This window comes from Olea europaea, unplaced genomic scaffold, assembly GCF_002742605.1.
Source record: "Olea europaea var. sylvestris unplaced genomic scaffold, O_europaea_v1 scaffold1110, whole genome shotgun sequence".
Classification (NCBI taxonomy): Eukaryota; Viridiplantae; Streptophyta; class Magnoliopsida; order Lamiales; family Oleaceae; genus Olea; species Olea europaea.
Genome location: NW_019228470.1, coordinates 160,722 through 231,648, shown reverse-complemented (window position 1 = coordinate 231,648; position 70,927 = coordinate 160,722). Strand labels below are relative to the sequence as shown.

At 33.0% G+C, this 70,927-nt stretch overlaps 8 protein-coding genes across 9 annotated transcripts in view; 2 read left to right on the top strand and 6 right to left on the bottom strand.

The window, feature by feature from the left end:
* The window catches only part of LOC111373310 (leucine-rich repeat protein 1-like), a 1,738-nt gene extending 112 nt beyond the window's left edge, over positions 1-1,626 (bottom strand). The window contains exons 1-7 of the mRNA XM_022995821.1: positions 1,463-1,626; positions 1,255-1,387; positions 1,113-1,184; positions 603-746; positions 428-499; positions 253-324; positions 1-134 (exon numbers count right to left, since the gene is read on the bottom strand). The exon at positions 1-134 is cut by the window's left edge and continues 112 nt beyond it. Of these exons, the coding sequence (XP_022851589.1) occupies positions 59-134; positions 253-324; positions 428-499; positions 603-746; positions 1,113-1,184; positions 1,255-1,387; positions 1,463-1,532 (639 nt within the window). The 5' untranslated portion in view covers positions 1,533-1,626 and the 3' untranslated portion in view covers positions 1-58. The remainder of the gene's footprint in view (positions 135-252; positions 325-427; positions 500-602; positions 747-1,112; positions 1,185-1,254; positions 1,388-1,462) is intronic.
* Positions 1,627-18,540: 16,914 nt separating this feature from the next.
* Positions 18,541-20,237, bottom strand: LOC111373325 (leucine-rich repeat protein 1-like). 2 transcript variants are annotated; one of them, XM_022995837.1, is made up of 7 exons: positions 19,872-20,237; positions 19,662-19,794; positions 19,491-19,562; positions 19,265-19,408; positions 19,100-19,180; positions 18,938-18,990; positions 18,541-18,761 (listed from the first exon to the last, which is right to left on the bottom strand). In XM_022995837.1, the coding sequence occupies exons 1-7, from the start codon at positions 20,002-20,004 to the stop codon at positions 18,721-18,723; spliced, it is 657 nt and encodes a 218-aa protein (XP_022851605.1). In that variant the 5' UTR covers positions 20,005-20,237; the 3' UTR covers positions 18,541-18,720. The 2 variants fall into 2 exon arrangements, with proteins under 2 accessions (XP_022851605.1, XP_022851606.1); XM_022995838.1 differs by lacking the exon at positions 19,100-19,180.
* Positions 20,238-20,361: 124 nt separating this feature from the next.
* On the bottom strand, positions 20,362-21,683 carry LOC111373324. The gene is made up of 2 exons (XM_022995836.1): positions 21,542-21,683; positions 20,362-21,455 (listed from the first exon to the last, which is right to left on the bottom strand). The coding sequence occupies exon 2, from the start codon at positions 21,444-21,446 to the stop codon at positions 20,736-20,738; it is 711 nt and encodes a 236-aa protein (XP_022851604.1). The 5' UTR covers positions 21,447-21,455; positions 21,542-21,683; the 3' UTR covers positions 20,362-20,735.
* A 131-nt stretch (positions 21,684-21,814) lies between these two features.
* LOC111373323 (zinc finger protein CONSTANS-LIKE 14-like) lies at positions 21,815-25,377 on the bottom strand. The gene is made up of 4 exons (XM_022995835.1): positions 24,376-25,377; positions 23,557-23,655; positions 22,228-22,478; positions 21,815-22,119 (listed from the first exon to the last, which is right to left on the bottom strand). Exons 1-4 carry the CDS (start codon positions 25,210-25,212, stop codon positions 22,017-22,019), a joined length of 1,290 nt encoding a protein of 429 aa, XP_022851603.1. The 5' UTR covers positions 25,213-25,377; the 3' UTR covers positions 21,815-22,016.
* A 10,373-nt stretch (positions 25,378-35,750) lies between these two features.
* On the bottom strand, positions 35,751-38,081 carry LOC111373322 (GSH-induced LITAF domain protein). The gene is made up of 3 exons (XM_022995834.1): positions 37,684-38,081; positions 36,209-36,335; positions 35,751-36,133 (listed from the first exon to the last, which is right to left on the bottom strand). Exons 1-3 carry the CDS (start codon positions 38,052-38,054, stop codon positions 36,050-36,052), a joined length of 582 nt encoding a protein of 193 aa, XP_022851602.1. The 5' UTR covers positions 38,055-38,081; the 3' UTR covers positions 35,751-36,049.
* Positions 38,082-48,163: 10,082 nt separating this feature from the next.
* On the top strand, positions 48,164-49,356 carry LOC111373321. The gene is made up of 2 exons (XM_022995833.1): positions 48,164-48,511; positions 48,775-49,356. The coding sequence occupies exons 1-2, from the start codon at positions 48,275-48,277 to the stop codon at positions 49,111-49,113; spliced, it is 576 nt and encodes a 191-aa protein (XP_022851601.1). The 5' UTR covers positions 48,164-48,274; the 3' UTR covers positions 49,114-49,356.
* Positions 49,357-63,860: 14,504 nt separating this feature from the next.
* Positions 63,861-65,024, bottom strand: LOC111373320 (GEM-like protein 5). The gene is made up of 3 exons (XM_022995832.1): positions 64,573-65,024; positions 64,219-64,493; positions 63,861-64,150 (listed from the first exon to the last, which is right to left on the bottom strand). The coding sequence occupies exons 1-3, from the start codon at positions 64,892-64,894 to the stop codon at positions 63,938-63,940; spliced, it is 810 nt and encodes a 269-aa protein (XP_022851600.1). The 5' UTR covers positions 64,895-65,024; the 3' UTR covers positions 63,861-63,937.
* A 2,263-nt stretch (positions 65,025-67,287) lies between these two features.
* LOC111373319 (cysteine-rich and transmembrane domain-containing protein WIH2-like) lies at positions 67,288-69,452 on the top strand. The gene is made up of 3 exons (XM_022995831.1): positions 67,288-67,411; positions 67,501-67,702; positions 69,063-69,452. Exons 1-3 carry the CDS (start codon positions 67,369-67,371, stop codon positions 69,115-69,117), a joined length of 300 nt encoding a protein of 99 aa, XP_022851599.1. The 5' UTR covers positions 67,288-67,368; the 3' UTR covers positions 69,118-69,452.
* The last annotated feature ends 1,475 nt before the right edge of the window (positions 69,453-70,927 follow it).

Below are 70,927 nucleotides of genomic sequence, written 5' to 3'. Positions count from 1 at the left end.
TTCATAAAGCCCATCAAAGGCCCAAATCCCTCATTAGAATCACTACTGGTGTGCAGCTTCAGTTGCAGCCTCCAACATCATATCTCACAAAGCCCATCAGCTCAGGCCCTTCTAATCTTGAGTTATTCTTAAAACTGCAATCAGACAACAAATAATCAATCACTTCTTACATTAAAGAATAACATGTTTGATACACAGCATTAGATCATATTAAACCGTAGACTGTACGAGATTTTAGTTTCATTCAATTACCTGTTCTCAGTGAACTTAGAAAAGGAGCCGGTTGTTGGAATTGTACCACACAAATCATTATTGGACACATCTCTGCATGTGAAGAACAGGTTAATTAATTTGTTTCTAAACCTGACCAAAGAAAAAGTGTTTTCTTTGTTAAAAATTCTTGGCTTATTTTAAATTGAGTACTTACAGCTTCTTTAGTTTTCCAAGCTTGCTAAGTTCCCTCGGTATTCTTCCTGTCAGCCTGTTGTTATTCAGACGCCTAAAAATCGGCAAAAACTGCTGATAAGGTAGATTAAATAGTACTAGACAGTGTCTGATCTGGTATTAAGAGGTTAAAAAATCGAATCTGTTCGAGTACTTACAAGATTCTGAGTTTGGAGAGGTTGGCCAGAGATGGAGGGATGGAACCTGTGAGATTATTTTGGTAAAGATCCAGGCTTACAAGATTCTTCAATTTTCCTAGTTCAGCAGGAATTGGACCCACAAAGCTGTTCATGTATAATTCCCTGAACAGCAACACCAACTATATTAAAAGTGCCATTATGTGCCAGCAAAAAAAACTGAACTGGACCCCTCTTAAATTCACTTTTTAACGTTCTTGATTCACAATGCTACTTGTACAGAATTTTTTAACGGATGGGATTACAAGTGCTGAGATGGCAAGATTTTGTTGGCTGGTTTAACTTTTTTATTTTTTTAAATTTTCCATTTTTGTCCAAAATGGCGTGAAATCTTACTAGCTCAGCACTCCATCTGTAAATCCATAAACCAGTATGTACAAGTAGCTTGGCCCATCCAGTGGGGTTAAGCCATTAATCGTTTCTTGGTTTTTCAATCTCTGATTCTGAAGCATGGAAAGAATCTGTACTCACAAATATTGAAGATGCTCTAACTTCCCCAAATCAGGAACTAGTTTTCCCGATAGCTTAGCATTTCCCAGGTCACTGCAAAAAATAGAACAATTAGAATCGTTATATTTCCGAATTCGTTTATAAGCAAGAAGATAATACTTACAGTCTGGTGACCCGGTTTTGAGCATCACAAGTGACATGAAACCAAGTACATGGATCCACCAGGGTCGGATCCCAGCTCTGTAGAACATTTTCTGGGTCATCAACTTCTATCCTCAGTTGGAAAAGAGCATTCCCTGTTAACCAAAAAATAATTTCAAAACAACTGCTAATCATAAAGAAAACAAACAGATCTTAATATACTCTCTCACCTTCTAAATTTGCATTTGTTTGCCCTAATACAAGGCAGAGAAAAAGATGAAAAAGAACCCAAATGGCCATTGTTTGAAGCTTTGGGGACTTGCAAGTGAAGATTTTGTAGAGAAATTTTCTTGTTTCTTTTTAAGTATGGAAGTTAGCAGGGAATAAATAGAGCACTTTGTTGGGAATTTATAGAGCCAATAAAAGGACTGACTACTGATTGTGGAACCAAAGCAGTGTAATTTTGCAGTTAAAGTCCCCAAACTTTGCCAATTATAACACATGAGTCTGGTCCCAGATAATTTTTTTCAAGTACAAGTGAGTCATCATCAATGATAGAAATCGTGAACTCTGGAGACTCACATGCTTTGCATGTCATCTCTTATTTGAAATTGTTTGGAAAAGTTAAGAAGAGGGGAAAAAATAAAAAAACAGAATTCAAAAAGTGTAAACAAAAATAAGTGACTGCTTAATCATGAGATTGATGGTTTTCATTCAATAAATAGAAATTAACTTGAATATGGATTTTATTTATAGTTATTTACCCGTTTAAGGGATAAATATTGAAATATAATTCAAAAAATATAAATGAAAACAGGTGACTGCTTGATCATAAAATTGACAACTTTTATTCAATAAATAGAAATTAATTTGACTTTGAATTTCATTTGTCATTATTTACCTGTTTAGTGGTTAGATGTTCTCCGCATAGCATTCAGAAAGTATAAATAAAAACAGGTGACTGCTTGATTTCGAGAGTGACGATTTTCATTAAATAGATAGAAATTGACTTGAATTTGAATTTTGTTTTCCGTTATTTACCTATTTAGTGGTTAGATATTCTCTGCATAGCATTCAAAAAGTATAGATAAAAGTAGATGATTGCTTGATGATTTTCATTCAATAAATAGAATTAACTTGAATATGAATTTTGTTTGTCGTTAACATAATTCAAATAGAATATATTGACTGCTTAATCAGAACATTGACAGTTTTCATTCAATAGATAGAAATTGACTTTATTTTAAGTTTTACTTGTCTTTATTTACTCATTTGGCGGTTAGATCCTTTCTACACATAGCATTCAAAAGCATAAATAAAATAGATCGATGCTCGATCACAAGATTGATGATTTTCATTCAATAGATAGAAAAATAGAATTGACTTTGAATTTTACTTGTCCTTATGTACCCATTTAACTATTAAATATTCTATGCGTAGCATTTAAAAAGTATAGATAAAAACAGGTAACTGCTGGTCACAAGATTGACAAGTTTTATATGATTAATAGGGATAAACAACACAAAACATACTTATCTTTCAATATCATTGTGTAAAATGTCATTATCTTTCATTTTTTGGCATTTTCACCCCTATTTTCACCTTTCATTGTGCAAAAACGTAATTTTCATCTATTTTTCCAATAAAAATACAATTCTACCCTCCTATTCAACTAAAATAAAAAGAAATGAAATGAATAATTGCAACAATAGTCCAAAAATTTAAAAAAAATTACAAATTAATCACAAATATATAATTAAAAATCAAAAGTTAAAAAAAAAAACAAAAACAAAACAAAAATCATTCATCTTCTTCCTGTTGTACCATGGGAGCTTGCTACTAAACGAGAAACTTTTTCTATAATGAAAAAATTGTCGATGCTCTTTCACATCTGTATCTCCCTTTCCTCCTCTCCACTTTTCCACATCAACTTTTTTCCCTCTCCGGTACAATTATACCTACACGACACATGTATACGTCTGCAAAATTCTAAATCTGGGTAGATTTTGGATTTCATCTTTCTTTCATTCAGAATTTGTTCATACAAAAATTAGAACCCAAAAAAATGCATGCAATAAAAGAGAGAGTCTCGGAAACACTTTTAAGATTTTTTTTTCAGACTCCCCATCATCTCAAATGCCAGATCAAGAACCTGGGGTACCCTTTTTTGGTTTTTCCTTTGAATCCACGGAATTATGTTAATATTTGATTGAATCTAATGTTTGAATTGATTGTGAGATTTTTTATGATTTTTATTAATTAAAACTGTTTCTTGTGTCTGATCTGTAAAAAAGAACATTGTGGGTTTTGGATACAATGTGTATGTAAATAAGTTGAATTCTACGAACACTTGAGAAATTTTTTTAGCTGATGATGTTAATTGAGTTGATAATTTGATTTCGTTTGACATGCTAATAGACTTAATAAAACAAAATCAGCTAGCATTTTATATTTTATGAATTTTAACTCATTAATTCGGTAATGTAAATCTTCGTTTTAGCAGCAAGCTCCCATGGTGATAAGGAAGAAGATGGAGGAAGAAGATGAAAGATTTTTTTATTTTTTATTTTTATTTTTAATTATATATTTGTGATTAATTTGTATTTTTTTTAGAAATTTGAGACTATTGTTGCAATTAATTTTTTATCCTTTCATTTCTTTTCCTTTTGTTGGTAAAATCGTCTTTTTATTGGAAAAATTAATGAAAAGGACATTCCGCACGATAAAAGGTGAAACTAAGGGTGAAAATGTCAAAAAATGAAATGTAAGACATTTTGCATAATGACATTAAAAGGTAATTACCCTAATAAATGGAAACTGACTTTAATTTGAATTTCGTTTGTCATTATGCATCCATTTAACGGCTAGAAATTTTACAGTGAACAATATGACAAAGAATCATTAAATATATAATAGATCATTATTTTGATTTCTCATTTCAATTTAAAATATCATTTTGGAACAAATAAAAGTAATAAATCAAAAAATATGATTGAGATAATCGGGTTGTTTGGACCGGTAATAATATATCCTTTGGACTGTCGGGGAACATCTCACGCTTGTTTATGTACATTGTCGGTGTTTTAAATTTATTTTATAAAAATATTAAAAGATAATAGAATGGGAATGCCGACAATTTAAAGAACGTAGAGACCTGGGAAAATTAAGAATTTAAAAAAAATAAAATCATGGATTAACCATTTTTACATACTGAAATTTCGAATTTCTAGACATCGTATCACTGCAGTTCAGCCAGCAAGAGACCAATGCTGTATATTATAACTAGTGTTCAATATCAATCTAGATTTTTACAACGAAAGACAATTAGATAATAATTTTATCTTAGTGTTGATGTTACTCAATAATGAAAATTAGTAGAAATCATCATAAGTTTACGTTGCACTGGAGCCCCGATTTATAGTTCAATATATTAAAATGCATCACACCTTCATTGGACAATGAATCAAGAGGTAACTCACTGTCACCTAAACTAATAAAGATATTTATCAATGATAGATAACATTACTCAGAAAATGATCTCATGCTCAAGGCTGGTAATCGGACTTTTCAAACACTATTTACGGAGAATTTTTCCGAACCGTATAATAGTTAAGTTAGTAAAAGATGATAGATAACCAAAATAGTTAAAGGAGTATAAAATTGGATTTTTACCTAAACTTTGTGAAAGAAGGATTATATATGAATTAGATAGAGGACTTAAAAAATTTGGGAAGTGATTGAGTAGGATTTGAGATTAAATGGGCATAATTTGGGATAAGAGGGAATTTTCAAATGAGATGATCATGCAGCTTGTTAAAAGAAAATTGTTAGTAATAAAAATCATAAGTTAACTTTTTCTCACTCAACACAAGTCTCACCTCACATACTTGAAACTATATTATCTAAGAGTAATGTTATTTATGGTCGCTCACTGCGATAATCGTTTTACGTAGCATTCTACATAACGATTTGTGATTTCATGTATTAATGTGGTAGTTTTTTTATTGCTTTATATATCAAATCACTAACTGTTACATGTATGCCACATAGGACAACTGTAATGGTGAGTAATTGCAAATAGCATTATTCATTATTTAATGTGTTGAAGCGGCCATTAGTATAACATGATAGCTTTAAGTACTATGTTATTTTTATCCATCATTATACACGATATATATGGTTTTATCCTATCAAACAAAAATCCAATGTGACAGATGTCTTTATTTGATTTAAAGTTATTGTGGAAAAGTATTTTGACAGCCATATAAAGACTTTATATTCGAACATTCGTGGCGAATACATCTTTCTTTCTCATTTTCTATCAATTAATGCTATATCCCATTTAACCACACCACGCTATATCCTCGAACATAATGGTCTCGTTGAGAGATGACACCTTCACATTGTTGAAATCGGTTTAGCATTATTATTTCATGCCTAGCTTCTCTCTACTTATTGGTCTCACACTTTTGCTACTGCTTCTTACTTAACATGCCAACACCGACATTGCAACACTCCTCACCATATGAAAGAATATTTAAAATTGCTCCTAATTAAGCCAAACTATAAATTTTTGGTTGTCTATGTTACCTCTAGCTATGATCATATAGATCTCACAAGCTTCAATCACGCTCTTAAACTTGTGCCTTCCTTGGCTACTCTTTAACTCAAAGTGCTTATTACGGTGTTGATCCTTCAACATCCAAAATCTCTATCGCTCGCCATGTCTTGCCATGTAAAGTTTGTCGAGTTTGTGATCCCTTCACTTATCTATCGCATCAAGCCCCTTGCCCTCTATCGCAAGCCATCACCACTTGGTTTTCTCAACCACTCTGAGTAATCTTGCCATCTAAGTTGCGGCCACTCCTCACACCATCTAAAGTTATAGTTTTCCAAGCATTCTCCCCATAATATCTCCTTCTTGATAGCTTTACCTCCACCTTCATTCAATCCTCTCCCAACAATACCCAACCGTCACCTACTCCTCTTGATCCACCCATAAAATCTCATTTATCTACTCACGATAGGGCCAAAAACAATTTTCAAGCTCTAAAAGATGTCAATTGGCATCGAGCTATAACTGAAGAGTATGATGCTCTAATACGAAATGGAACATTGGAGTTAGTTCCATCTAATTCCAACCAAATTCTTGTTGGTTGTAAATGGATTTTTCTAACTAAATATAAATTGGATAGCTCTATTCACGTGTTTAAAGCTCGCTTGGTAGCCAAGGACTTACGTCAACGTCCTAGCATTGATTACCATGAACATTCAGTCATGTTATTGATCTAACTATCATCGTATTGTTCTTAGTATAGCAGTTAGTCGAGTTCTGTTGATTCAGACAATTCATCTTATGTATGGAAATTCCACAAAGCCATTTATGGCCTTAAATAAACCCCTCGAGAGTGTTATCATGAGCTTCGTACCTTTTATTTCATCCCGAATTTAAGAAATCCCATGCTGATTCTTCTCTCTTAATGATACTGCTCACATTATGTATCTCCTCGTCTATGTTGATGATTTAGCCCCGTTTGGTCCTTATTATTTCAAATTTTAATGGGTGAATTAAATTTTTTTTGGGGAATGGGTGGTTGAAAAGAAGAAAAGTTTTCGATTTACGTGTAATTTTATTTTATGAAAGATTGTGTGGTTAAAAATAAGAGAAATAAAAATAAAAATTAATCTAATGGGGCCAGATGAGGGCTTAATCCTTACATGCGATATGGTCAATAAATTTTTGGTTGTTCTTGCTCAATGGTTCTCTCTTAGGTTATCGACTTACTAAATCACTTTTTAGGTGTTGAAGTTGTTCCTAATAAATGCGTGTAGCCGATGGCGGATCCAAGATATTGAGTCAGTGCAGGCGGCTGCTAACCCTTGATGGCTGCAATAGTAAAATTGTTTATTAATATTTAATTAAATAATATTTAAAATTTTTCAATCAATGTATAAATGCACTAAAACATAAAAGTCATACACATTTAAAAATATAATCAAATACAACTCAAAACAATGAGAAAAAAATACATTTTGCAATCATACATGCATGATCAAGTTTCAAATTTTTAACGAACTTAAGCCAGTTAGGATGAAATTTATACATAAGCATGATTAAATGGTAAAAACAAGCTCCAAGCTTAGGCGAAGGTTATGCAAAATTTTAAAAGTAATGACTTTTAGAATTGGAATAATTTTTAATCTCAAAAGAAAAAAAATGTTTTTCGAACTCTTAAAAGAATAAAAGAATGCATAAATTGTCCAAATTTAAATTTTATAAAATAAATTGATAAAATCCAATATTAAAAGTATATAAATTATGAAGTAATAATTTGAGTCAATAAATTTTTAAAAGAAATTACTTCAAAAATAAAAATTAATAATATATAATTGTTTAGTCATTATTTACTGTATTAAAAAATTAAACAAAAAAGTGGGAGTACATGGAATTGATCCCCATACCTCTAACATGTAAAGTAACCTCTCTGCCATATGAGGTTCATTCCTTGTTGTTGAATGTCAGTACAATTATTCTTTAATATTTTAGTTATTTTTTACCTTTTTAGAAATTAAAAGGAAGATATATATATATATAACAAAAAAATTTCATTAACCTTTTTTCTCAACAGATCCAACACGGGCGATCGTCAGGTGATGGATCTGCCCCTATCTCAACGACACTACATCCGTGACATTCTCGCCCAAACCCACATGCAAGACGCAAACCTAGTTCTCACTCCTTTTTCCAACTAGTCCACCTCTTACGCTGACCTTAGGCTCTTCCTTTTCAGATTTTTATGAGTATCATACTATAGTTGAAAGTCTTCAATATATCTTAATCACACAACCCGTCATTGCTTTTGCTATCAATAAACTCTCACAAGTCACAATATATGTATCACCTAACCATTGACCATTAGACATGTGTGAAGCAACTCTTACAATACTTGTTTGGCACTCTTCATGATGGGTTGCAGCTATACCGTGATTTCTTTCTTAGTTTACTTGCCTTCTTTCATGCGAATGGGTTGGCGACGAAGATGATTTTTTTCTGCACAGGTGCCTATGTCATTTATCTTGATTGGAATCCAGTATCGTGGAGTTCTAAAAAGTACAGAATTATCATCCAATCCTCAACTAAGACTAAATATCGTGCTATTGCCAATACCGTTGTCAAACTCAATTGGGATTCCTATCTTTTATCTGATATTGGCAATACCCTCATGTCCTATGACTTATTGTGATAACAATGGTGCCAATCAATAATGTTCCAACCCCTCGATCTTCCATTCAAGAATGAAGCATGTTGCCATTTATCATTTCATTCTGGATCAAGTTCAAAACGGTGCTTTACGTTTTGCTCATGTGTTTTGAAGTCAAATTCAAGATTCAACTCCGGTCTCTACCTAATCTTGAGGGGACATAATTGTTGGGTTTGTGATCCAAATTAGGGTGGATTTTTTTGGAAATAAATTATTTCCTTATTTTCATGTGAAAATTTTTTTTTCCTTATATTTCACGTGATTTTTATGAAAATATGTTATTTCTTTATTCCATATTATTTACATCTTTATACTATTCCATATACCTATAAATAATGGTCTTCTCTTTCAATTTTGTTCATGCAATAATTGTCGAGTTCTTATATTTCTCTACATATTGTCGAATAATAAAACGTCGTGCTTCTGCGATTAATTTTCTTTGTTAATTTCTTTACTTTTAAATCTTCATTGAGATCTTCATTACTTCATATCGCATCATTAATCTGATTCATTACAATTCTTCCGGGTCCAACAAGTGGTATCAAAGCTTGGTTTTTCTTCTCAGGATTGGTTGAGTTTTTTCAGAGATATCTGCTTTGTAGTATGATATTCCACAATTGGATCAAGAAAAGACGAGAGCTATTTTGGGGGCAATTGAATTTGGATGATGTGGTGTTGGATTTTGAGAAGATGCCAGCTAATTGGAAATGGAGGAGAAACAACGGAGGGGTCAGAAGGCTTTATCGTTGATTCATCTTCATCTATCCAACAGTATTATGCAGGATGTCTTGAAGGAGAAAACAACAGCTGCTTTGTGGTTGAAACTGAAACAGTTATATGTGACCAAAAGTCTTACCAGTAAACTGGTTTTAAAGCAGAAGCTGTATTCCTATAGTATGGCAGAAGGAGGGTCGTTGGAAGACTATCTTGTCATGTTCAAGGAAATTGTTACAAATTCGGAAATGTTGGAGGTTAAGTACGATGAAGAGGATCTTGCCTTGATCCTATTATATTCACTGTCTGGCTCTTATGCATCATTTCAAGACACCATTTTGTATAGTCGGGATACTTTAACTATAGACGATAGCTATGATATTTTGCACTCAAACGAGGAGTTAAAGCATTTGGTTGGAGCTACATCGAGGGTGAGGAAGCTCTTTATCTCATGGTGGTTGACGGAGGGACAGAATGAAGAATAACAACAATTTGTTTTGGTTCTACTGCAGACATAAGGGACACATTAGAAATGATTGTGATAAGTTGCAGCTAAAGGTGATTTAGCTGCAAATCGTAGAGCGCAACCTTTGACTTCAGACGAAACAAATACAGTTGAGGATTTTTCAAATGACGAAGAAGTGATGTTGACCGTGGTATCTGACATGGAATCTAAGCCTGACAAGAAGTGGATTCTTGATTAGCATGTTCGCATCATATGTGTTCCAATCGAAATTTATTTTAGACATATGAGGATGTTCATCAAGGTAAAGTTGTGATAGGGAACGAGTCTTTCTGTATTGCTAGAATCGATCGAGTCAGACTAAGGTTGCTGGATGTGACAGTCAAAATAATTGATCAGGTTCGACATCTTTCAGACCTAAAAAGGAATCTCATCTCACTTAGTACTCTAGATGCAAAAGGGTATAAATTCTCTGTGGAGGTAGAGTTTTGAATGTCCGAACGAGTGTCTGATTGTATTGGAGGGACGGAAGAAGTCTTAGTTATACATCTTGCAGACAAGTGCAAAATCAGTTAAGAGACATCGAGACAAGTTCAGTACCATAATGGATATACAATTTGGTACAGTACCTCTCGTGGGGAACTCTGAGTTGGTTAAGAATACTGCTAGGGAGAGCATTAGTGGATTCCTATTTGCCACCAATTTCAGCGGATATATTGTGTTCATTTGTTAGGGTTAGACTTATGGAGCATAGGTATCGTGGTGTCAATAATGTTTGGGATGTTTTCGGGGACGTTGAAGGCGACAATTCTAGCAATTCGCCTTCTGATCCAACATGTGGTATGATTTCTGTTTGAGGGTGTACTTTAACCTTGTTTGATCAACAGTAATTTCTCGGTGGAATTTTGAGAACCTAAGATTTGGGTTCAAGTGTCGTTTGTGGACGCTTTGCAGAGGACGATGGTTTGGTTTGGTTTGGAAAGTTTTTGTTACTATGTTGAGGAGATTGGCTATTTCGATGCCGATGGATTTGAAATCTTAAAGTTTCATTTATTGCACCAGAATTTGAGTCAAAGTGGAGATTGTTGGGTTTGTGACCTAAATTAGGGTGGATTTTTTTTTTTTTTTGAGATAAATTGTTTCCTTATATTTCATGTGATTTTTATGGAAATATATTATTTCGATATTTCCCATTATTTCCATTTTATGCTATGACATGTACCTATAAATAGTGGCATTCTATTTCAGTTTTGTTTAAACAAGAATTTCTGAGTTTTTTTTATTTCTCTCCATATTGCCGATTAATAAAACGTCGTGCTTTTGCAATTAACTCTCTTTGTTAATTTCTTTACTTTTAAATCTCGTTTCTTGTTGCGATCTTCATTACTTTATATCACGTCATTAATTCCATTCACTACAATCCTTCTGCGTCCAACAAGTGGTATCAAAGCTTGGTTCTTTTTCTGAGGATTGGTTGAGATTTTTTCAAAAATGGCCAGATCCAATAATAATAACAAATCTTATCATCGTCAAATCTTAACCCTACGTTTAAAGATTGCTTAACTGAGTTTGTTATTGTTATTAATGCAGATTGAATTTCAAGACGTTATCTCATCTGTATAGTTTAAAGTTTTAACAAATGCTAGTTGTTTGGAAAAAGTGTTATGAAATTGTGGTATAGATAATCAATGATGAATGAAAAAGTGTGGGAAACACTTCAGTTTATCATTTGTTAATACAAGGGAAGACTTGTTTTGTCTTAAAAAGTTTTTTCAGGTCATAATATATGTTGAAATAAAAAGAATTCTTCGCATTATAGACGTGTATACTGTCTGTGCAAATTCGATATTAAAGTTTTGAAAATAATGGACTTGAAATTTTCCATAACTAATAAGGAAGCAGCAGGTGCAAAAAGCATATAAATTCATGGCCCGACCTTGTTTATTTATATGAAAGGAAGGTGCGAAAAGACAGGACACAAGGCAATACCTTCAAACTTACAAAAAAGAGTGACAAAGTAACTTAGAATCTTAAATTATTTTTTAAATAAATAAATAAAGTACTGGCTCCCTCACAATGGCCCCTACAAATGACTGGTTAACAGAGCCCACCAAATGCTTCAAAAGAATAAATCATAATGCATCTTAATTTTATTTCCTTAGTTTTTGGTCAAAGAAGATAATTACTTGAATGAAAAGAATAAGCAGTTTTTGGTCAAAGAAGATAATTACTTTCACAAAAATATTTTGTTTTCACAATATTTAATATTACATTCTATACGTATCTCGATTGGACATGTACATTTGCCACAAGGTGTGTAAAGATTCAAAATCTATTGTGTGGTTTGATTGGTTTAGCCTACTTAGGAAACAAGCCTTGAAAGCATGCTATCTACACAAGAAAAGAAAAGTCCATTGGCTAAAGCAAAATGATTTACCATTTAAGTTCAAATAAATTTTAATCCAAAAAAACCAAGTAATTGGGTTGTAGCACAATGGTCAAATCTCAACCCAAGTTCAAATTACCATGTAGATTTTTTTTATAAGAATTATTTTTTGGCTTAAAACTCTTCAAATTCTCACCTAAAAACTCAATTTAGTTTATGATTACATAACTCTTCTATTTAATATTTCACTAAGGGTGAGTTTGATAGATTTTATTTTCTGTGAAAAATATATTTTTTCACTCAAGTTCTTACTTTTGAGGTGTTTGATTGATTTTATTATTATTTTTTTTTTTTTGTATGAAAAATATTTTCTAAAAGTTGATCACATGACCATACTTTCTTCAAAAACGTGGAAAAAATTTTCTTCATGAAGTAGTAGATTTTTATTTTCTAAGCAATTCATACTTTCCAAAAACCCAACTTTATGAAAAAGAACAATATTTTTTAAATTGAAAATTAAATCAATAAAATACATTTAATTGACAATTACAAGAAAGAAGAAAGTCATTTTTTTACCCCACTTCTTAAATCTGAATTTCACTTTTCTTCCTTTCAACTTTGTTTAGTTTTAAATTATTTGCAAGAAGTATTACTACAAGTATGGTTATTCAAGGCAAATTATTTTTCATTTTCATATCAAGAATCACGGTAGGTGGTGCAAGTTATTTTTCCCTATGAATGTCTATGTACATTCTATGTGTATAAATATGATTGCAAGCTATGAACTGTAAATGTTAAAATTTTATTGTCATCACCAGTTTTTACGATCCTTAGGAATTTTTCGAAATCAAGGATTTCATCAGTAATCCAATTACACGTAATGCCTATAGTATGAATTTTATAAGTTTTACACTTGTATATGTATATTTGTTCAAAGAGAAATATGCCAATGATATCTTTCAAGGTTCTATGCTCACTCCTACATCATAAGAAAATTCAGAATGAGAAGGGATCGTGGATGGATGAAGATGACATTGATTGTAGAGAAGTTAATGGGAGATGAATCAAATCAAAGACCAAGGTTCTCGTGTGTAAAATTTATTTTCATATGTTTTAACGTTAAGACTAAGATAATAATTTAAAAGGTTATTTGAATTTAAACTCGTATTTCATTAGGGTGTGATATGAGTTGATGTTTATTAAATTATACTAGTATGGCATGTTAGCATAAGTTTTAACATGAAAATATGATTAGGTATATAGATTAGAACATCTAAAAACAAAAAATATAAATTTCAGTTTTCTGTCTGATTTTCCATCTATCACCCCTATCTGAATGCTGTATATGTTTGAATGAGAAGCTCTATGCCCGTTGGCTTTAGAATCAAGTCATTTGAAGGTCTATAGGAAACGTAACTCCATTTTTGTGTGTTGTGTTCAATATATTTCGAAACGGCTTTTGGCATGTTTTTAAGTGTCCATTTGAGTGTCTAAATGATATTAGAAAATTTCAAAACTTTACTATATTGTACTTGAATGAATTTAGGAAATGCTATAAAAATTGAATTTTGCTGTTTTGCCCGAATGGTTGACATGCTCTTACATGCCGTGGGTCGCATATGAATAACAAAGTCCCCCCAAAAAAAATGTGTGTCATCATTGTGAGAGTCGGTCACCTCCTCTGTCAAAAAAATTCCGTCATTGTAGCGCAATTGTTAAAAAATTTATAGAATTCTGAACCCGAAAAATGGTCCAACTAAACTTGATCATTGGATAGCATGTTGGAGGGTTGAACTCCATTAAGGTAAGCTAGCCTCCATTTCTATCCACTGTTTTAGATTCGTGCCCATGATTGAGGTAAACTAGAAAAATGTCCATATTGTCGATCGAGTTGCCTCTAGAGTTGAGCTTTGCTAAAGCTGACTATAGAGCTTTGATCCACCGTAGCAATGTACTGCTTTTGAAATAAAATAAAATAAAATAAAATAAAATAAAAATATATATATATACACACACACACAAAATTATCACAAAATAAAAATATGCTAGAATTGTGTCAGCTCATGTAATATAGGCATGCTGAACAATGTCCACCACATCTTAAGTAAAAACTTGTTGGATTAAAAACTTCAAGATCGAATTGTATTAGCTCCTGTTTGATTTTTATTATTTCAAATTTCTTTTTTCAAATTCATTTTCAATTATACATTCTCACAATAAAATACTTTGCACATATATTTCAAAAATTCTTACATTTTGACCACTCGCTCTCTAAAAATTTACTATTATAAAACTCATTTTGGTTAGATAATGGTCACCAAACTGGATGTTAATCACACAACTTTGGATTTGTCTGAGCCCCATTTTTTGGAAAAATAAATTTTGTAATAGTGATTGCTTAGAGAATACACGGTTAAAAAGTTTGAAATTTTTTTTAATTTTAAGTACAAAATTATTTTATTTAAAAAATATGGTTCAAACACGAACTTACATCTCTTTCTCTAATAAGATGTTCTGGTGTTGATTATCGGACAATATGCTACAACAATACTCAAAATAGATGGGGTAAACATTAGAAATGTGCGTGATTTGAACTGACATTTTCTCAAAAGAAGCGGTTTGACCAATTCAGCTTAAATGTTTCTTCGTCTTCTCTTTGCTTTTTAACAATGATGATACAAAACGAGCAAAGAAAAAAAAATGGTGCAATGATTCAAAAGAATAAGCCCCACTATCCTCTTTTATTCAATGGCAAAAAGCTTTCCGCAATGAGTGGACTTTAATCACTTAATTTTTCTTTCTTCACTTATCAACCCAAGTCAGCATTGACCATTTACCTTTCAACGTTCAATTGAGTTGATTTTACAAATGGTCACTGACGTTTACATAAAACTTCAAATTGATCACAAAGTGTTTAGTCATTAATAATGTTACATGATAAGTACGTTTTTACACACTTATTCGATTCACAAAATATGACTAATTATTGATAAAATTGATTGATAATGACTTAATTCTATGCAATTTCATGTTATAGGGTCATATTGATAGATATAATGGAACTCAAGAGAAAAGATGCGAAAAATGGCAAAAATGAAAAAAAATAAAAAATGAAAGTTCAGGGACCAAGTCCATAGATGAGACGGGCGATGGAATGAAGATTCAAGAGTGTTAGAGGTCAATTGGATGAGAAAAGGAGTTAAAGAGGTGAAATATGGTCGAAGTATTATCACGTATCAACTTTCAGACGACAAAGCTATGCTCGAGATTTTTAGTCTCTACTTGAGACTCATTTTTGGCATAATAAACATCTGAATTTGAGAAAGCCTATTTCTATCAAAATTGTATATCTTTGAGTTATATTTCTAATGCACTTTGAATCACTTCAATCGAAAATCGAGCGAAAAAGTTATGACCAAAATACTAAAAACTGTCTAGCGAAAAAAGTGTTTGAACTATGCGGTCACATAGTTCAAAATATATGCGGTCGCATTGTAGTATTCAAAGACTTCAAGTGGGCATTTTGGCATAACTATGAGGTCGCATAGATTTGTACTATGCGGTCGTATAGACCAAAATCTGGGACCGATCCTACAATTTCCTATTTTTGATATAACTCTTTTAGAACTCGATTGGGACGCAATATACAAACCTAGAGCCATCATATTTTGGGAGGGAACGCATTGAAGGAGAACAAAACACATCTTGGAAACGAATTTGAGGGAGATTAATGAAGGATTTCACGAAAATTATCAAGATTTCACGCGTATCTATAATCTAGTGATATTTTATCTTCAAGAATTCGTGTTTTCCTTTATGTTTTCCATGCTAGGCTAGAAATTTTTGTGCTAGGAGATCGATGAATCTTATAATGTGATTCTTAATTCCTTGCTTCATATTTTTGACATTAAAACACGTTTGATTATTTTGAATGATTTATATGCATTTAATTTCTTCTGCAATTAAGTGCCCGTAATTGTGTGAGTTTTGGTGACTTATTTCTTGCATTCGAGAGAAGGAAAATAGGTTCGACAAAGTATAAATCATCATAGAGTCCGATAGAGAATAGAGATATACAGCTATGCTCTGTGTGAATCTTTAAGTGCTCACAAAACTACATACATTCTTGTATATTTACACCCATCATAGAGATATAAACTGGTGGTGTATGAGAGTAGGTTCAACTTTACTCGAGAGAGACTGTTGGATAGATTCAAGAGCATTAATTCCTCATAATTTCAACGTGTTGTCAAAATTATAAAATTAGGGTTAAATTGAGCACTGTTTGGGGATTCGTAATCCTAATGCGTTATACATTCATTGAATTCATTAATTTGTATTTCAAACATTCAATTTGCATCTTTAGTTCATCTAAGTGTCAATTTGCATTTTAATTCATTCAAGTCGTACACATTTGCATACCTAGTTAAGGTTAGGATTGAGTTAAGCTAAAAAAAATCACTTTTGACATTCTTGTTTCGGGTAAGGTCAAGATAAATAAAATTAGGCTACTCAATCTCTGTGTGACTATATTCAGAACTCTAAATTTCACTTTATTACTTGTTAACGAATCGTACACTTGCGAAGAATTAAATCGAAAGAAAATATTTCTTGAACAATACATAATTGATCAATACTTTAGCACAACTCATTCCAAATCCGATATCAACTCGTTATACCTTGACATGGACATTGATAATCATTTTTTTTCCATCTAAGTATTGTGAAATCACATATCTTCAAAATAAAATACAATTCTTAAGATCACAAATCATTCGTTAAAATCAAAATCCTATTTTTTCATCATTAATAAATAGTCTAGGAAGGTAATGTTAGGTTTTGTGACTCAAATATGGCTATGAATCTTGTGAGATTGCGTATTTGATTTTTACTTAGAAATGAAGATTGTATCCAAGTTGAATAAGAAAATGAAATCATTTTTCGGTTGAAGTTCTATGCGCAATTGTAACCTAATTTTAACAAATTTTCTTACTTTTTAGAACTCTTTTAGGATTTGGAATGTGGCCTATAAATAAAAGGATCCTCTATCAGATTTGTTTAAGCATTATTGATGTAACTGTAATTTCTCTCCATATTGTCAATTAATATACATCATTCCTCTACAATTAACTCTCTTTGGTCTTCTTTATTTTTAATCTTGTTTCTTATTGTGATCTTTATTATATCATATCGTGTCATTAATCTCATTCATTAAATCCCTCCGAGTCCAACAAGTAGTATCAGAGCTTGATTCTTCTTTTGTGAATTGGTCGAGATTTTTTATATATGGCTACCATGAAATATAACACCCCACTGTTAGATCGCAATACAATATTTTCTTTGTAGCAAGTAAAGATGAGGGCTATTTTGGCGCAGTTGGATTTGGACGATGCTATGCTCGATTTTGAGAATATGCCTGCTGATTGGACAACGGAGGAGAAACAACAAAAAGATTGAAAAATTTTATCGTATATCAATCTTCATTTATCCAACAATATTCTGTAAGTTATCTTGAAGGAGAAAACAACGGCTACTTTGTAGTTGAGACTAGAGCAGTTATGTATGACTGAAAGTCTTATGAGCAAACTAACTTTAAAGCAAAAGTTGTATTCCCATCGCATAGCGGAATGAGGGTTACTGGAAGACCATATTACCATGTTCAATAAAATAGTTGCAAATCTGGAAACGTTGGAAGTTAAGTACGATAAAGATGATCTGACCTTCATCCTGTTGTGTTCGCTGCCTGACTCTTATGCGTCGTTTCGGAACACCATTTTGTATAATTGGAATACTTTGACTATAGTCGATGTTTATAATGCTTTGCACTCAAAGAAGAAGTTGAAACATTTGGTTGGAACTATATCAAAGGATGAGAAAGCTCTTGTATCTCATGATGGTCGACGGAGGGGCAGATAGAGAGATTGTTAGGTTTTATGACTCAAATATGGTTAGAAGTATTGTGAGATTGCGTAATTGATTTTCACATGAAAAGGAAGATTATATCTAAGTTAAATAAGAAAAGGAAATCCTCTTTCAGTCAAAGTTCAATGCGCAATTGTAACCTAATTTCAACAGATTTTCTTACCTTTTAGAATTCTTCTAGGGTTTGGAACGTGACCTATAAATACAAAGTTCCTCTGTCAATTTTGTTTAAACATTATGCTGTGTCTGTAATTTCTCTTTATATTGTCGGTTAATATATATCGTTCTTTTGTGATTAACTCTCTTTGTTCTTCTTTACTTTTAATTTTGTTTTTGTTGTGATCTTTATTTCTTCATATTGTGTCATTAATCTCATTCATTACAATTCCTCCGAGTCCAACAAGTAGTAAAAATGCTAAAATAGGAGGTCAATTAGAAGGAATCGATTGTTTTAGAGGTCGTTAGTTCAAATAAATGTTTAACAGCTATCACATTGGATATGGTATTATCAAGTTAATGGAGTCACCAGTTATCTAACATTATATAACTTTGGAGACTAAATAAGTCACAAAAATACTTTATTGATCGATAGATAAGGCAGAGTACATGATACGTAATACACCAGCTTAGGTCAATGTTATTGCAAATCTTTAAAATTTCACCACAAATATCATGGCAATTTATTACAGTATGAGAATGGATAATATCTAGTAGCTCAGCTCAGCTCAGCATCATGTTCTTCTAGGCTTTTGCATCTTGAATTATGGTAGTAGTAGCAAATCCTTCAATAAACACAACAAATTTAATTGTCATTAGAACCCACACACGATAGGCACGTTTGACATGTAGTATTAAACTACACCAAACATTATTACGAACAAAATTAACGTGTTTTTCTTCGTAAATAGTTTAAAGCTATCATGTCCCGTCCCGTCCGATCCTAATTAGTATCACCTACCTGCTTTATTTGTGTGATGAACAGTACCAGCCAAGTGATTGTCCGAGACATTCCTGATGGCACATTCAGAACAATTCTTCAGGGATAAAGTAAATAAAATTTTGTTAAAGAATTTAATTAAATAATCAAGGATCATAAATTGGTGAATGGACGGTAATTTACATGATCTGCAAATGACCAAAATGGATCAGTTCAATGACACTATTTGGTATTCTCCCAGTTAATTTGTTACTGTTTAAACTCCTGTAATCATATCAATAAAATATCTGTAAAATTGCACAAAAATTCAGGCTTCTGCAGTATGGAATATGGAGATAATTAGCTTACAAGAATCTTAATAATCGTAAGTTGCCTACAGTTTCTGGGATCGATCCGCTTAGCCGATTCTGATCTAGACCCAAGCTCACCAGTTTTGTCAAATTTCCTAAAGCTCTCGGTATTTTTCCACCAATCTTATTGCGTTGGACTTGCCTGTCAAAGAGCACAATAACGAACATACATTGACTGCACCATACTTGGTACGCACTAATGGATGAAGGTTCATCGAGCTTACAAGTATTGAAGATTAGCTAAGATTCCAAGCTCAGACACGAGAGGTCCTTCTAGTCCCGCGTTGCCAAGGTCCCTTCAATAAATCAAAATTGCATTTTCAAAAAACTATAAAACCAAGTCATGCAGATTAAGAAAATTATTTTGAATTTGAGGTGGAGAGATAGATACTTGCACTCTTGTAACACTATTAATTGAATTGCAGGTGATATGTAACCAGGTGCAGGGATTTTCCAGTGTCGGATCCCAGCTTTGGAGGACATTATTCGGATCTGTCAGTTTAGACCTCCAGGAATGAAGAGCATCCACTGCACAAGAACAAAGATTTATACACGATTTGAAAATGAAAAAGATTCTGACTTTTGACACAAATCTTTATCACTACCTTCAGAGTTGCTTTCCACAGTGGCAACGGCAATGGCAATGATGAGGAAAATGAGAAAGGACCTCATTTGCAGTACTTTCACAAGCTTTACGAGAAGTATGGTGCGGGTTTGTACAATCTTTGATTTGCTCATCTTTGCTAGCAGAATGTAGATTTATGCTGGTAGTTAATGGCTACAAGAGACCTTAAGATCTGATCGCATTGGATTTTTTTAATCAATATGATGTAGAATTTACATTGGAAGCTGCTGACCTTAAGACAGTTTCTAGATGTTCATGCCAGTTGCATATTAAATTAAGATAAGTAAAAATGTAGGCTGAACTCCAAAGTTTTCAAAGTAGATAGCATTTAAAATGTGAGGTAATTTGACTAAAAAGAGTAAATACATAAACTATGGAAAAACAATGACTAATCAATCCTATCCTGAACTGAATATCATAGCCTCTCCAAACAGTCTATAAGACCCCTAATTTCCAAGCAAGGGCAGGCACACGTGAAGTGGAGTATGTATTATTACTGGAAAAATAAACACAAAAGTACAAATTTAGGAGAGAATATACGACATAAACTCCAACTAATGAAGAAAAAGCAGAAAAATTAACCAACATCGATACTTTTATGCACTTCAATAAGAGTAAAAACAGTCTAGGTCGAAAGCCACTAAGAAGAGATCCCAGTAGCGTTTTTATTTAACTGCAATGAATGGAATTCACTTTTTTACTGATAATTTGAAAGGGTAGAATTTATATGGTAATAGTTTGCAGGTAACAATCATTAACTTCAAGTTAAGCAGCATCATTGTCATCTGGATAGAATCTCTTTTTAAACAATTTAAAATAATCATCTCCGAAACCATGTATTATTCTAGAGAAAACGTTGAATTGGCCAGCCTAATTCGCCATTTGGAAGTTCCACTGCTACAGGCTTCATAAAACAATATCCAGTTCTTGAGCAGGAACCCTTAATTTCTCTCCTCAAGTCATTGCCAAAATTTTCATGCCTTTCAGTTTTTCTCCTGATATTTTGCCTTTTTACTGGTATTGGCATGGCCTCCAAACCCATAAGTTTAGCCACTGCCCCGGGCTTGCACCAAATGACACGTTCCCCTGCCAACTTAGAAGGCAAACGTCGAGTTCTCTCTGCTTCTATGTTAGAACCATGGTTCCGGGATATTGACTTTCTTGATGCAGAAGCCAGGTTTTGAAATGAAGAACGATACATAGAATCTTTTCCATCAAGAGAAAACCGAGGGTACTGATTTAATGCGTTCCTTGCAGTCCGCAGAATATCAGAACTATTAACACACGACATCCGATGTGGAATTACCCTATCATCATCATCATCATCATCAAGTTTTTCTCTTCTAGCCATTTTCTCTTCCAAATCTAACTGCTTTATCATCTCCTCTAAGGTGGCGTGTCTTTCCCCCTGAGTATTGCTCTCCAAGTTGTATGGATCAAGTTTTTGCTGGTCGAGCGTTGCAGTCGAGGCATCACCATTGCAGAAGTTTCTGAAGCCTTTCCTCATTTTAGCAGCCAGAGAAATCTTTAGGAGAAAAATGGACAAGTCCCTCATGGCTTGGTTCTTGTTTCAAGAATCATGAGAATAGTAAATATAAGGTTAAGCAGATAAAAGAGCTAGGAAATATGGGTGGTGAATGGAGTCCATACCCAGCGGTGAGACTTTCATTACATAGCTTTAAAAGCACTCACATGATCAAAGTGTATTTCACAAGATTCCTCACACTAAATCCCTGAAAAGCTCTAAAGAGACTGACTTTCATTAAAAAACTCACTTTCAAACTCAACATGGACAAGCAACTAACTTCACATTTTGTCCTTCAAAATCACAGCAATCGCAGACAAAATTCTTTACGCTATTACAAAAATATTATCAAACTACCATTGTCTGGATTGGGAGTGACCAAACTGGGATAAGCCATATTCCAAAAATCATTGAGGGCTCAAATCAATTTAATACACGAAAACAGAAATGTTATGGACCAACTTCCCGTCCATTGATATGATAAAATCATCAGATAACATAAAAGTCGCGTAAGCATAGTGGCTACACAAAATTTTGCAAATAAAGTGATGTAAGATATATACACATACGAACATAGATGTTCATTCCGTTCACAACTCATTATACATTTGGTGCTTCACTGGCCTTGACAAACCGACCCTTTACTCGAGTCCTAGTATCAGCTCTTGCTTTTCTTGATTCGTACCGGATGTGCTTATCATATCTATTTAAAATATGTATCATATCAGAAAGGCACACTCCGAATTCATTGAAAAAAATAACATCCGTAAAATGAAAAGTGTTGGAAAGGAAAATGAGAGGGAATAGGTACCTTCGAGTTTTCTTCTTTTCTTTGTAACGTTGCATAGCTTTCCCTCTGTTCTTGGCCAAAAGCTCCATATCAGCCTTAGTTATTGCAGCAGTGGCATTATCATTTTTCACCAAAATAGAGTGGTCCATAAAATGGATGTCCTCTGACGCAACATAGGATTTCGGTTTAGTATATCCAGAACAAGATGATGGCCTTGATGCTGGTAAATTGCTGCTCTCGGATGTTGCAGGCCCCCGACCTAATGTCTGGTTCTACATTTTTAATGAAGTATGTTATAGTTTTCAGGTTTAAAGTTGTATCGTACGCCACAAAATAAAAAGAGTGCAATATAGGAAACAAAATGGATTGTCAGCATATAACAAATTTTTGGACAACGAAAGAATCATCAAGTTGAACTAAACAAGGTTTTTGAAAGATTCTTTCTTGCCAAATTTGAAGTGATATCATCAACCCGAAAAACTTTTTCTTTTTCAGACTATTTTAATAGGAATATAAAATTTCTTTTTGAATGAAAATATGAACAAAATAAGTTGTTAATAATAAACATTGACATCATTGGACATTTTTGATAATTTTATTATCATGATGAAAGATTAATTGAGGTGAAAGTTAACCGAAGGTTAGTAATGTGACAATTAAAACGCCAACCTTTATTTCTAGTGGTTACCAAATTTTCAAGTTCTGGTAGCAAATGATTTATGAGCCGTGTGAGTTAGGAAACTCTCAAGTACGGTTTTAAGGGAAAAAATTAGCCTACCTATTCTGACCACAGGCCATTCACCAGGGACCATTTGGATCCTTATTGGACGGTTTCTTTACATTTTGGCCAAATGGATGAACTGTCTACTGGGACCCAAGTGCTACATGCTTCAAAGTTAGGTACCACGAGAAAAAGAAAAAAATCAAAGGGTGAGGACCCCAAATGCTACATTACCATAAGCTGGGGACCACCACATTAATTTCCTCAATATAAAATGAAACCTTTTCCAAAAAATTAATAATAATAAAAAATGAAACTTGAACAAGAGAAGTTGTCAAGTTGACGTAAGGAAAAATAATTCAAGAATTATGGGCAGTCAATTGAAAAGGACACAAAAAATTAGTATCTTGGTTCAGCTCCAACTTTTTACAACTTGCATGAAAATTCATGAATTATTTGGCCATCAAAATAGACTTTTTCTTATCAAACTAGACTGCAATGCGACCATAAAGTTCATTTTGTCTTCACATAGAGAAAGAGTGCATCTGTTTCATCTACTAAATTGTTACTGATATGAACTGTGAAGAAGCATTACACAAAAGAACTTCTAGCATTAAAAGAAATCATACCTCTTGTTTAAGCGGTTGGCCATAATTTTTCACCATACATTCCATGTCACTTGCAATATATTCTTCTACCCTCAATTTTCCCAAATTAAAATCCCACATCTGTACATCCAAATACATGAATCTAGTTCAATTTCTTGGGGAAGGATAGAATATAGAAATTTATTTAATTTCATCAATCTGAAGCAGAATTAAGCCATTAATCGATCAACTACTATCATAAAATCCTAACAAAAATTAGGCAATATGCACCCCTCAAAAAGTTAATGAAAAAAGTATGAGAAGTGCTGGAACATATCAAAATCTTCATCGGAGAAAAAATATTTTACTAATATCTGAACATGATTTAAGAATTCGTCGTCTAGATAAAAGATACTAGATATGTCCTGCAAAAACTTATTTACTTGCACAAACATTATGCCTATCATCAATAGTATAATAACATGCTTCGAACCAAGAAAGTTAACTTCATCAAATCATTCGATCCGTTAGCATCATTTCGTCTTCAACGGCTCAAAACCAATTTATCAGAGTTGAACTCCTGTCCAATAACAATTGTCTACCGCTAACGTGGCAATCGAGTGGTATTTTATCACTTTTCAATAGAAAAAGGGTTTGATATGCTGACATCGGCATTATAACTCGTGCCGACCATGGGCAGGACATCATTTCTATTCAATTTATATACATAACATCCCAATAGTAAGCATTGATCAAATTTGTCCAAAAGCAGTAACAAATTATTCAAGAAAACATAAAATCATATCAAAATATCATATGCAAAACCAATTCACAATTTAACCTAATTCTTTAGAACAAAACCTGCGCGCCATGATCAGAAGATGTGCCAGCATTCCACATGCTTCCTTCCATCATTCTATAATTCTCTTTTGGATCCTCTGGTGCAGTCTGCATTTTTAGCAATGAAGTAAAATCCCTATTTTGCTGCCAACTCACATTCCCATGATGCCACCCACAACTCTCACTTCCGCTCGGCGTCCCAGGCACCGCCTCCTCCCTACCACCGCCACCGCCACTTCCGCCGCAGTCATCAGACAACCCCCTTTTACACAATTCCTTTAACTGCTTCAAAATCACCTGCTTCTGCTTCCCGCAGGTTGGGATCCTCTTCTTTGTAACCAAACCATCCCCAGAATAATTAGAGTAAAATACAGAATTGTCATTAGGCACCATCAGCTCCTGCAGCATCATCGAACTGGGTACATCCCCGTCTTTACAAATCCACGACTCTAACAGCCCAGTGTCCAACCCATAATTATCTGATGAACTCAGTTGATGAGTTAGTTTTCTATCTTCAATTTCCAGTCCCCACGCCGCCGCCAGGTCAAGAGCCGACAGGCAGCCGGAGAAGGGCTGAATTGGGCTGCGATCATGGGCGGCGGACACTACACAGCTTCCATGGGCATCCCAGTCACAGTCCTGGCACAGTACGAGGTTGTCCGTGGCACAGTGGGTGCAGACCGGCTCGGAGCCGCAGTTATCACAGATCTGCTGGCGGAGGTGCTTCTTGGAGAGGTCGTTGGCCGAGTGCACGTGGTGGTCACATGACAAACACAGCTTAGCTAAATCCGCCCGGCAGTAGAGCACCGCCACCTGATCACTGCAAAAATCGCACGCCACTCTACTCTTCCCTTCCATTCACAAAATTCTTACGCAAATTTTAATGTTTTTTCCTATGTAATTGTTTGTCTGAAACTGAAAATTTAGGACGGAGTTAAGCTCAGTTCCGATTGTAGGAATGTAAAAAGATTATGGAATGAAGAGTGAAGCAATCTATATATAGCTGCTATGAATTTGAATAAGAAAAAGAAAATATCTTACCTTTTTAGTAAGGTGGCAGCGTGACATCTTTTTCACAGCTATATAAGTACTTATCCCACCTAAATCAAATTATTAATTAATTATCTCAAGATGCATGATCCATTAAATTAATAACTTATGTCTTTTTAGTTTAAACTCAATTTAGCTCAATCAATGTGAAGTCAATTACATAGCTTTTAACTAAATAAAGTTTATTTTCCATGCTAAAATACTTACATTATTTATCGATTTAAAACCACTTTACCATTTTACCATTTTATAATATTGCAATCTAGCTAAGTACTAAGTTAAACACGAAAAATTATTTATTTCGAAAGTTAAGATAAGATTTAGGAATGAGACAGACCAACCAACCAAACAGATACGAACGGACGTATTTCTAATTAATTAGTGGAACATCACAAAGCACAAATTAATTCTTAAAAAGGTAATGCATCTGAACAACTTAAAAATCGATTAGATGTGGATGCGATTGAGATTAGGATGTCAAACCAAAACAATTAATTGATTGATTTTATCTATCATACTCTTGTAAATTACTTAATTGGTCATCAATCTCTTCTCTTTTCTTCTCCTCTCTTCTCTTCAATATAGGGGTGTAAAGAAAAAGCTAAAAACAAAAAGTAACCTTAATTATTGTGAATAATGGATTGGATGGGGTCAAAGTGTGAAGATAATCAAAGATAATGGAACTAGTGGACCCAACATTCTATTCATTAATTAAAAGTAAATGGTGTGTTGTTTTTTCTATTTATTCTGTTAAAAAAAAAAAAAAAAAAAAAAAAAGGAGATAGTATCGATAAAATAAGTTAGGTTTGCAAGGTCCATAGTCGTCACTCATGACATAATTTTTTTTTAGTACTTTTCGCCCATTTCCACCGAGCCCACCAACCTTTGAATATTCTTTTATTTAGAGACCTCCTTTTTGGCCAGGGCCAAAAACAGGCCTATGGTGCCCCCCCCGCCCCTCCGATAGGGGGGCGCCACACGGGACCCCTGTATTTAGGCCTGTTTTTTGCCCTGACTTTGTGGCCTTTTTCTTTATTTTATTAGTTCTTCGGTCATTAATGGTCATATTTTTCTCATTTTCTATTGACATATATAACATGTAAGCACCACTTTAAGGAAAACATGTTTACAAGTATCATTAATCATGTTGGATTATTCACAATGTAAGTCCCTGTTTGGGTTTCATTATTTCAAATTATAATGAAGGGAATAATAATTTTTTTAAGAATCTATGGTAAAAAAAGGAAGGAAATTTTTTTTAGATTTACGTGTAATATTATTTTATTAAAAATGTGTGATTGATGAGAACAGAGCAAAAAATAAATTTTAATTTAATGAGGACCAAATATGGTCTAAAGATACTGTAAAATTTGTACTAACTAAAATTAGGCCATGTTTGTCATCCATTATTCGAAAATTAAACAGTTTTAAATAGTATTTTTTGAAAAATATATAGTTAAAAAGTAAGGAGGCTTTATTAGTTTGTGCGTAGAATATTTTATTGTGTGAATGTGTAGTAAAGAATAATATTGTTGTAAACAATTTAAAATTTTAAAAATTATCAAACAGTGACTTATTTTCAACTACATATTCTCGTAATAAATTTTTATTTTACATAAATTCAAAATTTTTGTTTACTTTGTAACTACACGTTCATCTAAAAATCACTTCGTACAAAATTCATTCTGAAAAATAGAGCTCCATCGGGATCACAATGTTTTGCTGTCTTTCAGAGTATAAACATTATGGTTAAAGTTGTCTAAGCTAGAAAAGATAAATGATTAAATGTTACTATTCAATCAAGGTACAAAACCTACGGTCTTCAACTAAAGATTAAAATATAGTTAATATGTATACCTATTTAACTAAATTTTCATCAATATAATAATAAAAACTGTAGTAGTAACCAGATATCAAGGTGGAATCGCTTCTTGAAATTCATTTTTTCAAATAAAGATGCACATAAATAATCAATGAGTAGTCAATTCAATCAATTCGCGGTAAAAAAAGTCAATTCAACGTGTATCTATCAATTTTTTTTACATTTAAACTTAGGCTACATGCCAATCCCCACTAAAGACAGGCTAGAGTGGGGCCGAGAACCACACCCCATTTATTATTACTTTTATTTTTTAGACACGTTAATTGTTGAATTATGATCAAAATTTCTTTAAATATTGGAGTTTTCAATGAAGAGACTTTCAAGAAATCTAAAGATGGACAAAGGAGTAGAAGTCATCGCATTTTGGCTCGTTGGGCTTTCATCTCCTTCCCGAGCGCTCAAAACATAAAGCCCACCACTCGCCTACCACGAACTTGGGAACTTAAGCGCCGCACGTAGTAAGCTTTGCCGCTCAAGCATCGGTGTTATCTGGCCCATGGGCTATTTCACGCTTTGACAAATTTTATAATGCTCTTTCCATCTAAAACACTATGCCCCTGTTTGGAGTAGCTTTTTCACAAAAAAAAAAAATAAATAAATAAATAATAATAATAATAATAATAAAGAAGAAGAAGAACCGCAAATTTTTTACCCTTTTTTGGTCACCTAGGATCTACCTCTGAGAGTGTTGGTTAAAAAAAATGGCTGCAAATGGGTGGCCAACGATCCAAAAACTGATTGTTTTTTTATTTTTTTTATTTATTTTTTTGCTCTAAAACTTTCCTTCAAACAAGGGCTATAATAAGGGTTCGACTTGTACTTTACATATAGTTGGCTTTTCATTGTAATACAAAGCAGTTGGAAACACAAAATCATTGTATTCCTTAATCATATATTGAATTCTCCTCCTTTGCCCATGATTTTTTCCACGTAAATTCTTTTTTGTTTTGTGTTTTTGTGATTGTTTATGAAAGTTACTAGTTCGAGCCTAAAACATCTAGGAGGGGTGAATAGGTGAACACTACGAGATTGAAATAACCCATTAAAAGTAATAAGTCACTTTTTTAATTGTTTCTAAATAATTAATCGAACAAATCAAATTATCCTACGTTGAACTACTACAGTTTGTAATGTGAAAGCAATAAATAACACAAGAATTGTTAAGGGAGAAATCCATCTAGGTTAAAACTCCGAAACCAAACCAATAACTTCCACTATAGCCAATGATAAACTCACGGTATGATCTAGTCTAGAAAATTCCACTAAACTCGCTGATCTACTTCCTATAATCTCCAAGATCAGCTGCAACGTGTTTAACTCACACCTATTCCCGATCTTCTGGAATTGTCTATCCCCTATGGATCACCAAGAATTCTTTGTTCTTGTACTCTTCCTGTGCTTCTGGTCAAACATCCCTCAATATTTAGTTACCTCTGAAATCTCTTGAGAAAGTACCTTCTTTTATGTATATAGAAAGTCGATGTTTTAGATTATATGAAGTTGATGTTTTTCCTAAATATGTGGTTGTATGAATTCAAGAATCAATGGATAAATCAAAGGCTTGAACGTGTTCTTGAATATATGAATGATGATATGGAAAAAGCTATAATGACAACCGCCACCCAATTTGCGTTAAGGCAAGGGTATATATAGTAAAAGGCATTTAGGTGTATGAGCTAATTAAAACTCTTAAAAAACTCGAACTAGAGTTTTGCATGTAACACCATTGCTTGAACGCCAGACTAGCAACAGTCGAGCGATGGTGTGTCACTCAAGCAAAAACTCGGCGACAGGTGGGCGACAAGATTTCTATTTTTCTGTTCAAGCATCATCATATAGGTGATAGGCTAGCGGAAATCAGGCTGCTCTTTCCTCTTTGTTCCAAACTCAAACCCTAGGTTACCTATTTCATTTATACAATATTTTAATTGAGTCCTAGACTTTATCAATTTTCATATTAGTCCTTTTGTCTAAAAAATTGTCAGTACAATTAAATCCTAACAAATTCCCCCTTGACATTTTATGTCAAAATTAAACAATACAAATCAAGGAAGTAGAATCAAACGAATCTATCCAAACTCAAACTGAATGTCAATTTTTTGCATTCCTTGTTAAACATGTTTTCCTGAAATCGACAATTCAAATAACAAATGTAAAAACACGTGATACAGGAAGTATAACAATTTAAACACATTATCATAAATATGCTATCCAGATTGAGAAGTAATAGCAATGTTAATCAAAACATCAACTGAAACATTAATATCACCAAACATCAAAAACTCAAAGAAACTATGCATTATGATATGGAATGCCATGATTGAAAAATACAATTATCTCTCCCCTTACAATCATCTTTTCCCCATAATGCAAACTCTCTAAAAAATGCAATCAAATGCAAATGCAAATGCAAATCTATCTCTCTCTCTCTCTCTCTCTCTCTCTCTCTCTCTCTCATTTTCTTACAAATAACAAAGGGAACTTTATCAAATAAAATTGAACATCAATACATAATAACTCAAAGATCTTGTTGATAGTATGCACAAGCATATTCAATAATCAGTATACTTTCTACATAATCAGTTATGTTAAAATGGAGTAAATTGTATAAGTAGCCTATATGTGTAAAGTGTTGCTAATCCTTTGTAAGCAAGACTCCAAACCTTAATTTTGTGAGAAATGACATGATATCCATAACTGTCAATAAGTTTATTCCTCTATATATGAAAGTCAAACAAAAAATAGCATATAGGGCACATAAAAGAAGCTCATTTTGCATGTATACTATTCCTTTCTCCCCCTGACTTTGAGCATATATATTTTTACACAATATCTATATTTTCAAGTTCATCATTTTTCTATTCAATTTTTACATCTTATGTGCAGGCTCTTCTTCATTAAATGACTAAGATGACCCATGTTGTGAGCTTTAGATCAGTTAACCCAAGTCAGCTGACCATATCACAAGATTATGAAAAACTCCTCAAGCTTAATTGTACAAGTCAAATAGGCTCCGAAGAAGAGCATAAGATATTGAGCTTTATCTCTCAAGGAAATATACTTGAACTTAGTTTTACTAAAATAAGATTAATTCATGTTCAAGGTCACTTTACCAACATGTGACTATCATTTCAAATCTCACACACACGGTTAAGTCCTACTCACAATATCATAGTGTGAGCAGTGCAAATGGTACATAAAAAAATCTATACTAAGTACTCCATAAAAATATAAACAAAGTAATGAAAAATACACTATAGCACATAAATTAAACTCATACTTGGTCACAACACGCACTTCCAAGTTTATCATCTATAATGTTGTAGTTAAAAAAAAAGCCCCTTTTTAAACATAAATGCACCAATCACATAAAAAAATTCAACATACAAAACACGAAAAATATGCATGTGGAAACGTAAACATGATAAAGATGTACATACATGAACCTACTACCTAAAAAAAAAACTACAAAAATGAGATGCATGTGATAATGAATGAATCACGAAGAATAAGTGCACGTGCAGCAGACATACCTAATTAGTTGGGTATACAAACGTTCTTACCTTTAAAAGCACCATGATTTATTTCAAAAAATTTCAGATCACTTTTCTTCATCCAAACTTGCCTAGTGGAAGATTTAATCCTAATCAACTATGTCATTAACTCGGTCAATTGACTTACCTGATTAGCTAGAAAGTCAATTCTGATATCAAAATCCTGACTTTTATTTCTATTGAAGTTCTGATTTCTATTTCTATTCAGGAATTTATGATACTTAGGCCTGACATGTCCTAACTCACCACAATTGAAACAATTGGGGACAAACCTAGGACTAAGGTTATGTGGTTGTTGATTTCTATTCCTAGGCTAATAGGTTCTACATTGTCTAGTAGGTCTCTGTCCTACGAGTTCCTTATTTGTGGGTTCAGGGTTAGGAACATATTTGGGTTGGTCAATGGTAGGGACAAAAATGGTTTTGGAAATACAAGCAGTATTGTGATCGTTCTCCTTATATCATAGACCTCTCTTATTACTAACAGGCATGTCCATTCATAAGATGTTATCAAGCTTTATTGAACCACTAGAGAATGCAAGGAGTTGGGTGTTGAAATTGTTAAGATCGCTCATAAGGATCTTAACCTTATTTTCTAAAGACTTATCCACAACGCTCAAGTTTCCTAGAGGACTTCTCAACATCACTCATAAGATTCTTAACATGAGTATCTAAAGATTCATTCACGGAGTTCAACTTTCTTAGGGGTAAGGTAGATTCTTGAAGGTCGGCTATTAGTGTTTATTTCTCTAACTTAAGATCTTTGACCTTCATACACAAAGCTTTATTAACAGTCGATATTCTAAGACTCTCCTCATATAACCTATCATAAGCCTCATGTATATCTTCCTTATCATCAGAATCCTCCTCAAATCGCTCACCACTATCTATATCCTCAACCTTCTCACTCTCTTTATCAGATTCACTCATAATCCTAGCAGTGAAAGCTAGATATTTCCTGTTCTCATCCGGAGTTGACTTCTCACTCTAATTATCTGAGTTAGACTCGTCATCAATGAAAGTAACATTCATTGCTTTATCCTATTTCTCCAAAACCTTAACACTTATGACATTTCACAGATTAAGATCTCTTTCTAGACTCATTAGAAGCACATGTGTCTCCATCTTGAAGCTTCTTCTTATTTCTAAATATTTTTCAAAAATTCTTAGAAAAATAAGTTATATCCTCTTCATTAGGTAACTCTGAATCAGAAGACTCATTACAGCTATCCCTAATAGTGTTCAAGACCAAAGATTTATCTTTTGTAGGTTTAGCTAAAGTTAATTCATAAGTTTGAAGAGATCCAACCAACTCTTACTTTCCTCTATAGCTGTAATTTTAGGCCTAAATCTCTCAGATAAGGATCTAAGAATTTTTTTTAACTATTTAGGCTCAAGAATTCTCTCACCTAGGTTGAAGCTAAAGTTAACTATGTTATTCAAGCTATCATAGAAGTCATCAAAGGTCTCATCATCCTTCATCATAATCTCTTCAAACCTAGTAGTTAACATCTGTAAGTTAAAGTTCTTAATAGCTTGAATTCCCTCATGCGTGGTCTATAAAATATTCTAAACCTCTTTGCAATCTCACACATAAACACTTACCTGAATTTTTCAGGGGATACTGCCATAAATAAAGCTTGTAGGGCTTTACTATTTCAATTGCACTTATCCAAATTAGATTTCGACCAATTAGCAATAGGAATGGGTTGATGACACCATTAACGGTGTTGGAAGGAGTGGTCCAACCATTTACTACTCTCAACCAAATATGCTCATCCATTGACTTAAGAAAAGCCCTCATTCTAACCTTCCTATTGGCTTAATTACTATTATCAAGATAAGGAAGAATGGATAATGACTGATTTATCTAGACTAATAGGGTCAATGATCAAATTTAAGCTCTAATACCACTTGAAAGTTACTAGTTCGACCCTAAAATTACCTAGAGGAAGCTAAATATGTGAATTCTGTGGAATTATAACAATCAATTAAAAGCAACAAGTCCCTTTTTAATTGTTTCTAAATGATCAATCAAACAAAATCAAATCATCCTACGTTGAACTGCCATAATTTGTAATTTGAAAGCAATAAATAACACAAGAATTGTTGATGGAGACACCCAACTGGGTAAAAATTTTCGAACCAATCTAGTAACATCTACTATAGACAACAACAAACTTATAGTACGATCCAATTTAGAAAATTTCACTAGACTAGCTGATCTATTTCTTTTAATCTCCAAAACTCGCTAAAATGTGTTTTACTCACACCTGTTCTCGATCTTATGAAATTGTCTATCCTCTATGGATCACCAAGAACTCTTTATTCGTGTGCTCTTCCTGTGCTTCTGGTCAAACCTCCTTCAATCTTCAGTAACCTCTGAAATCTCTTGAGAAAATACCATCATGTACGTGTATAGGAAGTGGGTGTTTTGGATTATATAAAGTTGATGTTTTTCCCAAATATGTGGTTATATGAATTCAAGAATCAATGGATAAATCAAAGAATTGAACTTGTTCTTGACTACATGAATGATGATATGGAGAAAGTATATAATGAACAATCACCACCCAATTCAAGTTCGGGCAGGGGTATATATTCTAGAAGGCATTTAGGTAGTATGGGCAGATTAAAACTCTTAAAATGCGAAATAAGGTTTTATGCTTAACACCGTCGCTCGATCCCCAGGCTAGCGATAGACAAGTGATCGGTGTGTCGCTCGAGCGAGAGCTTAGCGACGGACGGGTTACAGAGTTTCTGTTTTTCCCACTCGAGCATCATATGAACGATATGGTAAAGTAAATTCGATGGCTCTTTCCTCTTTGTTCCAAACTCGAACCCCAAGTTACATATTTCATCTATACAATATTGCAATTGACTCCTTGACTTTATTACTTTTCATATTTGTCCTTTTGTCTAAAAAATTAACAATATAATTAAATCTAACAATTTACTTTCATATTGCCATATTTTTCTCGTCTTTTTCATAACAAACTGGTATCAAAGCAAGATTTGATCAGCTCAGTTTGAGATTAGTTTTTGTGATGGAAACCATGAAATATGATTATCTGCTTTTGGCTCGTAGTAAAAGATTTTCGTTATAGCAGATAAATATGCAAACAGTGCTTGCTCAGATGAATTTGGATGATGCTTTGTTGGAATTTGACAAAATTCCTCAAATTGGAATTGGAAGATAAACAATGTAAGGATCGAAATGCCCTATCACATATTCATCTTTATCTTTCGAATAATATTTTCAGGATGTTTTAAAGGAAAAATCGTTGTTGCATTACAGTTGAAGTTTGAGCTATCGTGTATGACCAAAAGTCTAATCAGCAAATTGCATTTGAAGCAACGATTATATTCTCATCATATAAGGGAAGATACATCACTTGAAGATCACCTAGCTATTTTTAAAGAAATTGTCACTGATTTGGAGATTTTGGAGGTCAAGTATGATGTAGAAGATTTTCGTTGCCCATTTCATATATGTTTTTTAGAGACAGGATCTTATACAAACGTGATACTCTCAGGATTGAAGAAGTATATGATGCTCTATTTTTTAAGAGCAGATGTAGCATCTTGTTGGATCTGAAGCTCATGGAAAATGTTTTGTTATTCATGGTGGTGATATAAGGGCAAATTGAAGTCCAATTCCAAAGATAGAATTTGTAAGAAAAATGGTCACATTAAGAACGATTGTTATAAGTTGCATAATAGGGATAAATCAATTGTTGTATATCATAAGGGAAAATAATCAGAAAATCTAAGTGGAGCTAGTGTTATAGAAGATTGTTAGAGTGATGGAGATCTTTTGATTATTTTTGAAGGAGACTCTAAACCTATTGAGAGTTGAATTCTTGATACAGCTTGCACTTTTCATATACGTCCTAATTAGGATTTGTTTTCGACATATGAAACGGTTTCTAAAGGTGTTGTGGTAATGAGAAATAATACACCTTGTAGGATAGCTAATATTGAAAGGGTCAGAATTAATATATTTGATGGGACAATCAGAACACTTCACAATGTGAGAGATGTTCCAGATTTAAAGAGAAATCTTATCTCCTTTAGTACTCTCGATTTAGAGGGTATAAGTACCCTAGTGAATGTAGAGTCATGAAGGTTAGTAAAAGTGTCCGTGCTGTGATAAAGGGACATAGAAGGTCCCAGTTATATGTCTTGTAGGGTTGTACAAAATTTTTGAATATCAATTAGCAAAAGTTAGGCACTCGGGTGGAGTTTGAGTTTGGTACAATACTCTTGGAGTTTGGCTTAGGGTCTACATTGAAGAATACATCTCAATCAAGTTCAAAAGTCATTGATAATACCGCTTGACCACCATCACTAGGGTTACCACAATATTCAATTGCTAAAGATAAATCCCAAAGAAATGTTGGGCCTCCACAAAGATACGGAAAAGCTGATTTAGTTGTTTATGCTTTAAATGTGATTAAAGATATTTAATCTAATGAAGAACCTTCTACAAAAATAGTTAATTGTGTTGATTTTGTTACAATGTATGTTTCTGTCCAGTTTGGTAATTATTATTAAGTAAATTGTAATTTTGCTGTTTGTGCTGATAATTCGAACAACCTTGACACCCAGAGTAATCATGCTTTGCAATGCTTGAATTCAGTTGATATTCAATTATTATTTAATCGTCAATGCAAAAGGACACAAACAATTAATTTTCAGCCGGAATGGAGGAATCGTCCACAGAATTGGTGCTGGGTGGAAGATAGCATGTGAGAAAGGAGAGAGAGGAGGATAGGAGTTTTAACTATTGTAGCAAACCCACTTAATTTGGGCAATTGGGTCATAGCAAACCCACTTAGTTTTCATTCCTTTTATTTATTAGATCTTTAAGAACCTGAAGAATAGGAGTTTTAACTATTATAGCAAAGGTGAAAGGGAATCACAACAAATAGAAACATAGTACAATAGTCAGTTTAGACAAAACAACATTACTCCATGAAAAACTGCAGAATTTACAAGCACGAAACATTATATTTACTGTGTCATTCCAAAATCCCTTTTATTTCCTCGAACAATTTATTTAATGCTTTCACTAATTTGCATTCCAGTTTCACGTAAAAAATCAAAAGTCCACATTACATTCGTTTCCTTTTATCACACAGATGTAATCACATACACGAAGGAAGCAATCTAAATATGTCCATAAAGCCACTCATCAAGTCATTAAATCACGCAGGCAAAGCAAAGCTCTCTTGTACCCACTGTGGAGGATCCATCACCAGACAAGGATCAGACTTCTCAAAATCAGCAACCTAATATGAAAAGTAATCAAGTCAATGATATGGAATATGAGACCGAATAACAAACTAGAGTAGTGAAATAATCACCTTCTCGTTGCAGCTTGGGCAATAATGATATTTGTGCCATAGGCAATCCATTGAGGGGCATAGAAAGCAGACGCCAAGCATCATCGGCATCATACAACCAACAAAAGCCGCTAAACTTGGTTTATGTCTGTTGAACAAGCAAAGAAGAGAATTACTACAAAACATATATATCCTTGAAAACTTATATTACACTGGAAACATAAAATGGTGAGTTGTAAAAGCTTAAATTTTTTATGCACAATATCTAAATTTTTATCAGTACAAACCCTACATCATCTGGCAGTTAAGGTAAGATGCACTTTGATATTTTACCACAGATGTTCAATAAAAACACTGTGCATTTAATTGACAATGTATTTTAATTACTAATCTATAACAGTTTATGTCTACTTTCCACGAGAAGGAAATTGTTGATGACTTGAGGAGAATTCAATGTTCTAAGCAGAAAAAACATATGTAGTAAACATTGAATGTCCTAAGCAGAAACAGTGTAGGGATGTTCTTAGATTCCTTAAATAGTATTAACTTTGTGGATCCGATTAACAGTGAAGAAATGCCATATCAAAAGTTCTTTAAAACAAAGTTGCAAAATTATCTAATTTTTGTGCTTTATAAAAACAAAATTTCCTGATATCATCATAAATTTCAAGCTATAATATCATCAACACTGCAGCTTGGCCGTTTATGAGGAAATCTGGTACCTTGTTTCCACGCAATTTGACTCGCAAATATTGGAAGTTCTGAATAAAAAGAACAGCCTTGCAAAGAACACAGACAACTCAGTTTCTTTATAGAACATCAGTCTAGTTTACATATATGATAACAAGTGTGGACAACAAAGTGATGAAATCAGTACACCGACTAAAAAAATTCATAGTACAGCATTCCCTCTTGTAATTCTCAGCTGAAAACAAATCCACTCTCTATTAGAAGCAAAATTATGCAACTATAGCTCCTTCATGGCACATTATATTTCGAAAGATGCTACATGTACATCACATTGTACATAAGGGTGTCCATAATGGACACCCGGCGCCTCGGCCAATGCCAAGCACGGGCCCACAGGCGCCTCAGCCAATGCCGAGGTGCCGGGTGTCCATTATGGATGGACACCCTTATGTACAATGTAATATACAAGAAGATTAATCCTTTTATTTCTCAATCCTTTCTCTAGTCAATGGAAACTACAATCAACAATATTACAAATTCTAATAACCATATATTTTACACCAGTGCTTCACAATTTTACACTAGTCACGCTTCATTAAAACTTGTCACTCCTTCACAGTTTGACACCGTTAAAGACAATCGCGCCAAATGTATTTGCACTGGAAAACAGAACTGTACAATTCACAAAATTGAAAACCTTATTCTTAAATATTTGAAGCCCCAATAGACAGAGTTCAAATACTTTATACGGATATACCAATAACAGAGAAGTCGGGAAAAGGGAATTGAACAGCTGAAAAACTTACTTGACAGAGGTGATTCCAGTACTACCACAGTGAACACAATTAAAAGGCGCCGGCGTATCTCGGTAAATTGTCTGCTGAAGAGGAATTCCTTTTGGGTCCCCAACAACGGCGTTTGGGGGGACTGCACCGGATTGATAAGGGTTTTCACCAACGTAATACTGTTGAGGCATCGGCGCTTGGTACGCCGCGTTATAGGGGATCCCGATCGCAGGCTCCTCGATCTTCGACGACTTCTCCATAACAACAACAATTCGATTTTTCAGAGAAGGGTTTTTCAGATGAATTAGGAATTTAGGTTGAATGAAAATCTGGGAATTCTTTTCCTTTAAGATGATACTTTCCTCTTTTTCCTTTTTCTCTTTCTTTTTCATTTTTTTTTTTAAGAATCAATTTATTCTAGTACTTTCCGCGGAAACGAAAATTCTTTTGATATTGCAATTTGGTTGAAATTCAAACGCATTAATCAAAATCATCTAGAAATTCAATGTAGAATAATGCACTAAGAAATAATGACTTTTGACTTTTGTTTCAAAAAATATATTTCAAGGATTTTTCTAGGAGCGGGCGCGGCATGATTCGATCCGAATCCGAGAAGAACCAAACTAAGTCGAGTACCAATGAGAATTTTAGAAATGGAACCATTAGTTCCGAATCTAGTTATGGAACCGAACCGGAATCGAACTAGTAAGTTCCAATTCGGTTCGATCTGATTCGAACCAGTTCTTTACGTTGAAATTATGTAAACAGTGTTCACTAACCAAAAATTCGAAAGATGTTGCTGGCTATTTAAATGAGATCACTTAAGTGGTTTACGCCACATATTTATCAACATTAATATCAAAAAAATAGTTCTACACATCATTAATAGAATTTTGACTATTAAACAAACGTGTTATTAATCAAGAACTCCAATTAACTCTACTTTGAAGTTGCAAATTCTCACTAAAATTGCTTTCAAATTGCAAATTTCCAAGTGAACAATGTAACTTGAAGTCTAAATTCAAAGCAATTAGTTAACAATTAAATGTCTAAATCTCATATTATAATAAAATTAACAATCTGCCATAACAAAATTAAACTTAAGTTCTCTTCAATGTCTTCTCAAAGTATCTGCACCAATCCTTCTATAGAGTCAGTCCACCCCTTGCGTTGATTCTACAATACAAAAGTTAAAGTTCAAATGTTGAACAAAAAATTTACATGTATGAAATTACATATAAAATATAATTTTGACTATATTTACAATTAGATCATTAGTCAAGTTCCACAATCCATTGAATTTGAATCATTCTTTTTGTGGGTACGTTTCCCAACAAGCTCTACATTACATTGAAAATTACAAAATCTTAATTAAAAGAAGCATAAACAAAAATAAATATACAATATAATAAGCTAGAAAAAAATATATTCTAATTACCAGTTTCCAATTGGACCAATTCTTCATGAAACTTTGTCTCTTCAATACTCGCTCCATATAATCGGTCTCCCAGAAGTGTAGAACGTAGCTAGTTTTGTGTACAAATTAAAGCTTCAACTACTTTAGGTGTTAAAGAACTCCTAAATGAATCAAGAACCCACACCCCAGTACTCAACTCTAACTCCGAAGCAACCGTAGAAACTGGGATTGCAAGGACATCCCTTGCAATCTCAGACAAAATTGCATATCTTGGACAATTTAACTTCCGCCAAGTCAAAATATCAAATCTGTGATTAGTAGAGTCTTCAATGGGTTCCATTAGGTATCTCTGAATCTCGTCTTTTCCTAGCAAATCATTATTGTTACTTTTTAATTTTTTTACCCAAAATCAAAATTATTGGACTCATCCCAATCATCATATGCAGAAACCTACATTAAAATGTCATTAAAATCACAATTACCACCACATTCGTCATTGGATGCACTATTCCATCCCTTATACTGATTATACAACTCATATAATAAACTCTTGATTTCATCTTTTGTTGTTTCAACCAAGTTATTATCATACAAGCGACCAACAAACTCCAACTTGTATCGAGGATCGAGCACAATAGCTATTATCAATATTTTGTTCATTTTCTCGACACTACTCCAATACTTATCAAATTTACTCTTCATGTTTTTTTGCCATATCACTTAATAAAGGATGTTGCCTATCACTCAACGATTTCAATAATTGTTGAATATTACAAATTTCTTTAAGATATAAGTTCGAGGTGACTCTCAAAGATGCACTAAACTTTAAAGTAATTTCATAAAGGTTTTCAAAAACTTAACACACTTCCGACCTTTTTCCCAATCATCGCTTGTAGGTGGACCTTCTCTTTCCTTCCCATTCTCACGCTCATCAAAATATTGCAATAAAAACCATCTTCCTCTGCCATACAATCAAATGCTTTCTCAAACTTAAGTGCACTATCCAACATCAAGTATGTTGCATTCCATCTAGTAGGTACATCTAACATAGCAAATTTTTTGCATTCAATTTTCTCCCTTTCTACACAAATCTTGGATTTTGCTAATCTCGAAGGTGATGATCAAAAATACTTCACAACATTTCTAATACTTGCTATTGCCATGTGAAACTTTTTCAACCCATCATTTACAATTAAATTCACTATATGTGCACAACACCTTGTATGCATAAGCGAATCACCCAAAACCATCTCATCAACCTTCCAATTCTTTAATACCATTTTTCATACAGATAATAGCCCCATCATTTGCACTTGCATTATCAATAGTAATTGTGGACACATGTTCTATTCCCCAATCAAGCAAACATGTTTCAATAAGTTCTCCAATTGTTTTCCCTCTATGGTTTAGTACCACCGAAAAATTCAATATCCTCTTATGCAACACCCATTTTTTGTCAATATAGTGATAAATTATCATAGATCCATAAATTGTAATTGAAAAGCCAGCAAGCGAATCAATGCCTCAAGCAAAACATCAATCATGTAATAAAATTGAAAAATAAAATAATAGCTCCGCACATTTAATCCAGTAATTGGAGACCCAAAAACAAATAACTCTAATTCTGACCAATAAGAACTTTTAAAAAAATGTAAAGAACAAACTGTAAAAATTGCAAATCTAGCGGGAATGAGTTATTATGCAAAAAATAAAAAGTTACCTTATTATCTTCAATAATTTTGACGACCAGCTGACTTTAAAGAAACAATAAAATTGATTTTTCCTAAAGATTGAAGAGCAGTGGAATATTTTCTTGGGTTTGCATCTTGGTATAAAATTCTATAGTATTCATGATAAAATTATTTAAGTATCGATTTCAATTACCCATGGATTGAGAGGGAAAGAATGAAGAGAAAAGGAAACTGGAATAGTGAAAAGGTTATAGGAAATGTGATCTTGGTTAAAAAATCATAAAATATTGATTTTAAATATTTTACCAAAAAAAAATGAAAATGAAAGGGAAAAAATTATTAGAACCGAATTATCATTTGGTTCTTAGAAAGGCACTGAGAACCGGACCAGAATCGACCGGTTCTCGATGATGTGTCCCAAAACTGAATTGCTCTTTAGAGGAACTGGACCGGAATCGGCCGGTTCTAGTCGGTTCCCGAAAAAAATGCCACCTCTAGATTTTTCATGTACAGTGTTGAGGGCTAATTCCTTTGGATTTTGTCTGCACAGTGTTGAGAGCCCAATTTAAGAATTAGAATTTCAATTAAGGCTATTCTACCTACTTAAGTAGTCTTCCTATGTAACATTTCACATGATAATTTGTGATTTGATGTATTAATGTGGTAATTTTTTCTTACCTCATATATTAAATCATTAACCTTCATATGTATATCACGTAAGGTGACTGCGACAGTAAGTGACTGTAAATAATATTATTCTACTTTAAAAATATAAGATGGAGATAAATGCTATAGGGCTTATCTTATTTAAGATGTTAAAGTTGAAACAAAATTAATAAAGTGTACATTGATGCGTCATATTTCAAAAGGTAACAAAAATTCAAGAAAATTTGACACGTACAAGGTCAAAAGGTAAGTAAAAAACATTAACCCCTGATTGATTTAGATAAAAATAATATTTTACTAAATTTAGATAAAAGTTAATAAAATTTCTGATTGAAAAGTTGATAAAAGTTGTAGATCTTACGAAATATATGATTGAAAACGAGTTTTCGGAAAAATAAATTTTAGAAAATGCAAGTCTGTACATGAGCGAAGTTTGAAAATATGAATTGTATACGCCTAATCATGTGCGTAATTTGAATTATTAGAATAGAAAAACTAGGGAAGATTCTCCAGTGCAATTTCAAGGAGGAAAAGTCAGAAATTTGGGACAATAATGTGGAAGAAACAACTGCTAGAGCCATGCTAGAGTTGAAGCCACTACAAGTGTTGCCTTGGTGCGTATAACTAAATCCCTCGTGCGATGTGTGAGGAATATATGTCTATATGTATATGTTTATAGCTTTCACATTATCTTATTATATGCACTAAATACTTTCTCTTACAATATTAGTGCAATTCTTGGACCTTTTTAGAAAATTAAATTTAAATTAATGAGTAAAGGTCAAAAAAGGGGGATTTATATAGTCGATTGCCACCTATTAAAGATCCACATGCCAACAACAGACTTCTAACGCTCCATTTGTTAGGTGAAGGACCAACTTATAGAAGTAATGTTATTTAACATTATTGGGGTGCGTTTGATTGCTAGTATGAAACTTATATGGAAATAAAATAAATTTTAAGCAATTCAATTATTCAGCACTTATTTGATTGATTAAGTTTTCAACTTACAAAATATTATACTTGTTCATTTTTTATTGGTGAGTAGATAATAGAGAAGAGATGAATAAGAGAGAAAAAAAAGAGAGTAGATTTTCTAGAAAATAAAATTCTACTCCTCTTCAAGAAAATATTTTCCTTAATTTTGAAGAAAATATGGTCACCTAACAATAAGTAGAAAAATATTTTTCATGGAAAAAATGTCAATCAAATAGCACAAAAGTAAAAATTAGATGAAAAATATTGACAATCAAACACACCCTTAAAGCATTTTCAAGAGAGACTATAAAGATAAGATACTCTCTATTTTAAAGAGTAGAAATTTAAAATCACATTTCAAGAGACTTTTTATATTAACATTTTAATTTAGAAAATGGGGAGAGCCAAATTAATTCTCTATAATTAAATTTATTCAATGTGTTTCAATTTTCAATGTTGAAAAATAATAAAATATTATAAAGAAAAGCAAGTTAAAATAAAAAATAGATAAAAATAATAAATATTTTTTGGGAATATTATAATTTAGTTTTAAATATAAAAAGTTTGTTGGAGTACTTTAAAATTTTAACTCTCTAAATTTATATATGATTTCTAAATGATAGAATATACTCTTTTAAAATAGATAATCTCTTAAATATGCTCTTAATGTTAACACATGTTTAAGTAGCAATAGTGATATTAAATTAAAAATTCGATTAAATACAAGAAATCATGAATCATTTATGACTTTATGATATGTTAACACCTAAAGTGTTCAACACCACTAATGCCAACAACAATTTTTTAATGACTCAAATATCCGAACTTCGCCCAACTAATCCCAAAAAATGGCAGCCTTTCCCCCGATTTGCCACCCGGGTAATGCTAAACAATACAACATTATTCCTACATATGGTGGTGCAGGCACCTGGGTCATGAGTGGCCATTGATCCCACGAAATTTTAGAATTTCTTTTTGTTTTTTCCTCAAAGTTAAATTTTTTTTTTTCATGTTCCATATTTGTACAAATTTGCAGTTCATTGGTAATTTATCTCCAATATCTTAGATTTATCAATTTCATCTAATTCTAACGCATGTCACTGTCAAAGCCCGCCCTAAGTTTTTGGAAACCCTAGACAAATAATTATAAAGAAAAAGCTCCATGCATAGGCCTTTTTGCACAGGCCTGTACATGGGCTCTCAAATGGCACATGGGGTCCACCCCCATGTGTGTGCACCTGTACAAGCTATGGGCAAAAGAGCCTGTGCAAGTAGCATTTCCTTAATTATAATGAGGCCTTTAAAAAAAAAAATTACTAGCATAAAAGGGTAGATAAAAATTATAATGAAAATTTAAAGACATAATTGCTATATAGGCCATAAATTATGAACCAAGGGATCAATTTTTTATTATTTATCTTTTACTCCTAGAACTTTTTCTCTCTTTCTTCATTTGGCGGTATTTCTTTCAATCGTGCTTCTCAAACAAGGAAATTTGATAGGAAATGGTGACAGACAACACTTGGCATTTATTCATTAGAAGATGAAAAATTTAAAAGTAAAAAATAGGTTAATCACAGTTCGCTACGTTAGCTCTATCAATATTTCCCTATTCGAATAGCTTAATTCATTTCCTTTACCTTTCTCTCCACAATCTTTTGCTCTATTAGTAAGTTTCACTCTCTATTTCCTTCCCTACCAAGTAAAATTCCATTTTCATTTTCATTTTCATTTCCACCCTTTTTATTTAATTGATTATCTCAGTCTAATTATTTTTGCTACTATAATGAGGGAAAATGATTAAATGATATTCCATTTGGAATTGACGAATGAAGCTTAGAAAAATTAGTTGTGAGGTATTAATTTTCCACTTTTGGAGAAGCATCATAGGAGTTCGTCAACATGACCATATATTATTGGCTGTTTTAAGATCTGTATGAAATTTAGAATTTCTGCTTTGAAAGTGGTGAAGAAAATGCTTTTTCTTTTTCACCTCCATTTTTTTTACTTTGCTTTTGTTGTAATTTTTTTGTGTTAATACATTTATTATTGTTTTTTCATTTTGTCTTGGGTCATTGATTGCTCCATCTAACACCATGAGAGTTTATTATTATTATTAATTTTTTTTTTTGAGGCCCCCTTTAAGATTGGAGGCCCAGGGCCATTGACTTAGTGACTTTGTACCAGGGCCGAGTCTGTCACTGCTCAGTTAATCATCATTGTTCACTAGAACATCTCTGTTCTCATCTCAAGTCTCAACCCACAAATTCTGTAGATATTAAGCTTATTTTGTTTCAAAAAAGAATTTTGCAATTTTATTCCCTCCCCTCCCCCCGCCCCCCAACTGAAAAAATCTAATCTTGATAAGACCTACTTACCGTTAAGGATATAATCCCTTATCGAATAAATATCAAACAATTAAATAATATAAAAAAGTTTGCACTACTCCTTTGAACAAGTTCACTTTTTAAGTTTTAACTTAAAATCCAAATAGCATCTCCAATGTTGTTGTGGATTGTTGAAAAAAAAAAAAAGTTCATATTTTAAAACTTATTCGGACTTCTGAACTTGATGAATTATGATTAATTGAGGGAATCAAACAAGTTCTTTTTCTAGACTAAAATACATAAAAAAAAATATTTATATAGATACGGGAATATATAAATTAGATTACAGTTTTTAAGTGTATAAATATCTTGATATTCACTTGTAGAATTAATAAATATTGAAATAGAAAATATCTTTTAAGTTTCAACATCACAAGATAACAAATAATACTATATTAACTCCTATATAATAAATTTTAAAATTTATCTCAATAAAATATAACAAGAATACTAATGAATATGATAATAAACTATAAATAACAATAGTTGTAGCATAATTATGAATATAATTATGTAAGCATATTTATATATAAGTTATAATTTTAATTTTAAATTAAATATTAATAAAACAAAAAATTGAATATTGGCAACGAATAAGGTCAAGCTGTTACATGAGCAATTTTCACGAGCCGACCCGTGTGGCTCGTTAAGGGCTAGCCCAAGCTCAAGCCAAGTCTCCAAATTTGGGCTTGGCCTAAGTTAAGTCAGCTCGAACTTTTTTTCAAATAGAGTTGTGGGCTGCTCGAGCCGATGGGGTCATTTGCCATCCCTAATTGAAGATCATACAGATTGCATGAAGTCAATGTGAAGCATAAATAGAGTAACCGAAGAAAATTGACAAGTTTCGAGAGTGAAATGCAACATTTAAAAGTTTGAGTACTTAACTGATAAATTTTGAAACTTACATCAGATCAATTACAGATAATTGTGAAATGAGGACTAAATTGTAGAGATTTAAAAATGAATGACCCATGGTGCAAGTATGAAAGAAATCAAGGATCAAGTTAAAAAAGAAGCGAAGTTTTGTAGCGAAAGCTTATAGAAAATAAACAAAATAGTGAAACTCAAACTTTTTAATTCACACACGAGTGCCAAGAAATAGAGAAAATTGAAAAAAAAAATTATCAAAATTTTTATTATAATCAAGTTCAATTAACTGTCACTAAGGCTTGCAACCCGTATTTAAAGCAATAACTAAAATTTGGATAATTACTAAATTCTTAATAATGATTAACTTTAATTATGGAAATTAAAGATAATGATGAAAATTAAAATCCCTAATATTTAGAATTAATCCGCAATAAATGGAATAAATTTGAAATTATTAAATAAAACAAAATTACCTAAAAAATCGAAAAATGTATTTTTAAGTACTAAATGATGACATTTGGCTGAAAGAGGGTGAACATTTGAGTTTTACTTATTGGACAGCTTCTAAAGTCACGTGCTTTATCCATTGATTGAGTTTCATAATCGCTTCCTAACAAAATAACTAGTTAGTTAGGTTAGTTAAATGATTTATTACCAACTGTAAATCATCAATCTCTAGTTAATTTTGTAACTCAATTAGAGTTAGTGGTAATTGAAACTAATTGGATACTTAGTTTTAGTGAGATCGATACTTGGACTCATGTTCACTGAATTACTTGTCACGATGCCATCCACTTGAAGGATTTTAGCTTAAATTGTACCACATCTCTAAAGTGGGCATTTTTAAAAAATTTCTTTTTAATACACGACAAGATGGACGATGTCAAGATGATGTGGCATGAAGTCAAGTAGACAATGAAAACGTGTCTTTCTCTACAATCTTTAGAAGTTTGGCCTCACCACAACTTATTAATCGGAGACAAAAATTAAAAAATAAAAATTGACAAAAGACAAGAGGTATGCCATTTAGAACAACTAGTATTACGACACCATGCCAGATAAAATCGAGTGACAGTAAATAAGAGATACAAATGACTCATCTAATTCTACATTTAATTGAACATACCACTTAGTGTCACATAGACTGATGTTGTATCAGTCCAGTAGTGTTAAATATCATTATTCGAATTTTTTTTTTTTCTCTTCTAATCGAGAGAGAGGGAGTATCATTTATATCCAGCTAGACAAAAGAATCGGACCATAGAAAAACCACTTGAGAACCAATTTTGAACTTCGAATGAACTGAAAATAAGATTTTGATTATGAGAATAATGAATAGGTAGCTACGCTACACTACACAACACATTGAGGCAGGCAGAAAAAGAGAGAAAGTTGGTAGTTGTCAGGATAGACAGGGAAAAGAGTTCAGATTAGATTCCATATTCGAAAAATACCAATTACATGTGTCGGACCTTTGTAACACTGACCCAAATATCCAACCTACGGTTCCCATTCCCTTCTCGTGAATATATTCTCTATTCTGCACCACCAATACCAATACTTTCTCTTTTAAACAAAAGCACCGTTTTGGTCCCAATTTTTAATTTTTTTAAAAAAATTCATTTTCAAACACGAACATGTATTTATTAACTTTTTAATCTCAATTTTCGTTACCTTATATCAAAATCTATTTAAATTTTGATTTTTAGTTGAACCAAGTAGGGGCTTTAAAATTCTTTCAATTAATTGCCCTCGATGTTCATCTCTAGCCTGCACAACCTCTTTCCATTTCAAGAAGGAACGTGCTATATGTAACTAGGCACGCGTTGACAAGCCCGGTTAAACGCCCCTCACAGCAGGAGGGCCCACACATTTTTTTATTCGGAATGGACCCCCCTTTTTGTGAGGGACGTATCAATGCCCTTGTACAAATAGCAAAATCATTTCGAGAAATTTCACATTCTGAATTGTTTTATAATATTTCAATATTTAAGCCTTCGTTTGATAGCAATTCTTCAATCCAGAAAATCAATTTGTTGATCGTTACTTCATGATTTCAGTCATTCTTCACTCACAGGTAGGATTCACTTTTCTCTCCAACAGTCAAAAAATCAATTTTATAATCACTACTGAACAGACCTTAATAAATAAAATAAAATATAAATATTTTATTTGAAAAATTAAATTAGGTGCATAAATAAGTTATTTTTTTGTTAGTTTACTCCACTTGGTTTGTGTTTCAGAAAAAGCAGGTGGTGTTGAAGAAAACCCCGGCATTCTTTTCGTTTTTACCGTTTCTCACCAACATAATTATGTTATCAGATCTCAAATCTACCCTCCCAAATTCCAATTCATTCTCCTAATTTTCCTCAGAAATTTTAATTTAAAAAACAGATTAGAATGTCTGGAGTCACGTGACTCACATGCGCGTGACCTGGGTCATCGTTGAAAGATTCTCACGCGCGATAAAAACTCATCTTGACCCAAAAATCCCACCTTTCTTATTCCATTCTTACCCTACTTTTTTTATCTTAAACTCTCTCTATCTCCATTTTTGAATGCATATAATTTAAGTAAGTTAATTTAAGTTAGTGGATGTAGAAATGGCAGCTCCAAATATGGCTGCAATAACTGCATCCTTAGAGAAATCTCTTCAAAACTGTTCTCTAAGCCACCAAGAAAGCAGCACCCCTGGCGGCGGCGGCGGGGTGGTTGATGGAGCGGGGCTTGGCCACTCAGCCACTTCAACTTCACCGGAAAATCATCATTTGGATGCCGCTTTAGAACTCAATTCCCAAATCACACTCCCTTTCCATTGGGAACAATGCCTAGATTTGAAGGTAAACCAGTATAGACACTTTCACCCAGATCTTTGCTCTTTGTTCATTAATCTCCACATCTAGCAAACGATGGCTTCCACTGGCCAAACCCTAAAAAGGGCATCAACTGTTCTTCTATTTACCTTTTCCATTTTCTTCAAAAAAAGCAATGGAAACGGAAAACCCTTAAAAATTTTAGCCTTTTAGGGTACTTTTATTGCAATTTTGATTGATTTTTTGGGTTTCTTTTCGTTCTTTATGTTTCTTGATTCTATGCATTACAGACTGGTGAAATATACTACATAAATTGGAGAACGGGAATGAGAGTGACCGAGGATCCGAGGACCACCGTCGAGTGCCATGGGGATTTATACTCTGAAGACGATTGCAGCTCGTATGACAGTGAGGAATCATCATCCGAGCCTTCACATTCATCAAAACGGAATCATAATCAAGATTATAATGATCATCAAAGCAATGAACAAGAGAATCTGAATGTGCTTGTCGTGGCTGGGTGCAAACGGTGTTTAATGTACCACATGGTTCCTAAACAGCTCCAAGATTGCCCCAAATGTTGCGGTCAACTTATCTACTTCGATCGATCCGAAAATGGCTCTCCATAAATCATTTTTAATTATCCTTCCTTTTCTGACATGTTTGATAACATGGATTAGACATTACTCGATAGTTTGTTCATCGAACTATCGAGTGGAGTCTAATATTGTACACGAACATGCTTTTATGTTTGCGCTTTTCTCTTATTTTTTTTGAATGGAGTGTTAAGAATGTGGATTTGGATGTAGAACCAGACCAAAGGGCTACTATTCTTATTGCTAAATTTAAGATTATGTTAAGATTTTGTGGTGTCTCGATATTTTTCACTTGTTTTTAATTTCTGTAAAAGAGGCATAGGTGTAAGTGTCAACCACTTCAAGAATGATATGTGTAATGATTGGAAAGTGTTGTTTTCATTCATTCAGTTACAAATTAAGATTGGAATGTTAAGATCAAAGAATGATCAAGCTTCCCATAATGCCAAATATAATTTGGATTTTTATGAATTTCCTCATTTCATAGCACAAAAAGGCAACATTATCATCTCTCAAGTCGTCATGTGTTTCAAATAGTACCTAGTCGAGAAGACTAATCAGACCTCAACACTCAAGTTATAGCCACGATCAAGAGGATATCGTCATCTATGGCATGGCAAAGTCGAGAAGCTCACTAGCCCAACTTCACACACAATTCACAACCTAACTATAATATAATCATTCATAGAAAATAAACTCCTTTGTCACAAAAAGTTGTCAAAATTTCAACTTACAAATCTTTCTCATACCTAAAAGCTAGATTCTCAATCACCTACAAATTATAGTACCAAATATTCATTTCTCACTACTAAACATGACATTAAGGTACAAGGCTAAGCATATATAGCACTAAAATTTAAACACAAATGTTCTTGTAACAAAACAAAGTTTTATTTATTGTGTAGTAAAAAAATTACTTATTTTTCTCCAAAAGAAGTTGGCCTTCTGTTTTCCATTTTGTTTTTTCTGTCTATAATGGCTATCTGGAGAGTTAAAGGCATGGCCATTCTTCCTAAAAGATTCGTTTTTCAGGGTAAGTACATGTATAGAGGGAATCAGAATATTGGTCCACACAAGAGTTGTAAAGAAAGGTGGGGGAAACCTTGCTCTAGTCCAGACTTATATTGAGATAGAGATAGAGATAGAGATAGATGAAGGTAAGGTGGAGCGGGGTGGGTGATATAGACCACTCTATACTATCCTTGTTGTGTTCGTTGTCTCCTCCAAGAATAGATATATAGAGAAAGGTCGATATCAAAGTTCATGCCTTAATCTTTATATATCTATATGTTGGAGCCGAAAACGAGTTAACAAAAACACTTAGACGTATTTATGTGCGATAAATTAGAACTGTCTGTCTTTAAGATCAATCCTATATGGGATTCTTGTAATAATTATTGACGTGTTTTACAATTATTTTTCAAGATTTATGTTCACAAGTTTTGTTAGTCAAAGATAAAAGGATGTGATAGTTGAAGGGAAACAATAAAGGGTCCAAAAGTTATGTGTAAAGCTTTAACCAAATCGTCGGTCCAATTGTTCTCAGTACTAATATCTCTCTGTGCGTTGTTTCTTTTTCCATGCTTTTGTTTCCATCTTAGCAATTCGAATCTTTGTAAACAGTACCGAACACACTGTCCCGACAACCCTTTTACTCTAAAATATATTATTTAATGTGTGAAAATAAACATACCAAATTCATAATTGAGCCCGGGTTGAATTAGCTAAATATCAAATTTTTAGTAAATTTTTATGAAAGTTGATGAAACGTATGATTGAGTAGTTGATAAATGTTATCGATACGATTAAAAATGAGTTCTGCAAAATAGAAGCCAAAAGGCGATTAAGATGATAAAAACTATAGATTTTTTACGTGTGTACGTGCCATAAGCTCATGTCAAAAATGTAAAAATTGCATAACAGACCAAGTGATTCAGCAATGAAGTTAATTCTCGTAGGATGCACTACTAGTCGGATGCAAACATTGTATTATAAATGACGGGATATCGAGATATGATAAATTATTAACTCTAATAGATGTCTACAACTCCACAATTGTAAGAGGAAGACTCCTCAATTGATGAAGACAAAATGGATAGATGAAGATGCACTACAACTCGCTTAGGACATCTCCAAGAGTACACCAATTTGGTGTAAAAATCTACTTCAAGGGTACACTAAATTACCATACCAATTTGGTCTAATGAAGTTTTTCATTATTTTCGTTTTGCCTTTCATCATATATTACAACGAATTGTAATTCCCTCTCTATCTTTTATCTATCCTTTTAGTATTTAATGATTTGAATATATTTTATTATAAATATTATTTTTAATAACATTTATTTGTAAATTTTAATCAAATAATAAGTAATGAATACATTAAGTTAAAAGTGCTCATTAAAACTCAAAAGTTACAAATTTGATAATTATAAAAATCCAGATGTTGAGATGGTTGAAGATGAAAATACTCGATTTCAATAAGTTTTTGCTTGGCATAGACAAGTCAAGGATTAAGATGTGCATATTTTACTTCAAAATGCATTAATTGATTATTTATGGAATGAATATACTAACTTTTTTTCTGCACGTAGCTTAATTTCTTTAGTTGTGGTATTCAATTATATGCTTTTTCTTAAATTATTAATAAGTACAATATTTTTGTTCGTTAAATGTAACTTTTAATTTATTAATTTTAGTAAAAATATAGTTTATAATTAAATAATTTATGAAAGAAATTAATTGCTGCTTAATATATAATATGAAAATAAAGAAAATATTATTCATTTGGTGTAACAATCGAAGATGTAACCTCAAATTGGTGTGAAAATTGCAACTATTTGTTTCCCCAAATTGGTGCAAACTATATGAGATGGACTCTTATTATTCTTATTCTCCTTATTATTTATTATAAATTTTATTTATTAGTCATTAGCGGGTGTATTCTAATAATTTTTATGAGTTCAAGATTTGGGTGTAATTTCAATTTAAGTTGCAATAAAATTTTAGTGTATAAGAGCAGCAGCGAGAACCAAGCCCTTTTTTATCGGCTTTGTTAAAAAATATATATAATAATAATAATAATAATAATAATAATAATAATAATAATAATAATATTCGTCTCTTATTTCTCGCTTCCACTCTCCCACCTAACACTTCCATCTAATCAACCTTAATCCATATATAGGCCACTATACCTTGGACAAGAGTCAGAAAATATCCGGCAGTATGGGTTGGACTTAGGGCCCAAGCCTAAATGTTTTTATAAATTAAGGGAAGGGTTCCTTAGCTATTAAAAATATTTTAATTGGAAAATGTTAGAAATTCAAAATTACATAGGTTTCGCTTAATATTTTTAACAGATTTACTGAATTATTAGGGTGTGTAACATACATAAATTACTCACTTTGTTTATTTTAAAACTATAATCCCACAAATTACTTCGATTTTAACTTTCAAATCCATAGTGTCAAACGATAATTGTTGAATTTACATACTGGGGTGTCAAGATGGATAGACATTCAAATTATAATCACATTTAAAAATGATATCACAAATTATTGTTGAATTTTGAATTCAGAATAGCAAGTTCATAATTGTTGAAGTTTTCCGAAATCGATCATCGTTGAAACACATTCATACCACGATTCCTATAGTCACATTCAGATATTGCATACATAATACCGTTGAAGACATTTTGAGTCAACAAGCCAAATTTTTGTTAGCATTGACGTGTCGTGCATAATTTAAAAAATAAAAAAATAAAGACTTGACATAAAGTTGACAAGAAGACAATCAGTGTGTGGTTTTCCCAAAAACGAATGGACAAATGTCAAAAACAAGACAAAATGGGAAAAATGTGATAAACTAAACTGTCGAATTGAGATGGAGATCAATGGTTCTTAATTGTTAGAATTAATTCAGATTACTTTTTCTCTCTATACTTTTCCTTCCCTTCTCTTTTTTCATGGTGACAGTATTCTTTGTGCTGTAGTTGTGAGATATTTTCTCTCTTATGTGAGGTTTTTCTTTTCTTTCTTTATGTATGAGTGGGTTAATGAAACTCTTGATGATAACTCGTCATTATCATAGATGATAGATGTCGTGCTTTCAATTTCATCATTTTCGAACTAAAATCACATCCAAATAACCACTATTTTGAAACCCTAATCAATAATTATTTCAATTCGGGTAAATATATTTACACTATTGTAAATAATATGATTATTAGAATGACAGTTATAGTCATGTAGTCATAATTTTTGTTACCATTGTATCCTTACTTTTTTCCTATAAATATAAAGTTTTGGTTCTAAATATAATACACATAAGTCTATTGACTTCTCTAGCTTCTTCTCTTTTACTATTTTTTTATAATACGTTATCAGCAAAAAGTTCTAATCAATTGAGTTAGCATAATTTATTTATCTTTCTTGCTTTCAAATCTTTAACCAGTTGAGTTAGAATTTTTTTTTCCTTCAATCGAAGAAAGACAAAAAATTCGAGCCAATTGAATTTAAAAGCAATTATTTTAACCTGCTCAAAGAAAATGTTATAATTATATTAACTTTAAATTGTACAACAAAGAAGTATAGTTATTTGATTTGATTATATTGATTTGACTTTATGATAAATAAATATTTACATGAACGTAATTTATTTCGTTCAATATTCCAGTAATATTTTATATTATTCTTGAAATGAAATAATATGAATCAATATTCCAGTAAAATATTTTAGCATTCCTTAAAAGTGAATATTACATTCATATTATTTGTTACTTTTGAAGAAACACAAATTTATAGATACGATATTTAAAGTAATATTGTATTATTACTCTTTAAAAAATATAATATTTTTTCATACATATTCTTGAACGGTATTTGTTTCTAATTGTGCTTTTCTGGAAAACATGATTTATAATTCTATTAATATTCCTGAAAAATATTATGAAGATTTTGAAAAAAAAGAAAAAATTATATCATGCTAATATTAAAGTGAAATATTATTTGTCCCAAAAGGACATGACATTACAATATCAATATTCTAGAGGACTTGACATATTGTTCTAGAAGAAGCATACTTTTATATTATATTAATTAATATACTAGAAGAATAATCAATTGTTGCTCTGAAACGAAACGCAATAATAATACTTAAACATTCCAAAAAACAATTGCTAAATCATTAAATCAACTTATAAAAATCTATATTCTAAAATAATATTGTGTTGATTTGGAAGGAGCATGACTCTATAATTTTTAATATTTTTGAAAAATACTACTCCCCCATCCCATAAAGATAGTTCTATTTCTTTTTTTCATACAAATTAAGAAAATTTAGTTAATATTGTTTAAATGATAAATTTTACTATTATATTTCCTAATATACACCTACATTAATGAAATCAATATTAAAGGTAGTTAAACTATTCTTCATACTAGTCATTGTTTAATGCAATAATCAAGGTAATTTACATTCCAAAATCCTCCAATACAAATACAAATGAATAAACGTAATGGAAGATGAAATGTTTTTTTAGACTTTTTTTTTTTTTTTTTGGTGTTTTTCAAATTATAGCCTTGTTTTTTGTTTGAGAGTGTAGTTACTATTTTAGGTTACAAATATATCCCTATTTAATATGATTTGTTATCACAAATATAAACCATTAATGTAGTTGGAACAATTAATTGTATTATTACTCTTCGAAGAGTATAAATTTAAAATCAACATTTTAGAAGAATATTAGATATTCTCTCATTATTTCAAAAGGAATTATTTTTGTCACTCATAAAAAGGAACAAGTTATCACAGTACAATATATTGAAAAATATTGTATTATTTCTCTTGAAATCACGATAAATATCATAAGTTAAAAAGTATACTTTTCTTGTGTCTCAAAAGTTCGAAGGATGGGTAATTCCTCTTTCTAAATTTGTAGTGTTAAACTCGAACAACTAGAACCATGCGGCCTTAACGCTTGACAATTTTCGCATCACACGAGAAAACGTTAAGTCAGCATTTTCACGCTCACAAATAATTTAACCAAGGAGGCTAAATTATACCACGTTGAGACGAGAATTTAAAAGTAAGGGATATATGAAAAACAAGTAAGGTTGGGAAACTTTCTTTGTATAAATGAAAGAGAAAACTTTACAAATTCTCTAATGAATCAACTCACTTAACTCTACATGATTTACAAATGAAACTTTCATCTCTATTTATAGGCAAAACTTAAACCCCCTTAAGATCAAGTTGCATTACTTTACAATCTACGCTTAGTTGGTCACAACTCGTGCTAGTTGTTTACAACTCATGCTTAGTTGTCGTCAAGTGGATAAGCTTACAACTTTCCTTGCAAGTTGTCGCCAACTCGACCTTAGCTTTCATAGTAGATATTTTCTTGCCAACTCGTGCTTAATTTGCACCTTTGATAATATCTTCGTCAACTCGCGCTTAGCTTTTATCTTTGATAATATTTTGCAAGTGGCACAAGTGGACAAGTTGTGCAAGTTGCCTACTTGCATCCCAAAATATCCCGCTGCAGGTTCATGTATTTTTCCTCTCGAAATGGCTAGGTCGGGACTTAGAAAAACCTCATTAATGCCCTAGAAAACTACACAATTTTAGGCAACCTGCATTCTGCTTATTCCGTCCTACTGCAGCGTGCTATCCACGCTGTTTTGCAGCCGCTACCGGGACGGATCGAACGCGACTGCATGGGGCATAAGTTATAGCAGTCATAATTTTGCTCCCTGTAGCACTACTTCCAGTAAACGCCATGTTGTCAACATGAGGATGAAATGCTAAAGAAGCACTAGCTTCTGGCCCCAGATCTATCAGAATATTGAGAACTCTAGGAGGAAGGCCTACCTCTTTACACACTTAACCTAACTCCTCTGCGTTAGTTCAATCAACAATTACTTCTATGGATCTCATTATTTCAGCAGAGCTGAGGTCCAAAGGAAGCTTAGATCTTTGAAATCTTCGATTATGATTTCAAGGTTATCTACACCTGCTAAATTCGTAGAGAGCAAATGCATCTGTTCCTACCTAGCCTTTGTCTTGCATACCTCAATCAACTTGTTGTCACTTTCACCATTTACGTTTGAGGCAGAATCAGCGTCTTTTTTGACCTCAACATTTGTTTCATTTTGAGGATAAACTTCATGTTCGACCACTTCAGAATCCAACTTGTCACAAAGTTTTTCCTCTCTATCCACAACTATTACATTAAGATTTGAAGTCTTTTCTTCTGCAGAGTCCAAGGTCACAGATTCTACGCTTTTCAGATAAGCCTCATCTTTTTCTCCTTTGGCGTCTACAAAATTTCGATACTCTCTGGCTCTTGCTGCATTTTTCTATCACCATCTTCATTTATATTGCTTGTGGAGTCCTTCAGTTGTTCAATTGTCTTGGCAGTTTCATCAGAATTCATTAATTAGCTCCTATAAAGATCATCTGCCACTCCTTTTTCCACACTCTCCAAATGCTTCTTTAGACTTGTACAAACTCCAATATCTTAAGGCTCTGCGAGTGCATATTTCAACACCTCATCTTTCAATTTAATCAATTTTTCACCTGCTTTCCACCACTATCATTGAACTACTTTTGTTTTTCTTTGGAGGTTGATTAGCCTCAATCATTTTAGTTATTGTTGAAATCATAGCTCATAATTCCTATTAAATTTTTCCATTATGCCATCCAATTGAAAGATACCCAAGGATTGTAGCTGCTCTCGTACCATTTTTAATGGCTGGAGCTCAACTTCAATCAAAATCAACTCAAATTCAACACACAACTGAAAGCAGCCAGTTGGGAATAACCCAAGTTGTAACTTGTTGGGCTGTGATGCCAATCTTGTTCCAATAATTTTAGGCAATGATAATATTGGCCTTTGGCACGGATACTACGCAAATAACCTTGCCCAATAACGTTATCTAAGATGGCTCACTTACCAAGACCCGATATTCAGCCCAATTGTGTGAGAGTTGCTCTGGACCGTTGGATTAAGATGCAAATCTACGGTTGATTGGTTTTACTATAAATACAAGTTTTCTAACCCTAATTTGCAAGATTTTCATTTTTCTTTCTCCTTCAGCTGTTTGGAACCTTCCGGGTTCCTGTTCTTGTTTTGTTCATCTCCTCTTTATGAGTTGATCTTCTTCTCTTTGTGAGATCGAAATCTGTGTTGAGAGTCCAAAATTTATCCATTGAAGCAACCCCAAGTTGGGTACTTGTGAGGGTTATGGTTCGAGTTAGGGCCTCTTTTGATGATACAAAAGGGTACAAGAATATGAGCCTAAATCAATTACTATTCTTGGTGTCCAGTGGTAGTTCTGTAAAGTTCCAGAAAGTGTAATTTTAGATTTGTAATTTTCTTGAAAGAGTTTTGTATAATAGTGGTATCAAAGTATCGATCTTGTGATTTCTTACCTTCGATCAAGTTCTGGAACTTGGAAAATCAATTTCCTGTGTTCTGTCCTTAGATCAATTGATATTTCGTGAAACCCTAGATCTGATTTTGGTTCGATCTAAGGGTTCCACTTACGGATCTGCTTGTCTCGAGTGAAAATCTGAAAATCTTGGGTGATTTCTGGGTGAGGTTGGTGGTTGGACCCCAAGGTGAATAAAATCTTGGTGGATTGCCCCTGGACCTATACATTTCTTGTTTCTGCTACTGGAGTTAATGGGTCCTAAACTAATCCCTTTTGCTTTGGTTGGATTGGTGGTTAAATTTCTATGAATCACCCTCTGGTTTGCATTCTATTATACCCATAGTACTGATCTGATTATTTTTGTGATATTATGTGTTCTCTTTATGTGTCTTAACTGCATTTCTCACGTTTATGTTCACTTGATTAGTATATTTTTTAATAATTTTTGGATCTGTGTGACTTGTTATTGAAGTATACTATATTGCTCTTGGGATGTTCAAATTGAGTCTTGGCCTGAGAACATAATTCTCATGGAATCCTAGTGAATTTGATCATCTTGTATAGTAATATGTGATTAGTTTCATGTTCACTTGATTTTGAGAGATTGTACGTCTTTACTGTTTACATAATTGTGATATTCCTATCTGATTTCTTTATTATACTCTTGTGTGATCTTTTGACTCTCTCAAAATTTGTGAAAGTCAAAACACTTCTGTTGTTCAAGATTGATCAGTTGTCAAGTCTTTTTCAAAAACTTTGAAGTACTTTGTGTTATTTCTTGTTTTTGAAAATGACAAACACTTTTTTTGAACTTGGTGTTTTTGATAGAAAACTGGATTTCCCCATTTGACAACAAAAAATGAGAGGTGTCTTAGTTCAACAAAAAGTTGTTAAAGCAATAACATAATAATATCCTGAAACTATGACAGCTTATCAACAGCAAGAATCTGATGAACTTGCATATACTTTTATTATTTTACATTTGTCTGATCAAGTGCTAAGAAAAGTTGGTAAGCATGATGATGCTAAAACATTATAAGATGAATTAGAGAAACTTTATCTGGTCAAATCTTTACCAAATAAATTGTTTCTGTTGGAAAAAAAATTTCTTTTTAAGATTGACCCCACTAAGGACTTAGAAGATAGTCTTGACAGTTTTAATAAGTTAGTGCAAGACATAACTAATGCCGGTGATAAAGTTTCAAAATAATACAAGGTTGTAGTCCTTTTAAATTCTATCCCTGAAACATATAAAGAATTAAAAGCAACAATAAAGTATGTGAGAGACACCCTTACATCTGACATAGTAATAAACTCCTTGAAGAGTAAGGATCTTGAACTTAAAACTGAAAGGAATAGTGTTGGACCAGAAAATCTATTTGTTAGGGGTAGGGCCCCAACCAGATTTAATTCCACTCAGGAAGGTCAAAGTAGTCAAGGAACTACTGATAGGAGAAAGTTTAAGAGTAGTGATAGATCTAAATCCAAAATCAGGAATAAAAAATGCTATGGGTGTGGAAAAATAGGACACTTTATAAAGGACTGTTACAAAAAGAAAAATGAACAGAAACAAAAAGGGTTGATGAAGGAAATGTAGTAGAACCCACTACAATTGATGTCTATTCTATGACCAACAGAAACAAAAAGGGTTGATGAAGGAAATGTAGTAGAACCCACTACAATTAATGTCTATTCTATGACCGAACAAACTTCTGACCCTCGTATTGCTAATGTTGTTAATGAAGGAAATCAGGTTCAGGAATGGATTCTGGACTCTGGTTGTACCTTCCATATGACCTCTAGGAAAAATTGGCTAGTAAATTTTAAGAAAATAAATGAAGGAGAGACGGTGATGGGAAACAACATAGCCTGTAAAGTTGAGGGTAAAGGAAAGGTTACTTTGAAATTTGAAAATGGATATATCTATACCCTTGAAAGGGTTAGATATGTTCCTGATTTGAACGGGAATCTGATTTCAATGGGTAACCTGGATGATTTGGGCTTACAAGGTAAAATTGGTGATGGATTCTTAAAGGTGATTAAGGGCTCTCTTGTCATCTTTAGGGGAATTAAAAGAAATGAAATTTATGTTGTTAAGGCCACTATAATAGTGATGAATATGGTGAATCTTCCAGTGCTGAGCTTGATGCCACCTTAAAATGGCACAAGAGATTAGCCCATGTAGGTGAGAAGGGTCTACAGATTCTTTACAAAATGGGTGTGTTTAAAAAGGACTCCATATCTAAAGTGCCTTTTTTGTGAAAATTGCACTTTAGGTCAGCAGCATAGGCTACATTTCAACACTAGAAAGTATAGGACCACCTCTATTTTAGAGTATATACATGCTGATCTGTGGGGGGCCTTCATCCTCTATCACTCAAGGAGGAAATAATTATTTTCTATCCTTGATTGATGCCTGTTCTAGGAAAGTTTGGGTCTACCTAATGAAACATAAATCTGAAACCCTAGAAAAGTTTAAAATTTGGAAGAACTTGATAGAAAATCAAACTGGGAAGAGAGTTAAAGTGCTTAGAATTGATAATGGCCTGGAATTCTGCAATAAGGAGTTTGATAAGCTCTATAGTAATGCTGGAATTAATAGACATAGGACTGCACTTTATACCCATCAGCAAAATGGAGTTGCTGAGAGGATGAACAGAACTTTATTGGATAAAGTGAGGTGTATGCTTATAAGTTCTGGTGTTCCCAAAGTCGTATGGGGTGATGTTTTGATGACAACTATATACATTGTGAATAGAATACCTTCAAGTGCTCTAGGTGATAAAACACCTGAACAACAATGGATTGGTCCTGTCCTTGATTACTCACATTTAAGAATTTTTGGGTGTGCGACCTATTCTTATCAGAGTGTTAGTAAGTTAGAACCTAGGGCCATTAAATGTGTTTTCTTAGGCTATCCTGATGGGGTAAAAGGCTATAGACTGTGGAGTAAGGAAACAAAGGATTTTAAAATCATCACAAGTAGAGATGTTATTTTTGATGAATCAAAAATGCCTTGTTTGAATGATATTGAGTCAAATTGCCAATTTGAAAAAGAAGAGAATAATAAAACCAGATCGCGGGTGGAGGTTGATGCTCCATCTGAACCTGTTCTAAGTGAACAGGTGGAGGAAGAGGCAGAAAATCCTTCACATCCTTATGAAAATGAAGAAGGTGTGCAAGAAAGCATAGAAATCAGCCTATAGAATTAGATGATTATCAATTGTTTAGAGATAGAATAAGAAGGGAGATAAAAGAACCCATTAGGTATAGGGATTACCTTTCACTTGCCGTTCTTTCTTATCAAGATCTTGTCTTTAAAGAACCTAAATTTATGAAGAGGCTATTAACAGCCAGCAATCTGTAAACTGGAAGGTTGCTATGAAAAATGAAATGGGCTCCTTAATGAAAAATAAGACTTGGAACTTAGTTCCTAACCTGCTGGTAAGTCTATTGTTGACTGTAAATGAATATTTACTGTTAATGAGGGAAATGATGAGAAAATGCATATAAAATTTAACGCTAGACTTGTAGTTAAGGGGTTTACACAAAAAGAATGCATAGATTATAATTAAATTTTCTCCCTGGTAGTTAAATACAATACTATTAGAGTTATCTTGCTCTTGTGACACATTATAATCTTGAACTCAAACAAATGGATGTAAAAACGGCCTTCTTGCATTGTGATCTTGATGAAGTGATATATATGAAACGACCACATGGTTTTGTTGATGAATCTAAGCCTGAACATGTTTGCTTATTAAAAAGATCCTTGTATGGTTTAAAACAATCTCCAATACAATGGTATTTACGATTTGATAAATTTGTATCTATAATTGATTTTACAAGAAGTAAATTTGATCATTGTCTTTACTTTAAGTGTGGTTAAGAAAACGAAAGTATTGCTTTTATACTCTTGTATATTGATGATATGTTATTGATAGGGCAAAACTTGCATGGTCAATAATATTAAAGAATCTTTGAGGAAAGAATTTGAAATGAAAGACCTTTAGCCATGCTAAAAGAATTTTGGGGATGGAAATAATCAGAAATAGGAGTAATAGAACATTGAGCCTAAAACAAACATGTTATATTGAGAAAAAGTTAGTTAGATTTGCTATGAATAATGCAAAATCTATTACTCTCCCCTTAGCCAGCCATTTTAAACTAAGTAAGGACCAATGTCCAGTAAGTGAATTTGAGATTAAACAAATGGAAAAGATACCCTATGCTAATGCAGTAGGATCAGTCAAGTATACCATGGTTTGCACTAGGCCTGATGTGGCTCATTCCATTAGCACACTTAGCATATTCATGGCTAACCTTAGACCTGAACAATGGGTTGATTTAAAATGGTTATTGAGGTATTTGAAAGATTCATCACACTTAGACTTAGCTTTTAGTGCTTACAAAGAGGGTGTGGTACTTAAGGGCTTTGTTGATTCTGATTTTGCTGAAAATAGGGAGAATAAGAAATCTATAACTGCCTATGTGTTTACTTTGTGCGGAACTTGTATTGTTGGAAGTCACAACTCCAACCAATTAGCTTTGTCTACCACTGAGGCAGAATACATGGCTGCAACTAAGGCAATCAAAGAAACCTTATCGCTTAAAGGTTTACTTTCTGAAAAAAATAAAGTAAGCAGTCTTGTTGTACTATATTCAAACAGTCAGAGTGCCATACACGTGTAAAAACCCAGCATATCATGAAAGAACAAAACACATTGATGTAAAATTACATTTTATAAAAGATATTGTCTCTAAAGAAATTTTCATTCTTGAGAAAATTGCTACTGAATGTAATCTAGCAGACATGGAGACAAAATTATTGCCTTCAAAAAAGTTTAAAACTAGTTTGTAAATGTTGAATGTTGATACTGGGCAATTTCTGTGGTGTTTGCAAGTTGTATACTTGGTGCTTACTGAAAATACTAGGAAGCTTTTGTGTTTTTTCTTTAAATAAGTTTTGTAGAATGTATTAACTAGCTGCTTGTATTACCACTGGCATCAAGGTGAAGAATTGTTGGGCTGTGATGCCAGTCTTGGTCCAACAATTTTAAACAATGATGATATTGGCCTTCGGCCCACATACTACACAAATAACCTTGCCCAATAATATTATCTGAGATAGCGCACTTACCACGACCCGATATTCAGTCCAATTGTGTGAGAGTTGCTCTGGACCGTTGGATTGAGATGCAGATCTCCAGTCGATTGGTTTTCTAACCCTAATTTGCAAGATTTTCATTTCTCTTTCTCCTTCAGGTGTTTGGAACCTTCTGGTTCCTGTTCTTGGTTTGTTCGTCTCCTCTATGTAAGTTGATCTTCTTCTCTTTGTGAGATCGAAATCTGTGTGTTTTCTCCATGTGAGTAAACTGAAATCTGTTCTCAGAGTCCAAAATCTGTCCATTGACGCAACCCCGCGTTGGGTACTTGTGAGGGTTATGGTTCGAGTTAGGGCCTCCTTTGATGATACAGAATGGTACAAAGATCTGAGCCTAAATCAGTTACTATTCTTGGTGTCCAATGGTATTTTTGTGAAGTTTCAGAACGTGTAAATTCAAATTTGTAATATTCTTGAAAGAGTTCTGCATAATATAACTCTATTAATTAAAATGAAATAATGAAATATAAACAGAAAGGGAGGGTTAAGTGTAGAAAATCTGATAAGAGGCTTCAGATTCAGATAAATAGAAGAGGAAGAAAAACAGAATTAGAGAAAATGAAAGAGAAGAAGAAGAAGAAGAAGAAGAAGAAGAAGAAGAAGAAGCAGAAAAGAGATTTAGAGATAGATAGAAAAGGGGAACAAATACGGTTTTCACCAAATTAACAATCTTCAACGTGCCTTTCATCCTCCCTCCATGTGATGAATTTATAGAATAGCGATTTGCCCCCAGGGGCACATCTCCAAGTGGTAAAAAGGGAAGGTGGAGAAATCCAACTTTACTTGAGGTTGTTACGTCAGGGGTTCTAATCCTGAAATATAGATTTGGCTCTTAGGTAAGTGCAAATATACAAGCAGCCTTTCACCCTGTACCCCTGGAGACATACCTGCGATTTACCTCCCTCACGATACTCCAGGACAGGGACGATGGGGGACCCTTAAGATTCGGGTTCAACCTTTTAATTTATAGAATAGCGACAGAATATTCTAAATGCACTGATTGCTGGTGAATGGTGATATAAAAAGTGAAGTTAGCCATAACATAGATATCTAAATATCTTTGAATTATTTGATATAATTGATTTAAACGTCAATTATCAATTAGAGTTAAATCTTAATAGATAGTTAAACCATTTATGTTAACACAAAACATAAATATTCAAAAACGAAAAACAAAAATTAAAAAAAAAAAAATTACAAAATCAGGCAATCAGAACTGTCTAAAACATATAAACAAAGAGAAATTGATGCATTATTTAGCCAGCAACTGGTTGAACCACCACATTAGCAGCTGCCCTAAAATCTGATACAGAATCCAACAGATGATGAATTGCTTTCTCAAAATTCACAAAACCCATAAACCAAAACTCATGTCCATCGACTGTCACAATCTGAATATATTTCTCCGGTGGATTTTCTCTCACAACCACAGGATTCACAGATGCAATGTTTCCCAAAGGTATCATCACCTGTTCATATTCTTTAATTAATACTATTTCAAAACGGTTTTAAACTGTTAAGAGAATCGACAACTTACCTTGTAATAGCTCCAAGTTTCTTGCCCAGATGGAGCTCTGAAAGATAATGGACGATCACTGCAAAAAGCCACACGAACCGTTGAAAGATAGAGAGTTCCAGCAACTGGGCCAGTTGTAGTGGAAAGATAACAGGCAAATGTTTTCTTCAGCTTTTCATTTGGATCAGTAGGAAAAATCTGCTTGAACATAGACTCAAATCCCCCTTCTGTTAAAGCCTTGGCAGTCAAATTAACCTTCCCCCAAGCAGCTTCCGACACAGATGGTCCAGTTTTCACTTCAATCAATCAATCAAACAATGTTTTAATCCTCAGATACTCTTAATCAAGTGTAAAAATAATAACTTCGGGACTTACAGTTGTGCCAGATATTACGGGCTATGGTCTCAGTTTTTTGACTCCAAGAATTGAACATGTTGACAACATATTCAAAAGGGTTATCTGCGGGTTTCTCGACAGGGGAATAGACGAGATAAGGGTGGTTGTGGTAGTACTGGTGTGGGCCTTCAGGGGTCCAAAGGGCTGCTTTCTGATTATCTGGGTGAACTTCTGGTGCCGCCGGCTGACCCATAACGTGAGTGCCCCATTTCTGCGTATCTTGGTGAACCTCTGGCTCTTTAGCTTTTGGAGAAGATGGAGATTCTGGATATGATTTATTTTTCTCAGGTGTGCCTGCCATGATTTTCAAATTTCAACTGTAACTCAAATCAAAGAGGGTTTTTTTATCATTCGTTGTTAGATCTATTATATATAACAAGAACTGTTTACTTTGTGATTAAGTTTCGTAGAAATATAGAACCTTAGCCGCGTGAGTCTTCTAGAATGATGTATATGATTTTACCAGTGGGTAGCAAATATTTATGATGTTTCCACATCGAAAAATACTGAGCTCCCACGTATTCATGTCTGTCCACATTATTGCGTGTTGGATATTATTATCATAAATAAAATTTTGTAGATTTAACCACTCCATTCTTTTCTTAGTGTATTTGGTTATTGACTTTTTACAATATCCTAACTCTTAAAGAACATTAATTTGGATAATATGGTTTTACATACATAAAATATTGTCTCAACATCTAGTAACAAAGGGAAGAAAGAACCCTAATTGATACAAATGCAATCCACTCCAATTCAAGGCTCAAACTATAAGATAAACTTACGTTCGATTGACTTTTTAATTTAATACTAACGTCCTAAGTTATGAGGGCGCAAGGAGTGAATTGGGTAGATTACCTTTATTTTTATCATGCTATTCCTCCTAAGGATAAGTAGGCGAAAAGATGGAGAGTATTGTTGAGAAAAGTTGACATGCATGATCATTCAAAATAAGAAGTGATATACTAGAAGTAAGTTATTCCTTAGTTGGGATTGTGCTTCTCCTATCTTTTAAATTGATGAATTTTCAAGTTTTCATTCTCATCGTTCACAAGTTTTTGAACCCTCTGAATCTAGCAACCATCTCCTTCCCATCACAACTCATTGTCATTGGCTCTGCCGTTTAGCTATATTTAGACACTTAAAAAAGTATTAAAGCATTTTTTACACCACTAATTTTCTCGACTATCTTTGTTAAATAAATAAATAAATATAAATATAAATATAAATATAAATATATATATATATATATATATATATATATATATGAGCATCTCTCACAAGTTTCGAACACACAAAAATTAATCTTCCTACAATAGAATCGAGGGGTCGTGCCTCAGCCTAATTTTGTGCACACTTTGCAAAAAAATCAAACGAAACCAACTAGTAAACTTCAAAGGTAAAATCAACCCTTAGTCTTTCCCAATTTTATTAGTCAAACAATGAAGAAAGTTAAACATAGATTACAATAAAAATTAACAATCTTAGCCGTCGTTAATAATCCAAAACTTGCGCTATCTCAAATCTGAAGCTCCTCGTGTCATGGGAGCCGTGCAAACCATATTTTTCTCCGGAATAGTTGTCAGTTCTAATATTTTGCAACTCTCATTCTAATTTTTATATATTGTACTCAAGGTCCAAAACTTTTTATTTCTAGCGACGAATGTCCATTAATTTACTAAGAAATATAATTTTGACCACCGCTTGAGTAATTTGAGAAGCGAAAAAAGTAGTAATTTTGTACTTTTTACACAAAATAAATAAATAGTGAAAAGAAAAAAAATTAACTTCTTCCCAAATTTCACCCCAATCCAACCCAACCCAAACCAAAACTCGCTAATCCATAGCCGCCGCCGCCACCATCTAATTCCTTGATGGCGTGAAGGCGATGATTGTGATGGCTTGGAATTGAGTTAGAACCTGATTAAGATTGCATGTCAAAGTTATTGTGATGGCTTCATTTGTTTGTGCCAAATCGATTCATATTTGATTCTCTAAACACATGGACTTCTATCTCCCGTCCAAGACGCAGTTTAATTTTCCAATTTTCCAATTTTTTCAGTTTCATCTTATTTTGCTTTCAATTTCTTCATTATGTTGCCTCTAATAGCTGTCACGATCCTTGAATATCTCATTTGCCTTCCATTTCCATCCTAACTTTCTCAATCTGTTACAAAATATCCAGTTAATAGTAAATTCATATAATATTTACAACGAAAATGATTACAGTAATAAAAGAATAAATTGAGATATTAAACATCTTACTCATTGAGCAATGAAGCGATCGAATTCCAATTGTTGTTGGATTTGAAATGAAATATCTTCTCTTGGTTACAGTGGTGGTTGCAGACTGTGCGGCTATGAATGGGTATTCTTTGGTTTGATTTGGTTTGGTTGAGATAGAGTGGATAAAGAATGCGAACTTTTTTAATTTAATTATTAAATGTGAAAAAATATAAAATTACTATTTCACCTTTTTAAATTGTTTCATTGTAGAGAATAAAAGGTTTGAGACCCCAGTTGTAACAAAAGAAATATTTGAGTTAAAGTTGCAGAAAATTGAAAAAATTGGAATTACATCTGCAACTTTTTATTTTTTTTTCGACATAATTGAGTGGTAGCTCAATTTTCCATGCGACACGTGACTGGCCAAGACAGTGAAGTCTTGTCCATTAAACTATTTTTCTTATTTATCATAAAATTTTCTCCCCACCTCTCCTCTCCTCTCCTCTCCTCCCAAAAAATTCCCTGATCTCGGTTCTGCTATCTGTAACCATGAGTTATCAGCATGTTCATCAAGGACCCCATCCTCCACCAGGCAAGAATCCATCAAATTTCTAGTTAATAAACTTTTTAATTGTGTTTATTGCATATAAATATTGTTTAATTTTATTATATCATTTTTAGGGTATAATCGGCCACCAGGAGACTACCCACCGCCGCCTCCTCCGCCGGGGTACGGGTATCCTCCTCCGCCTCCACCTCCACCTCCTGGCCCCCCTTCTTATCAGGGCTACTTCAATAATGATTACCCTCCACCACTACCACCACCGCAGCACACCCACCAGCATGAGAACAGTAGTGGATGTTGCTCATTTCTCAAGGGATGGTACGTCATCCCCCCTCTGATTCGACAAATTATTCAATTAATTATGCATCGGCATAATTTAGTTTTAATCTAAATTTCACTTATAATTTGATAAATTTACCTACTCAATATACATAAATACTAGATCCCTCCCATAGATTTTATAGTTGACTAGTGTAGACCGCAACTAACAATTCTAGTTTTGAGAATAATTCTTCGAAATATGTTAAGTCGTTTAAAATTTGTGTTGGAAAATCATAATAAAGTGGTGAGTGGCCGATATTTAAGAGAAATCCGATGGTTCCGAGGCCGAAAACCTCCTCCTTTGTGATAGAAATATTCCGAATATATTTAATTGTTCAAAACTATATTTGAGCAAGGAAAATTAAAGATCAAATTTAGTATATTAAACTTGGAAATTGATCTTTAGTTCATCCCACAACTGTGATTTTGGGATATTGTTGGCTACTGTTAGAAAATAGTTGGAATGGAGCTGCTACTTATTCTTGTATTTCGCACCTACGAATCTCACCATATCCCATTTTTGCTAACTAGAGGGCTATTTATTCAACCTGCCTTAATCTACACCAGAATTTCTCAATTCTCTCTTTTTACCTCATAAGCATGGAAGCATTCCCTGTTCTTGATAATAGTTAAATTGATGTCTTGTAATTATCTTGTCTTGGTTCCTAATTGTCAATATGGATCTCTCGAACTTCGAGGTTTTTGGCATAATTTCAAGAAGCTCAGATCTTTCTTGGGGATGGAGTTTAGAGTTGTTTTTTTTTTTTTTTTTTTTTTTTTTTTTTTTTTTTTTGTCTTACTTTTCTTTTATGATATATTTGAGGGGACTGCTGGAAGAAGATCTCGACTATTGAACTCTTCAAAACCATATCTTGCATTTCCAGTTCTATTTTATGCTGTCAATTGAAAACCCAATGAATTCATGAACCAAGTGGAACTTTGGCTTGAGCGTGATGGAGTCCTTTCCATAGATTTATAAAATAAGCTAGACAAATTAACAACAGGTTCATAAAGTAGTTTAAGGGATGCAAATGAACTTGATTATTGTTATATAGCATTAATGGTTCTATAACACCAGGCAAGGTGGTTCTATGTGATAGACTCGATTGAAGGTGGAATTAAATGACTCATTTTAATTGTACTTGGCATTTAATATCACATTAGTACCAACTAGGTGATGCTATGTGATAATGTGATAGACTCGATCAAAGGTGGAATTAAATTACTCATTTTTATTGTACTTAGCATTTAATATCATATTAGTACCAACTAGATTAGTGATTTATCACAAGTGGTTCTAAATAACATTATTCAATGAACTTAGGTTGGATTGGACTAATAACATGATTTATTGCAGCTTGGCAGCTCTTTGCTGTTGCTGTGTGTTGGAGGAGTGCTGCTGCTGCTTTTAGGCCGTTGGATGCCAAATAAATACAGCTTTTGATGTTGCCGTATGTGTGAAATGTTCTATTGTGTCCAGTGAACTATGATAGCCTAGCTTTTGCAGCTTTGAGCATGTTTAGCTTTAGTTAAAAGTAACTAATGTTTTTAAGTTACTTTTAAGCACAATGCAACATGCTCTTTGCAGTATATGCATATTTCCCTACAATTTCTCCCTAACTATGAATGTTGGAGACTATTGTTGCTATTGACATGAACTGATTGTATACAGTACTGTGGTATTGTGTTTATTATGCTATGTTTTATACTGCTAAAGTAGTGAATTAAATTAAAAATTAAGTGATTATGATTGTCGATTTTGTATCTTTGGACTTCTATTTGTGGATGTTAAGCAGTGCCGACTCGGTTGGGTCAAGTTGAAGCTTGATCTTTGGGCTGGTGCTGGAACAGTTAACACCAAGAGTAGCTTCGGCTGAAAGTTTGTCCAAGTTTGTGCAATGGCTCTTTGTAAATATTTGATAGGAAAGTAATTTTGACAACGGTCGTGCTTTTATTTTATAAATAAAGCGTTTGTTTGGTTGGAATTTTAATAATTGATTTTTTGACAGTTATAGATAAAGTGGGTCCTGCCTGGGAAAGATAAATTCAAAAATGATAGCTAAAATAGTGAAATGACGGTCAAAATTTTGATTTTTAAGTTATATCAAAAAGCTCAAAGATTGTTGTGCAAATTGAACATTAAAATAGATCGATATACAGAAATTTAAGTGATTCTACAATCTATCCATGTTCACTGTATGGCATAATATAATTTACTAATTTCAAGTAGGGTTATGATAGATTATTTATAGTGAATCCTTATTTTGAAAATACCTTTAGGCCCTGTTTGATAGACATTGAATTCCATTTTTCAACTTTTTAGGTGTTTAATTGCATTTCTTTTTCATGGAATTTATTTTCCATGTTTTGCTCACGCGTGCATTTTCCTTATTTTGGTGGATTACACCTTTTTCTTCTTTTTTCATTTTTTTTTAAATTTTGGTAATGGGAACAAATTCTAGGAATAATTGTAAAAGATGATATCTCTTAAATTAACAATTTTCATATAAAACAAAGTCAAACGAATACCAAAATATTAATGATTTTTTATTTTTTTGGGCAATGGAAACAAATTTTAGAAACAATTTTAGAAGTGAATATCCTTTAAATTGACAATTTTCATGAAAAATAAAGTCAAACGAACACCAAAAGACGCTTTTATTTTAAATTTTTCAGGCGAAAAATTATACCAATCTAACACTATTAATTGACAATTTTCACTAAAACAAATTTTAGATAATTCAATTCCTTTCAATACGTTTTCTTTTACCTAAATTTCATCTTTGCAATTAAACAGATCCTTTGAGTATAGCATCTCTGTTTGAGCTCTATTGTGTAAATATATATTTTTTAAAATTATTTTTAATTACAAATCTTTTCAATAAAAAATTACATGTAAATTCAAAATTTATTATTGTTATTATTATACAAATTATTTTCTGTGAATATTGGGTTCAACCAATTCTACTGGGGATAAAATCACATGTCCCGGTTTGGGGACAGGTTTAAAAACAGGAGCGCCATGTCTATTGGGGATAAAATCACCTATCCCGACTTGGGGACAGGATTAAAAACATGTGGCGCACCTATTTTTAACCCTGTCCCTAAGCCGGGACAGGAAGCAAGGTACTTCTATCGGCTAATGAACAAAGATGTAATATTAATTTAATTATTGGATATTACCAAAAAACTTTCTTTGTGTTGTTTCGTAAGAACGCAACG

Bases quoted from the DNA above. Each gene is read 5' to 3' on its own strand.
- LOC111373325 (XM_022995837.1), bottom strand. From the start codon at position 20,004: ATGAGCAAATCAAAGATTGTACAAACCCGCACCATACTTCTCGTAAAG. The intron at 19,563-19,661 runs GCAAGTATCTAT...GATTTATTGAAG, and splicing joins ATTAATAGTGTTACAAGAGT to GGACCTTGGCAACGCGGGAC. The intron at 18,991-19,099 runs GTAAATTACCGT...ATGTGCCATCAG, and splicing joins TTTGGTCATTTGCAGATCAT to GAATGTCTCGGACAATCACT.
- LOC111373324 (XM_022995836.1), bottom strand. From the start codon at position 21,446: ATGAGGGACTTGTCCATTTTTCTCCTAAAGATTTCTCTGGCTGCTAAA.
- LOC111373323 (XM_022995835.1), bottom strand. From the start codon at position 25,212: ATGGAAGGGAAGAGTAGAGTGGCGTGCGATTTTTGCAGTGATCAGGTG. The intron at 23,656-24,375 runs GTTTTGTTCTAA...TTGGATGTACAG, and splicing joins CTTCTGATCATGGCGCGCAG to ATGTGGGATTTTAATTTGGG. The intron at 22,120-22,227 runs GTACCTATTCCC...TATTTTAAATAG, and splicing joins GAAAAGAAGAAAACTCGAAG to ATATGATAAGCACATCCGGT.
- LOC111373322 (XM_022995834.1), bottom strand. From the start codon at position 38,054: ATGAAAAAGAAAGAGAAAAAGGAAAAAGAGGAAAGTATCATCTTAAAG. The intron at 36,336-37,683 runs GTAAGTTTTTCA...CTTGTTCAACAG, and splicing joins ACTGGAATCACCTCTGTCAA to ACATAAACCAAGTTTAGCGG. The intron at 36,134-36,208 runs GTGATTATTTCA...TTTTCATATTAG, and splicing joins GCCCAAGCTGCAACGAGAAG to GTTGCTGATTTTGAGAAGTC.
- LOC111373321 (XM_022995833.1), top strand. From the start codon at position 48,275: ATGGCAGCTCCAAATATGGCTGCAATAACTGCATCCTTAGAGAAATCT. The intron at 48,512-48,774 runs GTAAACCAGTAT...TATGCATTACAG, and splicing joins AACAATGCCTAGATTTGAAG to ACTGGTGAAATATACTACAT.
- LOC111373320 (XM_022995832.1), bottom strand. From the start codon at position 64,894: ATGGCAGGCACACCTGAGAAAAATAAATCATATCCAGAATCTCCATCT. The intron at 64,494-64,572 runs GTAAGTCCCGAA...GATTGATTGAAG, and splicing joins CCGTAATATCTGGCACAACT to TGAAAACTGGACCATCTGTG. The intron at 64,151-64,218 runs GTAAGTTGTCGA...GAATATGAACAG, and splicing joins AAACTTGGAGCTATTACAAG to GTGATGATACCTTTGGGAAA.
- LOC111373319 (XM_022995831.1), top strand. From the start codon at position 67,369: ATGAGTTATCAGCATGTTCATCAAGGACCCCATCCTCCACCAG. The intron at 67,412-67,500 runs GCAAGAATCCAT...TATCATTTTTAG, and splicing joins AGGACCCCATCCTCCACCAG to GGTATAATCGGCCACCAGGA. The intron at 67,703-69,062 runs GTACGTCATCCC...GATTTATTGCAG, and splicing joins TGCTCATTTCTCAAGGGATG to CTTGGCAGCTCTTTGCTGTT.